The sequence below is a fragment of the Nicotiana tabacum genome, chromosome 8 (genome assembly GCF_000715075.1).
Source record: "Nicotiana tabacum cultivar K326 chromosome 8, ASM71507v2, whole genome shotgun sequence".
Classification (NCBI taxonomy): Eukaryota; Viridiplantae; Streptophyta; class Magnoliopsida; order Solanales; family Solanaceae; genus Nicotiana; species Nicotiana tabacum.
In genome coordinates, this window is record NC_134087.1 from 170851266 (window position 1) to 170923354 (window position 72089).

A 72089-nucleotide genomic window follows, 5' to 3' on the forward strand; every position below is an offset into this window, starting at 1 on the left:
ACAAGTTTTTTCGGGCGAGCCGTAACCCAAGAGCGGGGAGCGGTGGCATAAATGATCGGTCATCCATATTTGCAACACTAGGTTACATCCTTCGAAAAAGTCGCCCCTGGCTCGACAAGCAGTGAGAGCCCGGAAAATGTCAACCATAATCATAGGCGCCAGAGTACTTTTATCTTGGGTAAGCAAAGTACTGACGACCCCAGTTATTTTTAGATCGATGTTTCCGTCCTTCCTTGGGAACACTATAAGACCCAAGAAGGCTGTCATAAAAGCTAACAGCCTGTGTTCGTCCCACTTTGTCGGTTGCCTTTACTACACAGTTTGAAATCCGACTTATTGAACCCGCCCTCATGGCCGTATCTAGCATACATGAGGTGGAGACTGCAGAAACCTTTGGCAAGATCTGGATGGTGAAATGTTCGGGGTATTTTCAGGAAATCCAGAAACCGGTGTACCGTGACGGCCCTAGGTGCAATCAAGTATTTGAACCTTAACGGAGCTTCATCTCCCCCAATGTATCCCACTATTTCTTCCAGAGTCGGGGTGAGCTCGAAGTCTGAGAAATGAAATACATTGTGCGCCGAATCCCAGTAAGTGACCAATGATCTGATAATATCGCCTCGAGGCTGAATGTCTAGTAAATCCGGGAGATTTTTCAGATATTTCCTTACTTTACCTTGCCCCTCCTTGCCTAAGTCGTTCCACCATAATCGCAACTCAAAAGGGATCTTGGTCATTATTGAAAAAGGTTCGTTTTGTATCGTGCTCATCCTGCACATTTATTTAGGGTGATTAAAAAAACCTTTATTAGACTCAAAAATTAAAATTATCTAGATCTTTTTTTTAAAAGATTTTTTTTTTTGCAAAATGGGAGGTTGGACCCGATGAGAGTTGCCTACGTATCTCACACCGTGTGAGAATCAAACCGGCGTAGTTCGGTCGGATCAAAATAGGGGAAAAAATAAAATCCTTTAAAGAAAAGAAGAATAACTATTTTTTCTAGAATTTTGTTTATATGTTTTTTTTATTTTATTTTATTATTTATTTTTTTAAAAAAGAAACCAAAGAAATACTTATACATTTTAAACTTCCTTTTTTTCATTTTTTTTTGAAATTTCGAAAATCTTTTAAAGAGTACTACAAATGAACAATAATTTTTTTTTGATTTTTATTTATATATTTATATATATTTTGGATTTTGAAAGTGATTAAAAGGAATAGTCAAACTGAAAGACAAACTTTGTTTTTTCATTTTTTTTATATATATATATTTTTAAGAAAATTCCGGTGAGGTTTTGACATTACTTGGACATTGGTTTCCAAAAGAATAAGTTATTATCTCCCTACTCTGCTATTCTTTTTTGAAAATTTTTCGGAAACCGGTCAACATGCAGATCTGAAGCAAATAGATGCGCAAAACAAACGGGATGCAGCAGAATGGTCTTTTCATTCCAGGTTGCCTGTCCTAGACGGACCCAACCCTTGTGTTGAGTCCTCTATGTCAAATGCAACATGATGCAGATAGGTGTTCCTACTAGGGATCCGACATGAGGTTTCGTTATACTAGGTTTATAACCTGGGTAGATGTTCTAGACTGTGTACCCGAGCGGACAACTCGAGTCGAGGAGGGGCAACTTACCGGGAACCAAAAGGCCGTCCGGCTTCGTAACTTATCCGTCCTCTTTCTTATTTCAGGTATTGACACTAATAGAATAGGGAGCCTCGACCAGCGAGCTTCTCCCCGGTGGTGAAGAGAGAAGGGTTCGGCACAGTTTATATACATTTCAGATAATACCAAAGCGGTAAAAGACAACTTTTAGCACGTTATGTCAAAACACGTAATTAACATCAGATAATAAAGCCAAATATAACAATTATTCTAAGCTCGAATTCTTGAACCCTGAACCAGTGGTTCTGGGAGAAAATTCCCCAGCGGAGTCGCCAGAGCTGTCACACCTCCTTTTTGAGTGCCCGCCCCGAAGGGTTAGATGCGCGAGGGAGTTTTTCCAATTTAAGTGACAATATTCGAAATGAGATTATTTATTTAATTCAGAGTCGCCACTTGGGAAAGGTTTGGTTTTTGGTGTCCCAAGTCACCGGTTTATCTTGAATCCCAAATCGAGGAAATTTTCGACTTTTCCAAATGAAGTCTGCGAACCAGAAATTCTAAGTAAGGAATTCTGTTGACCCGAGGGAAGGTGTTAGGCACCCTCGAATCCCGTGGTTCTAGCACGGTCGCCTAAATTGTTATAATGGCTAAATATCTGATTTAAATACATGTTGTGACTTATGTGCTTTTATTAAGTTTAAACCGCTTTTATTATTATCATTTATTTTATAGAATTGCAATGTCGTGAAAATGCATCTTGAACCACGTCGCAATCAATGCACCCGTAGTTGTTAACACATCTTGACTCCGTTGAGATTTGGATTTGGGTCACATCAATGTGCACCCGAATTTAAGAATGTAATTTAATTAAGTCGCGCCTAAAGAGCCTAACGCGTTATTATCTTTGGGGAAGGAGTGAACTTTTCTAGACAGTCCATCCCAAAACCTATGTGTTTATTATGATCGATTATTGAGGGCCCCGCAATGTGTATCTTTATTTGACGAAGCTCGTCTCATTACTTTTTTTTTAAAAAAAAGATGTCCTAAGGTGACTACATTTCTATTACGTTTGTCTCTAAAAAATAAAAGAAAGAAGATACCAAATTTACTTGTTTAAGCAACTACATGCTAAATCTTTACTATGTTTGCCGAATCCGAATTTTGTTTGATTACCTGATTGGTTGTTTACGAGGTGAGAGTTACCTCATGCCTTGTCTTCAACGAGTGAATACGCTTGTTAATTTGCTAAGGGAGATTGCAAGCAAACTAATAACATATACTAACTTACATTAAACGACCTTCAAATTTGAATTTTACAACTAGCTTATTTGGGCTTGATTAATGAAATCGGCTGTTTATTAGGAAAACTACTACTAATTGAACTCAAAAATGCCTATTAGTTTTCCTCAAAAGTCATCGCATTATTTCGAAACAGTGAATCTATATCGAAGCCCATATCGAACCTATATCGGAACAAGTAGTCTAACAAGAGAGTTGGCGTACATGGCCAAACTGTTAACGTAACCACATGAGAATTTGTTTGGGATACGTTTATCCTGAAGTCAAATGGAACCAAATACAACAGATTTGACAGTTCAGAGGTCTAGACAAAATACATACAGATGCTTGCCATGATTCTATGTTATAATGTCATAACTAAATCAAGACCCAATGGTTATATGCATTAAAATACGTCTGAGCTAACAAACAATGCTATCTAATAGTTCATCTCAATCAGAATGTATGTTAATTCATACAGAACAATTGCAGTTTGAAGTTAAACAAATGCAGGCCAAATTATCATTCAAACAATGGCTATATTTTGAACATAAGCATTGTGAAGTAAACAACATTCATTTCTTTATTTCTGCTTCAAAACTTCAAGCTTTCAACAACACATGGTTTTAGAAGTGTGTACCTGGAAGTGTTTACAGTTGAAGAAGAAGAGAAGTCAGCAGAGTAACAATGGCAACAAATGCAGCAGCAGTAACAACAGATAACAACAGGACAAATCCCAGAGCAAAGTGCAACTATAGCCGATAGAACAAGTAGTAACAAAACAACAGCAGCACACAGTGCAGTAGAAACAATGCTCCAAGACAAGACCAAGTCCAGGAGAACAAACAATGCAAACTAAACAATAGACTTAGTCGAGACTTGGAAGAAATCAGGATTGATTGAACAGGTTGAACAAATGAAACTCAAACAACAGTAGGAAGAAACAGTTTCTGATTTTTTGTATGTTTTTCTCTATTGTGTATGTGTCTGTATATGCCTATTCTGTGATATCTCTCTGTATCTATGCCTTCTAAAAATCAATCTCCTGGCACAGCCTAAATTTTTCAGTCTAAAATCTGTCTGTGTTTTTCTTTTTCCAAAATTCAGTCCCCCCCTTGGAAGTTCTGCCTGTTTTTTTTATATCCTAACATCAGCTTTCACAGCCTGTTTAAACAACTCAGAACCTATTCCTTTTTCAGCTGTTTTTCCCACTCAAACATTTAAAATTAGGAACCTCCATCATATTCCCTGACAGTCCCCCTTATCCTCTTATTAAACTAAAAGTAGACATGGGCAGCAGGAATATAACCTGACAGCATATGCTGTCAAACTATTTTAAACTTTAAAAAGGCCTTAATGCACATGTTGTGCACAAATGCACATGCCCCCATTTCAGACTGCAACTAAACAAAACAAATCCTCAAATTTCTGATTCAAATACATCAATTATAAGTAGCTAAACTCAATTCCTAATTGATTCAGACAATGCTTAACAGAAACAGATCAAATTGTTATTATTCAAATAGCTGAAGCTATTCGACGATACGTATCGAATCGACTATACTAATTATAACATGTACAATCGAAAACCATGATCAAACATATAACAGTATCAAACACATTATTCGAATTGTACTGACTAAGCCAAAATTGTACTGAGGAATCAATTAATCAGTCAAATTTAAAGTTCAATTGATTGCACAGCTCATACACATATACACATTATCAGTGAATAGAAGAAAAACTCGATCAAACACAGAGGTTCAGGCAAGGCGGACAGGACACAGTCGACAAACAATTCAAAAATAAAATCAACTAAACATTTTGGGGCAATAAACAAACGTTTAACTACAGCAAAACTCATGAACTGATAAAAAGGAAAACACAAATACCTGAAATCTTGAAAAATCAGCAAACCCTAGTTCGGATTTGAATCGATCTTTCTTGGGGCTGAATGGACTTTAATCGAAGTGTTCTCTATTGAGAACACTTCGATTAAGGTCCATTAGACCCTAATCATTTAGTTCAAACGGCCACAGACCAGGCATCAGGACTTCTAGGGTTCCTAAGGGTAGATTTGGGATCTAAGTTTCCCTGGTTAGATTCGGACCAAACCAAGCATGGTTTGGTCACGAGGGAGGTCCGGGGACTGTCTGGTGTGAAACTGGTGTAGATCGGGGTAAGTCGAGGTCCGACTCGAACCTTCAAATGAAGATTCGAGAAGGTGGGAGGGGATTCGAGACCAAAGGACAACAGATCTATGTTCGGGGTGGTGAGGCGGTCCTAGGGTGTTAAGGTGGGGGTCACCGGCGTCCATGCCGCCGGGATTAATGGTGAGGGGAAAAGGGGCGGCTAGGGTTCTAAAGGGTCTGTGGTGAGGACGATGAAAGGTAGGGAGGTGTTTGGATGGGGCGTGGGGGTATGGTTATAAGCTTATATAGTTAGTGGGTGAATAGATCCTGGCCGTCGGATGAGGCAAGATGAAGGGCCAGGATCTTTCAGCTAGTGGGAAACGGTGTCGTTTCAAGTGCAAGGGGTTGGGTTGGTCCGGGGTTGAACGGGTCGGGTTTGTTCGTGGGTATGGGGAGTGTGATCTTGGCCGTTGATCATTCTGAGATCAATGGCCCAGATCAGACCAGATCAAAACTACGTCGTTTGGACGCTCCTGAGGTCAGCTGTCTGGACCGGGGCAAGCACACGTTTTGGGCTCGATTTGGGTCTCAGATTTTAAATGGGAACAGGCCCAAACTTGATTTCAGGCCAATTTTGCACTTTTTTTCTTTTATTTTTTAATTTTAAAACAAAACCTAATTAAACAAAATTAAACTCCATTAATTAAACACTTAATACAATTATTTACACACACATCAAAAAATATTAAAAATAGGTAAAATCACCAAGGCGACAAATAGGACAAAACATGCATATTTCGTGATTTTCCTTTTGATAACCGGACTATGGTTCAACTACACATGACACACACATTTTTTTGTATTTTGTTTGATAAAAATAAAAATGAACAGAATCACAAATAACTAATGAAATGCCACGTAAAAATCCAAAAATTGTACAACAAGACCAATTGCTATTATTTTTGTTTCTTTTGGAGTGATTGTCACGTAAAACAAAAATCACGTGCTCACAATGGGATGCTTGAAGCAGAAGTGGAAGTGAAGATTGATACTCAAGTCATCCCCAAAAGAGATAGTTTCAAATATCTTGGGTCTATAATCCAAGGCAATAGGGAGATTGGCGAGGATGTTACTCATCATATTGGAGCGGGATGGATGAAATGGAGATTCGCTTTTGTGGTCTTGTGTGATAAGAATATGCCACCAAGATTTAAGGGCAAGTTCTACAGAGTGGTGATTAGACCAACTATGTTGTATGAGGCTGAGTGTTGGCCTGTCAAAAAGTCCCATGTCCAAAAGATAAAAGCAACTAAAATGAGGATGTTGAAATGGACATATGTGCATACCAGAAAAGACAAGATTAGGAATAAAGTTATTAGGGACAGTGTGGGAGTGGCCTTTGTGGAGGACGAGTTGCAAAAGTCGAGGCTGAGATGGTTTGGCATGTGAAGAGCAGAGACATAGATATCCGGTCAGGAGGTGTGAGAGGTTGATTATGGCGGGTTTGAGGAAGGTTAGAGTTAGGCCAAAGAAGTAATAGAGAGATGTCATTAGGCAAGACATATTATTGCTTCAACTTACCGAGGACATAACCCACAATTGGAAGGTGTGGAGGTCAAGGATTAGGGTTGAAGGCTGACAGGTAGCCATGTGTTTCTCCTAGCGTACCAGTAGTACTAGTACTATCTCTTGTATTTTATTATTTCTAGTTTTCTATTATTACGTGCTGTGTCATTCGCCTTCGTTACCCTATTACATTATTGTTACTATTGTTTGTTGCTTTATTTTCACCGTTTCTTGAGCCAAAGGTCTATCAGAAACAACCTCTCTATCTTTACAAGGTAGGGGTAAGGTCTGCGTACACACTACCCTCCCCAGATTCCGCTGGATTTGTTGTTATTGTTGTATAGTTTCAGAATTCTTATATTACTAAAATTATTAATTTTAGTTTATAGTACTATTTATTCTATTGCTATTGTTTGAAATAATTAGTTTATTATAATAAATATATTAACGCTTGTTAATTTGTTCAAATTAATCAATAAGTAGAGTCCGAGTATTTTACTATAGACTGAATTGATTTTTGTTAAGTAAAATTTCAAAAGTTTTTGAAGTTTAATAAATTGATAAATTTTAAAAACTAGCTAGATAAGTTGTTAACTTTTATTAGTTTTAACTTTTAAACCATCCTTAAATAAAGAGGTTATAAGAACCTTACGGGGGTCAGATTAGTATAAGGGTCATGGTTAAATGAGTTTTATTATAAGAAAATATAATTTTAATATGACACGTCATGTCAAATGTACAATATTTGTTTTTTGAGTCAAAACGCAATAGTTGGACGACTTTGTTATACTAAAAGAAACAAAAATGACTTTGATAGGATGTTTTCATAAGTTGGGTGATCCAAGGAATTTACTCTAATCTTCTCATAGTTAGAACTCTTCTTTTGTTAAGAAATAAAAGCAATATGGCAAAAATTATGTAATTAACTAGGAAATCATAGAAGAGAATGATAACATTAGAAGAGAGGACTTATTTCTTCGTTTTAGAGTGTGAAATAAATTCATCAGTGAACCTATTTATAGAAATATTTCGTTGTTACAAAACCTATCCAAAACCTATTATGAATACATAACCAATCCAAAACCTATTATGAATATATAACCAATCTAAAACTTGTTATGGATACATAACCTGTTATCGTCGCGAGTGGATGAATCCATTTGCAGAATTTATAACATCTTTCACATTTTTTGTGAAGATTGAAGTACAAGGATTTAAAAAATCTAATTTTTTGTGTAAATTCGGGCATAGATTTTTTAAAAGTTTAAAAATTAAATTTATTATTTAAAAGTTATATGAAAAAAATACTGGTATAAGGTAACATAGTTAATAATGCAAAATGTTTAAAAAGAATTTAAGAAAATTATTCAAAAAAATAATAATTTTTGACTCTCCAAATAATAATACATTCACATCAACTGAGACAGAAGGGAGTATCGTTTTTCTGAAGTAAAGATGTTTGCAGAATAGCTACAACATTGCTGAGAAAAATCTACCACAAATTTAGAGCTCAAGTCTATGGATAGAACAAATAAAAAAATCAGGGGGTTGAATCTATAGGTAATATAGATTCTATAGTAGACCTTTCTGAACTCAACTAACTTTTTGTGGGAGAAATAGCTAGTTGCTAAAACAGTCATTAAAACACATAAAGGCAAAATATTATGCTTTAAACAACAAACCAGACTTTTTTTTTCTTTTTGTTCGACTTCACACATGAAAGTTTTATGGAGGTAACAAATGCGACTTCATGCCCAAAACTCAAACTCGAAAACTTTAATAAAAAGAATATGAAATGATAGAAATGAAGCACTTGCGATTAAGGGTGTCTAACGGGTCGGATTTAACTGTAGTCGGACCGGTTCAGACCGGTTAAAATCGGAACCGGCCCGGACCGGTACAATTAGGCCGAGTGGGGCTGGGTTAAAGGGGTAGGGAGTTTGGTCCATTCACCTATTTTCAACCGGTTATCCGGACCGGTCAAACCCGATCAACAGAAATACTATAGAACCGGTTAAACCGGCCCGGCCCGGACCGGTCCAGACCGGTTAACAGCTAGTTTCTTTTTTTTTTAAATTGTTGATTGGCTTATTTGGTTGCCGTTGGCAATAGTCACCTGCCAAGGAGCCGTTGCCCAACGGGTGATTTGCTCAATTAGCCCTTTTTTGGGCCTTTTTAAAAAAAAAATTAGCACTTTTAGTAATTACAAATTTAACCCTTTGTAAAATTATAAATACACCCTCCCTCTTCTTCATTTCTTCACTCATTCCTCATTTCTCAATTCAAGTTAAATCATGCCCCGTACTTCTAGAGTGCGCTCATATGTTTGGGAGCACTTTGAGGTGGTAGAAGAAAATGAAGAACTTCACAAAGTAAAGTGCAAGAACTGTGGTCGAGTCTTAAATCTTCGTCCAAAGTGTAGCACTTTTAAGGAGGCATATGAAGAGTTGTCTTGAGCGTCCTCCAGAAATTCGTATTTAAGTTGATTTGAGACAATTTGTATTATTTTAAAATTATTAGACGTATTTATGCTTAATATTTTAGTTTGTTAGATTAATTTGAAGTATTATTATGCATGAAAATTTAGTTTTACTCTTTTTTCGTTAATTTACTTGTTAAATGCAAACTTCAATTTGTAATTTTGAAATAAATGTAGCACTTGCAATTTATAAGTGCAATTTTTTCCTATCTTCATTGTATTCTTTATATTATTACTTTATATTAATATAACTTACAATAGTTGTACAAAATAAAAAAAAATTTAAAAATTACACTAACCCGGCCCGACCCCTTGTACCAGTAACCCTTACGATTCATTTTTTACCCGGATGAACCCGAACCCGTTTAACGCGGTAAGCCCCAACCCGTAACCGGCCCGGACCCCAACCCATACGGTTACTAATGTTTCCTATCCAGCCCGGCCCACCCATTAGACACTCTTACTTGGGATCAGTAAAATTTTAAAACTACAAAACAACTGGTTTCACACCGAAAGAACAAAATTAGGAGCAAAATATTTACCACTCCATCACATAGTACTATTGATAACAAACCGACAATTTCATAGATGATACACCCCCCTTGATCTATATGGTTGTCTTTTAGAGCATGTTGGAAAGCCACCTAGGAATTGGATTTGGGTGTAATTACACAGTTTGACATGTTTGTTTGGCCAAGTAATTACTTGGTCAGCATAGAATTGGGTGTAATTGGAGGGGTGTAATTACACTCTCCAATTCTCAAGGGGAAGGTGAGAATTGGTAGTAATTACACTGTGTAATTACAAGGTTATTTTTTATTTTCTTTCCTTTTTATTTTTATTTTAATTTATTTTCTTTATAACTTTTTATTTCTATTATTTTAATTTTTTAAATTTTATTTTTACTTTTTAATTTCTTTTAAAATTTTAAAATATATTTTTCTTTGTACATTATTTATCTTTTATTTCTCTTCCTTTATTTCTTGTTATTTCATGTAATTGCTTATATTTTATTTTTATTTATTTTATTATTCTATTTTTTGAAACTACACCTCCTAATATTATAAATAACGAGTCATTTATTTACTGGTGTATTTTCTAGAGGACTAAAGTGGAATTTCATTGTTGAATGTGGTTATAAACTTATTACGTTTCCTAATCTTAAGTTGTAGTGGAACTTACTATTATTATGTTAGGAATTTGACATATACTAAATATTTTTTTTTTTGAATTTTGAAATTGTGTTATATTCATGGTTCCAATTTACTTGTTTTAGTAATATTGGCTCACGTCGCATGTTGTTCATTTTTTAGTTAGAATTGATAGATTAGTTTTGTCAAACATTTGAATAATGTTATGACATTATATTTATAAATATTAATTTATTTTATCAAATATGAATTCCATGACATTCTTACAAAAAAACGTATATTTTTAATTTTTGTACGTATCTAAACTAAATATTATTAATTTAAAAAATATATATATTATATAAAAATTATTTTTACAATATTAGTTATAAATATATGATTACTTATTAATGTATATTCACGAAAAATATACATCTTAAATACCAAATATAATATCATTTATACATATAAAAATTTATAGGCATATATTTATTATATTAACTTTTAAGTTTTGATAATTACTTAATTTAAAATTTAATCTAATTGTGTAATTACACTTGTGCAACCAAACAATAAACTTGTAATTACACTGTAATTACGCTATGACAAACAAATAGGTCGTCGTAATTACACAACTGAGTAATTACTAGGCTTTGTAATTACTAGGGCCAATTTCAATTATAGGGTGACTTTCCAAACAGATTAATTAAAAAACTATAGAAATCTTATCTTAAAATAATTTGACTTTGACTTCTTATTAGAATTCGAAATAATAATAAAAGGAAAACGCTTTACGCTAGCAGAACATTAAAAGCTAAAGAAAAAAGGACCTTCAGAAAAAAAGAAAATAGGACCTTTGGACAGAGACCAGAGGAGTCTACATCAAAAACATTTTTAAATAAAAAGACCATTTTAATACCTAAAACTCATTCCTTCTTTCCATTTTTGCGAACACTACTTATCTCTTCCTTTCTCCATTCCCGCCTATAATTCAAGGATTTAACCCGTAACCACCTCCCGTTAACCCAATCAGACGACTAATTACAGATTCTCACTTATGGTAATTAGTTCCTATCCTTTTATGTGTTACTATAATTTACTCAAGTTATTCTATAAGAACAACTTGTTTAATTGTGTTTTCCGTTTTGCAGCATTAATTTGTAATTAAGGGCCTAAAACTTGATATTCAGAAACAAGAAGAAGAGAACATCAAATGGATACCTGTATCAAAGTTTGTGCTTTGTTTGTGTATCTATCTCTGGCTTTGAGTTGCTTCTCTCCTTTGGGATCTGTCTCTCAACTTTTGCCTGCAGAGGAAGGTAGTTACATTTTCTCTCCTTTGACGGTTTTTGCAAAAAATTATTGTTCTTTTTTCTTCTTCTTATCTATAATTAAATTAATTATAAACACTTTCTTTTCTTCTCTTTGATTTTCATCACCACACATTGATCTGTGTTTGTTCTTGTGCATACTGCGTTTCCTTTTTTATTTTTATCTTTAAATTTGTTGTCTGAAAGCTAAAACTGTTTTCCTGTTCCAGATTGAATCTAATGTGGTTGCCTTTCGTGCTATCCATGTCTGCTTTTTCTTTTTCTTTTTTCTTCATTCTTTTTTGTTTCGTCAGTTTTTGCTCCTGTTGTGGTGTGCGGATATTTTGTTTGTTTGTGTTCTTTGATTTTTCAATATTGGTTAATATCTACTACGTAATAAAGTAGTCTTGCATAATTAAAGAATATCCTGTCCAGACCTTTTCGTTCATTATTAGTCTATTATGAGTTTCTGTTATCTGCACTAGAAATGTAAAAAGTTTTACATTTTATAAGAATAAGTTGACCTATGTAAATAAGAAAATTTGTCTGATATTATAACCTACAAAACAATATAATAATTAAATTACATCGATAATAAAAAGATTCATAATAGTTTAACTTAACCTTTTTCATTGAAGTGATGGCCGCGTTGAATGTCTACTGTAGAGGGTCAATCACATGTTTATTTTTTAACGGTTAATGTAATGGATTCCTTTTTCTCTCTCCCACCCCTAGCGAAATTTACTGCTTTCAACAACTCTGCGGGTCGGACAAAAACAAAACAATTGCTCCCTAATTTCAAATATCGATTATTTTAGCCAATTGAATTTGTTTTAAGATATTTAACATTTTTTTTAAAAAAATTAGCTCATTTGATCAACCTCTAATTAGTGAAATATTAATCAAGTACTGACTTGTAAGGATAGATAAATGATAGTTTAAATAGATTTATTATTAAAAATATAAAATTCTTTCTTAAAGTGAGCGCAAAAATCATATTTAAAGATATATATAGTACTTATCAATTATGAATACGTGTTTATCACGTAGAACTATCTATATGTGTTTATAAAATTAGAAAAATGAAAAGCATGTAGTATATTTTAAGAGGTGCGCCTATTCCCTTTAAATCATGTATGTCTATAGGCTGAATTTGTGTCAAATAACAGCCACTGACCAGTCTATCCTTCAACTTCTTCATTACCAGTGAGGGCTTCGTAATATCATTCTTCCTAACTTTGCATTTTTCTGATACTAATTCTCTATGATACGCTACGTCATTTTAAATCATGCCAAGGTATTTGGCTAGTCCTAATCCCAAAAATTGTGAAATCAAGTGTCCGATATTCTATGGTATAGTCGTCGGGCTTCTAGCAATGATGCTTTATCAAAGGGTGTGATGGAATAGACGATATTCTCTTAACTAGATATCTCAAATTTGAGTCTTGAAAATGAAAAAATCCCTATAGCGCTCCCCTTTTAATGTTTCCTGAGACGCTAATTAATCTAGATTAGTCGGATCAGTGAATATTAGATATCAAATAATTACAAAAAGGAAAATTAAAAAATAAAATTTATACTCTAGGCATGACTTATTCTATTGTACATATATTCTTTTCAAGACTATCCATTCAACGTCGGAGCATCAAACAACAATAATAATCGCAAACATGATGCTTTATATGTAAACGCTTTCTACCCTTTTTCATATGTGATGCACTAAACAGATTATTACCCTAGTAACTTTACTTGAGGTGCAAGAATTTGCTCTTCAATATCATCTAGATATTGTAACGATTGTGATTTAATTTAACTTTGATGTCACAGTTAAAGTTCTGGAAACAATATCAATGAAACTTCAGAACACAACTTGGAACGTCAGCACAGCCTCTTGCAACGAGGGGAGAGGTTTCAACGTGACAGATCCTGCTTTTAATGAAATTCTCAGCAATGTAACATGCGACTGCTCATTCAATGACAGCTCAGTTTGCCATGTGGTGACCATGTAAGCCCTCCTTTATACTTTGAATCATATCTTAATATGTGAATTATTGCTTAGTCTTTTTCTAGCTTGATTGCGAAGCATGGTTTGGAAAGGTCAGCTGAAAGACGGTATATATCAACATTCAAACCTATTCCTTTGTGGCTGGCCCCAGTGCTTAACGTCAGGTTCCCTCCACATACATATGAAAAGTAAGCCAGCCGTATTAGCTCATCAACTCGCCTTAACGCACCCTCACTATATAGGTGCGGACTTGCGTACGGTATCACTTGCCTAACAGCTGCCAAAAGCTACAAGGAAGAATCATTATTATTAGTATTTCAAGGTTGCAAAGATTTCCTTCTGTTATATAGTATGAAGAGAAGCGTTGTATGTCCATTTAAGTTGTGTGCAATGATTATATATATATTTGTTAATTTGAGCTAGATTAAACAATTGAAACACTACATAGCACGTGCAAGAACAATTTCCATTGATTGAATTGGAAGAATCTAGAGAGAGAAAGATTAAGCTTCAGCTAGGAAGAAGATCGGTTATGTTCTTCCAGATTTACTATACTATATAATAACCTATTTTTCTTATACAACTAACTACCTCAAACTTCCTATTTTATTACATTTTAACCCCTGACTCTCAATACCCCCCTCAAGCTGGAGTGTTAAAGACATTTAACACTCCAAGCTTGGAAAGTAGTAGCTGATGTTGTACTGTTCCTAATCCCTTTGTGATCAAGTCAGCTAGTTGTTGCTTGGAAGGAATGTAGTTGGAAGTGATCAGTCCTGCCTTGATTCTTTCTCTCACAAAGTGACAGTCCATCTTTATATGTTTTGTCCTCTCATGAAAGATAGGATTTGCTGCTATTTGTATCGCAGCTTTGCTATCACAATGCAGATGTACTGGCTTCTGCACTTTCACTCTCAATTCTTCTAATAATCCTGTTACCCAAATGATTTCTGCTACTACAGCTGCCATGCTCCTGTATTCTGCTTCTGCCGAGCTTCTACTGACTGTTTGTTGTTTCTTGGACTTCCAAGATAACAGTGAGTCTCCTAACTTCACAATATAGCCTGTGATTGATCTCCTAGTATTGGGGCAAGCAGCCCAATCAAAGTCACAGTAAGCTGTAAGAGTATGAGTTTCTCATTTCTTCAAGAATATACCAAGGCCTGGAAACCTTTGATGTATCTAATGATTCTCATTGCTGCATTCAAATGGGATTGTTTTGGCCTTTGCATAAATTGACTCATAACCTGTACATCAAAGCATAGGTTTGGACTTGTGATGGTCAATTATAACAGCTTCCCTATTAGTTTCTGATATGCTGTTATATCTCCCAGTTCTGCATCTTCAGTGATTCCCATATGCTTATCATAATCTACAGTTGTTAGCTTGTGATTCCATTGGTGTGGAAGCAGGTTTAAAACCACTAAGTCCTACTTCAGAGATCAACTCCAAAACATATTTTCTTTGATTGAGAACTATTCTTTCCTTTGACCTCATCACCTCTATGCCCAAAAAATACCTCAATTCCCCAGGTCCTTCATCTTGAAGTTACCATGCAAGGAATCCTTTGCCTCGTGTATTAAGTCAACATTACTTCCTGTGATTAGTAAGTCATCTACATACACTAGAATGACTACAATATCAGCTCCTCTTTTTTTTAGTAAAAATGGAATGATCATATGGGCTTTGTATATATCCAGCTTGCACAAGGGCAGTGGTTAGCTTTATATTCCACTGTCTAGAAGCCCGTTTGAGTCCATACAAGGATTTCAACAACCTGCATACCATGTACTCCCCCTGTTGTCGGAAACCTTGAGGCATTTCCATGTAGACTTCTTCTTTTAAGTCACCTTGGAGAAAAGCATTATTAACATCCATCTGAAATAATGGCCAGTCTTTTGATGCTGCTACTGCAATGACTGTCCTAACTGCGACCATTTTAGCCACAGGTGAAAAGGTTTCATGGTAGTCAAGCCCTTCTTGTTGAGTGTAGCCCTTGGCTACTAACCTTGCTTTGAATCTATCAACCTCTCCATTTGCCTTGTACTTAATCTTGTACACCCATTTTGATCCCACTGTTTGCTTTCTTGGTGGTAAGGGCACCACCTCCCAAGTCTGATTGTCCTCAAGAGCTCTAACCTCTTGCTTCATTGCCTCAATCCAATTCTTATCAGTTGCAGCTTCCTTGAAGCTTCTAGGTTCAGTGAGAACTGAGAAAGCTTGTATATAAGCCTGATATGAGGTAGACAAATGTGAATAATCAACATGGTTGGATATAGGATACGTGTGATCAGATGATCTTTTTGTAGGATTCACATAATCTTTCATCCAGATGGGAGGCCTTGTTTTCCTCTGAGGTATGCTAGTAGTACATTGGGGAATATCATCTTGTGGTATAATTGTTGATGCAGGCTGCTCATTGGTTTCGGTGATTACTGGTTCAGGCTGCTCATTAGCTGCATCAGTTGATTCAACAACAGTTGGGATATGATTGTCCTGTAGTGGAGCATTCTCAATGTGAGTCTCAACATCGTCTTCAGGCAGAGAAGCATCTGCAGGAAGTGCTGGGATGTGAGCTGCTCATGAGTTATCAGCATTGTCACAGGGATCAGGCATTAGGAATTGAGTTGATTGCTAAAGAAATGAGTCACCTTCACCTTGTTCAACATTTCCCATTTTGAAAGGGGAACAGTCTTCTCTGAACTGAACATCTCTACTAACAAAAAAGGACTGTGTCTCCATATCATATAAACTGTATCCTTTCTGAGTTTTAGCATATCCTGTGAAAATTGCCTTCCTTGCTCTATGTGCAAACTTGTCTCCCTTAGGCAGATTGCTTGCATAACATAAGCAGCCAAATACCCTTAGATGATCCATCCTGCTAACCTTCCCATACAGTAATTCAAAATGTGTTTTTCTTCCCAAAATTGAAGAAGGTACTCTGTTGATCAAATATACAGCAGTCTTCACGCAATTACTCCAAAATTTGATAGTTATCCCACTCTGAAACTTCAGTGCCCTGGCTACTTCCAAGATGTGTCCGTGCTTCCTTTCAACCATTCCATTTTGTTGGGGTGTATAAGGACAACTACTTTGGTGTAAAATACCAAGAGATGACAGTAATTTATTACACTTTGCATTGAAGAACTCGGTCTCATTATCAGATCTCACAATCTTAACACACACACCAAATTGATTCTGAATTAAAGACAGAAAATTCTTCAACACAACACAAACTTCACATTTTGTCTGAATCAAACAAGCCTAAGTGTATCTGCTGAAATCATCAACAACTGTAACAGAATACCTTTTCCTATCATAAGTGGGTACCTTATAGGGTCCCCAAATATCTAGATGAACAAGTTTAAAAACAGCTGAGGATTTAGAATTGCTGACAGGAAATGGTAATCTACATTGTTTAGCTAAGGGACATATAGAGCAAGATTCTAATTGTCTAGTATTTATTCTGCCTTGTAGGGATGAAATGTGTTGCATAGCTTTCAATGAAACATGACCTAGCTTGAAATGCCAAAGTGCACTCTCTGTGTGTTCTTTTGATACTGATCCAGCTGCTGCTACTGCACCTCTTTCCTTCAGCATATACAGACCCCAGACTTCTTACCAATCCCCAATACCTTGCCATTGTAACTGTAATAAATAGAAGTCAGGATAAAAGCCAACAAAGCATTTAAGGTCCTCTGTTAGCTTTGCTACAGATAATAGATTAAACTTAAAGTTTGGCACATATAGGACATCTCTGATGCACTGATCTCCTAGAATCACTGCATCCCCTGTGTGTGTTATCACAACTCTACTTCCTGTTGGTAATTGCACCCCACTTCCTTCGTTTGCCTCTAATCCTTTTGTATTGTTTAGAATTTCCTTATTGCAAGTAATGTGATGTGTTGCTCCAGAATCTACTATCCACTCTCTAAGAGAAGCATTGGATAATAAAGCAACAATACCTGCCATATTGATAGAACTCTCACCACCAGATGGCTTATTCAGCAATCCTACCAGTTGTTTGTATTGTTCTTCTGTCAGGAGGTGTCCTTGTCCTTGTTGAAGGTTTCCAATACTGTTGGCTTCTTCCACAGCAGCATTGTTGACATAAGTTCTTCCTCCTGCTCCTGCTGGTTTCTTTTTACTCTTGAAATCAGCTAGATATCCAACAATTTTGTAACAGTTTTCCTTTAAGTGTCCTTTGTACCCACAGTGATTACAGATTCGCCCTGCTTTCTTAGGCTTGAAGCCTTGAGTTCTTCCTGCTAACATAGTTAGAGGATCTCTATTTGCATCACCAACACCCAAGGATCTTTGACTTTCTTCCTGTCTTACTATAGCATATGCTTCATTTACAATAACTACAGATCTTCTTAGCAGCAAATTACTTCTCACATTACTATAGCTTTCATTCAATCCCATTAAAAATTGTAATAACCTCTGATTAGCTAGATGTTCTATGGATGGCCTAGCTTCCTCACAATCACATGAAGACAAAGGAACTAACACATCTAGTTCACTCCATAGATCATTCATCTTCGAGTAGTAAGTAGTCACAGAATCTGTACCTTGTTTCAAGCTAGCAATTTCTGTCCATAGATGATATATTCTAGTCAAACTGCATCTATCAAACCTTTCCTTGAAATCGCTCCACACTTTCTTTGCACTAGATGCAAACATGATGCCGGGCATCAATTCAGCTGCAACAGTGCTACCAATCCATGAGAGTACAATCGCGTTGCACTTATCCCATTGTTCTGCTAGTTCCCCTATGAACATAGTTTTTACATAGGTTCCGTCAACGAATTCAAGCTTACTTTTGCCCATAAGAGCTAGCTTCATCGCCCTACTCCACAAGGCGTAATTCTCAGGCCCTGTTAGTTTGATTGAGACTAGAACTAGTCCTGGTGCATCTGCCGCTTGAAGAAACAACGGATGATTGTGTTCGAGTGAAGAAACCTCATTTCGTTCCATCGCGATTTAGTCTAAAACAGTCGATTTCGTCAGATCTCAATTCAGTGATCGCCGGAAGTCACGTCGGAGCCCTAATTTCAGAATTGCTGCTCCGATACCATGTTAATTTGAGCTAGATTGAACAATTGAAACACTACATAGCACATGCAAGAACAATTTTCATTGATTGAATTGGAAGAATCTAAAGAGAGAAAGATTAAGCTTCAGCTAGGAAGAAGGTCGGTTATGTACTGGTAAATATGATTTACAAATTTACTGTACTATATAACAACCTATTTTTCTTATACAACTAACTACTCCAAACTTTCTATTATTACATTTTAACCCTTGACTCTCAATAATATTTTTACATTATTAGATTATATTGGTCTATCATGACATGGTAACCTAGCCCTCAAGGGTTGACTGAGTTGGTTGGATGAGTGGTTTTCACATAAGAGACCGGAGATCAATTCCCTTCATCAGCAGCCTCCTCAGTCAGAGTTCATCGCACCGGGCTTGTCTAGTGCGGTTTACATCTCCTGTGTGGTTTGCGAGCGATTGCGCAGTGAGCAGGTTACCCATTGTGCACCCGAAGGGTAACGTCTACGTGTTTCTCTGGGAATTTCGCAAAAAAAAAAAAAAAAGACATGGTAACCTAGGAAGCAGAGAAATTGTCAATATAGTTAAAATGAACTGCTATTGTAAATTATTTTACATTCTATTCCTATATCATAACCTTCACAAAATTGACTTATCTACGTGTTTGGTAAGCATCCAAAGTGCTTATAAGCTAAGTGCTTATTAATTAAAATCACCTATTTGGCTTTTTTCATTTGGCAAGTATTTTAATATTTCATGACTAATATTTTTTCTAATTCTCGAAATACTCTTTTCCTAAATAAATTCTTAATTCCATCTCCATTTCATTTCCATTGTCGTTCTTCTCCTCGAGAAAATACTTTTAAACTTTTTTTGGCAAATAACTTTATTTAGTCATTTTAAGAGAAATTATTTTTAAATATTATTTTACCAAACATATCAGTGGTTTATTATCAATTCAAGCAATGCTTTTCAGCACTTAATGCTCATCAGCTACTTCAATCAGGACACTATATTTCCCTATTAAAGTACTAGTTAGGCACTAATCTATATTGGCATTTTAATTTCTTTCTTACTCAAAGGAGAAAGATATTTTTGATTGATCAACTGCACTTGTTACTGGTATTCAAAAACTTGACATTTAGCATTGTGGCCAATGCAATAGGGTGTAAAGAGAGTCCAAGAACAATGAATTCTTGTGATTTATATCCCTTTGAGTCTTATAACAATAACAAACCAATGTAATTTCATAAGTGGGATCTGGGAATGATAGTGTGTACGTAGACTTTACCCTTATCTTTAAGAAGGCAAAGAGACTGTTTCCGGAAGACCCTCGACTTAGGCAAGATAAAAGAAAGGGCAACAACAAGCATACCAATCAAAAAACCGTTGCGAAAATACAAAACTTATACTAGGTAATGCAATCAGAAAACCAAAAGGAAAGCAACTACAAGTAATAATAGAAGTCAAGTAGTACGAAAACACAAATAACACTAATGTACTAAAGCTAGTGTGCTACCTAACCCTTTATCTTTATTCTCAACCTCCATAACTTCCTATCCATGGTCAGAGACTGTTTCCGGAAGACTCTCGACTTAGACAAGATAAAAAAAGGGCAACAACAAGCACACCAATCAAATTGCGAAAATGCAAAACTAATACTAGGTAATGCAATCAGAAAACCGAAAGGAAAGCAACTACAAATAATAATAGAAGTCAAGTAGTACTAAAAACACAAATAACACTAATGTACTAAAGCTACTGTGCTACCTAACCCTTTATCTTTATTCTCAACCTCCATAACTTCCTATCCATGGTCATGTTCTCCGTAAGTTGGAGCAACGCCATATCTTGCGTAATCACCTCTCCCCAATACTTTTTCGGCCCGTCTCTACCTCTCCTCAGGCCCTCCAAAACCAACCTCTCACACCTCCTCACCGGTGCATTTGTGCCTCTCCACTTCACAATGAATGCATGTATTTAAAGCTTAAACCCTGTTATGTTTTTTTTCCTAGCTAATAAACTCCTTTACCGTTAGATGTTAATAAATTTTTTTGATTTTCTCTCCTGTTTTTGTTGATACAGCCAATTGAAGCGTCGTAATTTGACAGGAATTCTGCCTCCTGAATTTGCAGAGCTTATTCATCTGCGAGAATTGTGAGTATCAGTTAATTCCATAACATTATTTTGATTATAGTTTTCTCTGCATTCAGTCATAGGATAAGTTATTTTATTTTATTTTATTTTATTTCTCGTAGCGTTAAAACTCAAATTTCCACTGTATCAATGTAACACAATGACAATTAGTTAGTGGTTGATTCCTTGAGCCTAACAGATGATGGGACCTATTTTTCGTGTTGATATTTTGAAGTAATGAGTTTTTTTGGGTGAGTAATTATGGCCAGAAAGTTAATAGGAGAACAAACACAGGATTACTCTCATTTGTTTTCACAGATAAATTTGAAAATTTTATGTAAGCAAACATACAGAGAGTGGCATGTATTAAGAAAGAATGGAATTTTACCAATATAATTGCTTAAAATTAGAGTATTTTTGAACAGAAATCCACTTGGTTAAATCTCTATTGGAATACTTCTGGAATTTTCCTGAACTTACCTGAGGCAAACTATCAAAATTTTGCCTTGTAAACTCTTGAAGACAGAAACTGGTATGTATTGTTATTCAATCTTTGTACAAATCATAACAGTGACAAGTTCATTGTTTGTTGCTTTATATGCAACAAAGTCTATTGAGTTGTGTAAACCATATCCTTAAAAAGTGTGAAATCGGAAAGTTTAAACTGGACCATAACATGCAAAATTGGAGTCTCAATCAATTTTTGCATTTCAGAGATCTGTCTCGCAATTTCTTAAATGGATCGATTCCCTCGAGCTATGGCAAGCTTCGCGTCACTATTCTGTAAGTCTGTTTTTCCTTTTGACCTATCTGCAAAATTTCAGTGAAGAAGTTTTTTCTTTTGACATTTTGGTCAAACTCATAAATATATAGGTCATTGTTGGGTAACCGTATCAGTGGTGTGATTCCCAAGGAATTAGGAGATATTGACACACTGGAAGAACTGTAAGTAAATTATATTGCATAGTTCCTTTTATATTTCTACATACTTTGGTTGTACCTAATTGGATGTCACATTCATGAAATGGAATTTTCAGAAATCTGGAAAATAATCTACTTGAAGGACCTCTCCCTCCAAACCTTGGTAGTTTGAGCCGCCTGAGTAAAATGTAAGTCATAGTAATCAGATATTCGATGTCTATTATCTACTAGTTATTACTCTTTTTCCTAAATATTTGGCACTTTTCGCTTCTCAATATTCATACTAAAATGTGTAGTTTCTTAAGATTTAAGTTTTAGTATAAAGAAAGAGTTAATCTGGTCCGATTTAGCTCCAAAATTTGGTCAAGTTGACTCAACAATAAGCAAAAAGTGCCAAACAAATCGGAACGAATGGTGTGATTTTTCAGTTATCATGGTTAATTGAAGGAGCATTTTGCAGGCGTCTTAGTGCCAATAATCTCACAGGAACTATACCTGAGAACTTCAGTAATCTTAAGAACTTGACAGAATTGTAAGTAAGAAATTTTAGAACCACATCTGACTTTTGTGTTTTCTATCTCTTAAGTCTTTAACTCTTTTGTCTGTTTGCAGTACGATAGATGGGAATAGAATATCTGGAACCATACCAGATTTTATTGGCAATTGGACCAAAATGGACAGATTGTGAGTGCATGCAAATCTTGATGCAATTTTCTTCTCCATGAAGAATTTTAAGCATTAGACCAACAAAAATATGGTAGCATACATAGTATATAATTGCGATTATCATGAAACTTTTTTGCAGAGACATGCAAGGAACATTAATGGAGGGACCTATTCCTTCTACAATATCCAAGTTGAAAAACATAACCGAGTTGTAAGTTCACACTTCTCTGCTTTTTATAGTCACACAACTGTTAAATTCACTTTTATAAGAAAGGATATAGGGCTATAGTGGAAGTTCTCATGTGCATTGTTATTGTCAGGAGAATATCTGATTTGAGAGGAAAACAAATGCGATTCCCAAATCTTCAAGGCCTCACTCAAATGAAAAGGCTGTGAGTAGTATATGCTTGTAGTTCGAAAATTAGCAATTACATCTGTTCATCATAATTTCTTACGGTTCTCTAATTTGACTTTAATGATGCAGGATTTTGAGAAATTGCTCAATTTTTGGTCCAATTCCGGGATACTTAAGTGACACTAAATTGAAACTTTTGTAAGTTTGTTTTCTTTCTATTTTTTAATCATTCTGTTGATTCTTTCATGGGAAACTTTTTCTCTAGCAAGTATAGTGTTTTGGCTCTTTACATTTTAGTTTGTCAGGAGTACTAGAACATATAAGTCTAGGTGAGATGTATTCGGAGATGACATAGATTTTGATGATTCTCAGCTATGATTATACTTGAATAGAAAATATTCTTGTGTTGACTTCCTCTTCTTTATCTTTTCAAAAGTTGGAATTTATAAGATTTTAATATTACTCTTCTATCTAATTGCGAATGCGACTGCCAAGTTTAACATTAGACTTGGAGATTGTTGTACAAGATTTGTTGATTTACTAGTCAGAACAAATAAAACGCTTTCTATATTCATATCAAGAAGGTCTAAACTCTAAATTGAAAAGGTGATGTAACAGGATGCAGTCTTTCTTGTTTGCCTCTTCTCTTTCTGCAACGGAGTGTATACTTTCATCGAATTTCGTAAATTTTTAATTTGCATATAATACAAACCCAAAATCACCCTTCATAGTATAAAAGGAAATTCTTCTACATACCAACGTTTTCCTCGTAGTTGCATGATGGAGTACAGATTGTCACTAATTGTTCGGATACCAAAGTGGTTCAGTTTGTTGTCCGGTTTGATGCTGATCCTGCCTCTGATAAGTGTTATTTATTTGCAGGGATCTGAGCAACAACATGCTGAATGGTACAATCACATTCGGGGAGTTGGATTTAGATAACACGTAGGTACCCTTACAAGTTGAAGATTAAACCTTTTACATGCTTCTCTCTCTCAAAGTTTTTGTTCATTTATAACAAGCAACAGTTTTATCTGCGATGTAGGTTTCTTTCTCACAACACATTAAGCGGCGCAATTCCTAGCTGGATATTGGATAGTAAAAAGAACATGTTGGTATTTGCTCAAGTTTGTTTCTTTTTCTGCATTTTAGTAGTAAAGTTTGGTTAACATCGTAGCTAGCCAGGAATAATGTATTGTAGCATGCCACACTTCAAAGTTAACCTTTTCCTTCCTAAACTTTTTGTTTGGTGCAAGAATGCATTTACAAGAATTTGGTGTCTTCTGAGTTCATGACAGTTATCATCTTTTGTATACAGCGATATATCATACAACAATTTCACACCAACAACTACTACAGGATGCCAGTCCACCATGTGAGCTTTATTCCTCTTTGTTTTGGGAACCTATATTCATATATTATTTCTATTTGATAAGTGAAAATGTTGGTCCTATAACTACATGACTTACAAACCTTCGTTTTTCACCAGAAACTTAGTCTCCAGCTATTCAAATGCAATGGCCAACACGTAAGTCCTAAATATTGTCTTATGCTTCAGGTTCCTAGTTTATTTGATGCTTTCTGTCTATTGTCTATAGTTATGTGGCTTAATCTATTCGAAACTGCAGGAGTGCCTGGTGTTCCAAGAAGGACCTCCCTTGTCCTGGAGAAGCTAAACGTAAGAGTTACACCCTATTAATCCTATTCTTGTATAATCCGAAATTCTTAATTTGGGCCTTGAGAGGGCCTGAAGTAGCATTGTATATCGTTTACCCCTGAACCAACTCTTGGAGTGGCAACCTATGTACTTTAAGTATCAAAGCATAATTCCGGAGTTACGAGAGAATTCACAATCTTTCCTTTCTACGTGCTTTATCATCTGCAGATCATTCGCTATTCATAAACTGTGGAGGAAGTAGTACTAGTTTTGAGGGAAATGAATATAAGGAGGACTTGGCCAATGGGGGTCCATCATATTTTTTCACGTCCTTGGATAGATGGGCTTTCAGCAGTTCAGGAGTGTTCATGGGTGATCAAGGAGCCAGTTATATTGCAACAAATAAATTTTCACTGAACGTGTCTGGTCCTGAGTTTTACAAGACAGCACGCCTTGCCCCCACTTCTCTCAAATATTATGCGCTTTGCCTGCGACAAGGTAGCTACAGAGTGCGCCTTCATTTTGCTGAAATAATGTTTTCTAATGACTCAACATATAGCAGCCTCGGAAGGCGGATATTTGATGTATCAATACAAGTAAGTGGAGACCTCTAACTTGTTTCGTGAATATGTAACTTAAATGTTCATTTACTCCGTTCTGATATGATTTGGTAACTTTATGGATTAGGCTTGAAGGTACTTGAGTGTTGATTTACTGAGTTCTGATATGATTGGCAACTTTCTGATTTAATATACAAGTACCAATCTATTGGAGATAATGCAGTATATTTTGATTTCTTACACAGGGGAATGTAGTTTCGAAGGACTTCAACATTATGGAGAGAGCTAAGGGTGTTGGGAAAGAATTTATCATGGACTTTAAAAATGTTTTTGTTAATGGTAGCACTCTGGAGATTCACTTGTATTGGACTGGGAAGGGGACCACCGCTATTCCTGACAGAGGTGTATATGGACCTCTGATTTCAGCTATCACAGTGACACCAAGTCAGTATATCTCTGCCTATAAACTTTACTCTTATCTTCCCACAATCTTATCTTCAACAAAATCCCACTTCTTCTTGCAGACTATAACATTGATACAGGCCGGTTACATGTCGGAGCTGTTATTGGCATTGTACTTGGTTCGATTGTGGTGCTTCTGATTATTGTAGTTGTTCTCTGGAAGAAAGGCATTTTGGGAGGGCAAAATAAGGAAGAATTAGGTAATACATACATCAAAGCATTTATTCACTCTCTACACGCTTAGACAAATGGGGATGGAGCAGCTACTACGACAAAATCTTTGTATTCCTTGTTATGGGTGAAACTATTTGATAGTAGGGCAATATTTCTGTTATGATAATCAGATTGTTTAAAAAATTTCTAGCTGCCGCGATATACAAATTAATTATCTGCCTGTAATTAACCTGCGTTGAGATGATTGTTTTGTTGGTAGATCGACATCATGCCATATCATAAATAATTAGCACACAACAAAACTTCATGACTGCTTAATCTGTCTTCGTCGTTTTTTTTAATTGTTGTTCATCATACAGACGTTTTAGGAGATCTATGCATACTGACACTTATATTATTCTTGTTACAGAACTCAGAGCCCTTGATTTACAAACAGGTCATTTTAGACTTAGACAAATTAAAGCTGCTACAAATAACTTCGATCCTGCCAACAAAATTGGTGAAGGAGGGTTTGGACCAGTTTACAAGGTAGCTACTCTCACTATCTCTCTCCTTGTCTCTCTGACTGTCAATACTGATTTGGTGGTAGAACAGCTTGCAGTTCTGTGGCAATATTTCCTATTGCTTATGGTTGACATTATGTTCATAGGAAAATACAGTAGTACTAATAGTTAAGTCCTGTTGTCTGTAATATGATCATTGTGAACTAATCCTGCTGTCTGTAGGGTGTACTCGCAGATGGTGCAATAATAGCTGTTAAGCAGCTCTCTTCCAAGTCGAAGCAAGGAAATCGTGAATTTGTCAATGAGATAGGCATGATTTCAGCTCTACACCACCCAAACCTTGTGAGGCTTTATGGTTGTTGTATAGAAGGGAACCAGTTATTGGTGATATACGAATACATGGAAAACAACTGTCTTGCTCGAGCTCTTTTTGGTAAAGCTTTAAAACATCATTTTTAAAATCATTGATCATGGCAATGATATTTTATGCTCTCTATTCCTCTAATTCTCCTTTTCTTAGGCCGTGACGACCAGAGGTTGAACCTAGACTGGCCAACCAGAAAAAGGATATTCTTAGGAATAGCAAGAGGGTTAGCTTACCTGCATGAAGAATCAGCATTGAAAATTGTCCACAGAGATATAAAGGCAACCAATGTGCTTCTTGATAAAGATCTGAGTGCTAAGATTTCAGATTTTGGATTGGCAAAACTAGATGAAGAAGAGAACACTCATATTAGCACCCGAATTGCTGGAACAGTGTGAGCCTTCTTATCATCAATTTCTTTGTACTTTGTCGTAATCCTTTCTGTGTTTAGAAACAATACAGAGGCTAAATCAGTCTGAAAAAGAAATCCTCTACTAAAGCTGATGGTAAATTCCAGTAGTAAACTCTTCCGACTTAAAGGCATAACTAAACTCTTCAAAAGATCTTGCTACATGCAATGAGAGAGTAACAGTTCTGTGCAATTTGTACCTCATCACAGTAACATGGTTACTAGGAAGTATCTTACATTTCTTTTTCCTATTTTATAGAGGTTATATGGCTCCAGAGTATGCAATGAGAGGCTACTTGACAGATAAAGCTGATGTTTATAGCTTTGGAGTTGTTGCATTAGAGATTGTCAGCGGGAAAAGCAACACAAACTACAGGCCAAAAGAGGAATTTGTTTACCTTCTTGACTGGGTAAATCGTCAAACTTATTCATCATAAGTCTTCCATTTATATGTTTGATTAATTGCAATCTGGATTTTTTTGCCAAAAAAGCTTCAGTGCTAGTGCTCCATGCAAAATCAGATTTTCTTTGATACCAGCATTTCTCATTCCTACGCGATGAGAAAGAAAATATTAGAATCATAGTTCTTTCATTAGTTCTACTCACATTCTTATTGATGCATTTTTACACGTCTTACTGTCTTTTCCCCCTCATCTCCAATCTTTGTCTTGCTTTCGATGTCAATTTCGTTTTCTATTTGGAGTGCAGGCTTACGTCTTACAGGAACAGGGAAATCTCTTAGAACTAGTGGATCCACGTCTCGGTTCAAGCTACTCCAAAAAAGAGGTAATGCAGATGATAAATCTGGGTCTCTTGTGCACCAATCCCTCTCCCACTCTCAGGCCGTCCATGTCTTCTGTCGTGAGTATGCTCGAAGGAAAAGTTCCGGTGCAAGCACCACTAGTTAAGCGCACCACATCAGATGACCACATGAGATTTAAATCCTTTGAGAAACTATCACAAGACAGTCAAACACAGGTTTCATCTTACTCTCAGGACAGTCAAGTGCAAAGTATGAATGCACCTTGGAGCGATTCCTCGGCCTCTGTCCCTGGTAAAGATGATACTACTTCCACGAGCAGGCTTCTTCCAGATCTTTATGACGTAAATCTAGAATGATTGAACGATAATACTGCAGAATTTTAGAAGTAGCAGCTTTTGATTTCCATCATGTAATTAAGCAACAATTTTTGCAACGTGTTAAAATAAGTTTTGCATGTTATATAGATTTCCTTGCTGCAAGATTTTGTGTAGCTCCATTTTGCATTCTCTTTGAAGTTCCAATTTCAATGACCATGAGATAGATTTATCCATGCTATCTTAAGATCAGAAAATAGTCGGATAACAACTATTCCTTCCATCTCAATTCAAGTGTCTTAGTTTGACTAGGCGCGGAATTTAAGGAAAATCGGAAAACTATTGAGTCTTGTGGTCTTAATCTAAAGATGTGTATAATGTACCAAATGCCCTTTAAATCTTGTGGCCCTCAAACATGCCAGATATCGCTAGAATAACAAATAAGCTGCTCCTTGTAAATCAGTTGACTTAGAATTTTTTTTGTACTCCACTAATCTTTTGTCATTACATGTTATAAGAACAAGAGAGACACAAAAAGCTGATATCTTTATTGAATCAAAGCAACCTTTAAATACAAGAGTGACAAACCAATTCTCTAAACTAACTCCTCTAGAAGAGGAGGACTAAACTACTTGCTAAACAAACTCCTTGAATAAGGAGATTTATTTGAGAAGATAAAGGAATAACATACTCCTAACTACTAGCTAAAGACTTGGTCAAAGCAGTAAAGAAAGCAGTAAAGTAGCTGATGCTTAACTTATGCTTTAATACGCCCCCCTCAAGTTAGGCAGTGTGTAACTACGCCTAGCTTGAATAAGTGTCTGTCAAAGGCTGGCTTTGGTAGCGCTTTGGTGAGGGTATCTGCGAGCTGATCTGCAGTATGAATATGAACGATGCGAACTTGATTCTGTTGGACTTGCTTGCGAACAAAGTGAAAGTCCACCGCAATGTGTTTCATGCGGCTATGGAAGACTGGATTTTCGCATAAATAGGTTGCACCAACATTGTCGCAGTAAATGGTTGGTGCTTGTGGAATTGAAACATGTAGTTCATTTAGCAGATTCGTCACCCAATTTGTTTCAGCAAGTGCACTTGCAACCGCTCGATACTCTGCTTCGGTTGATGAGCGAGCAACTGTTCTTTGTTTCCTGGATGACCAGCTCACAGGATTTTGGCCAAAAAACAGTATGTAACCAGTAGTGGAGGCTCGATCAGTCGCATCTCCAGCCCAATCCGCATCAGAATACATGTGTAGCTTAAAGTCGTTGTCTCTTTGAATGCGAAGACCAAACTGAATTGTTCCTTGAAGATACCTGAGTACTCGTTTGAGTGCTTTCCAGTGTAGTTCAGATGGGGAGTGCATAAATTGAGACAATTTGTTCACTGAGAAACTTATGTCCGGACGAGTAAAAGACAAGTACTGTAGTTTTCCAAGAACTCTCCTGTATCGAGTGGCATTAGTTGGTTCCGCTCCATCATTTTGTTGAAGCACTTCAGTGGAACTCATTGGAGTTTTTGCAGAATTGCAGTCTTTCATATTTTCTTCAGAGAGGATTTCACTGATGTAATTGGATTGTGATAGAGTAATTCCATCTGCAACACGAAGCACCTCAACTCTGAGAAAAAAGTTAAGGTTTCCGAGTTCCTTAATGGAAAACGGCCAGCAATACAATATATAGCCTGATTTACATATGAGCTATGGCTCCCTGTGATGATGATATCGTCGACATAGACCAACACATACAACACGCTGTTCGATACTTTGCGAATGAAAAGTGATGCATCATATTCAGACTTGACAAATCCCAAATAAAGAAGGAACGTCTTAAGTTCATTGTACCAGGCCCGAGGAGGTTGCTTGAGTCCGTATATAGCTTTCTTCAGGCGACATATATGTGAGGTAAACTGCTCGTCTTCAAAACCCGGAGGTTGGACCATGTAGACTTCTTCTTCTAGGTGACTCTGCAAGAATGCGTTGTTAACATCAAGCTAACGTATGGGACAATTCTACTGGACAACAATTGAAAGCACTAAGCGCATAGTTAAGTGAGCCATGAAGTCAAGGATTGTTTTCGGTTTATGAATGTTGTTTTGTGAACGTGTCACAACACGATTTGGAGGAGGGAGAGAAGGCTGTTGTGGTTCTGTGACTGGAAGTGGTTCGAGGGTAGGTTGTGAGGGTTGCGGAGTTAAGGCAGTGGTACGAGCAATAGTGGGTTGGCCAGTAGATGTCATTTTGGTCGTTCTACGACTTTATACAATTGGTAAAGATGGTGATTGAGGCTGCGGGACTGAGGTGAATGGTTGCTGAGAATATATAGGTGTTGAGGAAGGGGGTAGTGATAATGTACGTAGTGATTGTGGAGGAGAGGAGACATTTGAATTTCTTGGGATAACTGTTGGGGATGGCAATGAGGGATACGATTGGGAATCATTAAGATCAAGAGGAATAACAGAATTTGTAGGAGGAGAAGTAGAAGATGTACCTGTAGTTGCAGATTCTGTTAGAGCACAGGTAGAGGACACAGTGTTCTCTTGAGCGCTGGTTTCTGTATTTGGGATAAGTATAGGGTTGGGTAATTCACTTATTATAGGAGGAGAAAAAATAGGAGATTTTGATGGGTTAGTTTCAATTAGGTTTTCCCACTCAAGAGTTTTAAAATTTAAAAAAATATTTGAAAAGATATTTGGAAAAGGAAAATTATGTTCAAAAATTTTTACATCTCTAGATAAATATATTTTGGAAGATTTCGGATCAAAACATTGATGACAATAATAATTTAAAGAATAACCTAAATAAATACAAGGTGTTGACCGTGGCTCTAATTTATTTTTTGAATAGGGTTTGAGCTAGGGATAACAGAGACACCCAAAATTTTTTAAAGAATTATAATCTGGATCGTTACCAAACAATATTTGAAAAGGTGATTTATTTTGTAAAAGTGAGATTGGCAAGCGATTTATGATATAAACCGCATGTTGACAAGCAAATGACCAAAGAGTCGGTGGAAGCGAAGCTTCATGAAGTAAAGTTCTTGCCGTTTCAATAATATGTCTGTGACATCGTTCGGCAAGAGCGACTCTTTGGGGGGTGTTTGGGGGAGATAAAAGATGTTCAATACCCTGTGAATTTAGGTATGGATCAAGACTTTTATATTCACCACCACCATCAGTATAGATAGAAAGAATTTTTGTATTGAAACGACGTTCCATTAATACTTGATAATTTTTGAAAAGGTCTTTAACCTCACTTTTATTTTTTAGTGTATGTAGCCAAGTATATTTGGTGTATTGATCAACAAAAATGCAATAATATGATTTTTTGTCAATCGATAAAACTGGAGAAGGACCCCATATATCACTAAATATTGTTTGAAACGGTTTGGTACTTGATAAAGTAAGATTCTGAAAAGGAAGGCGATGAGCCTTGTTCGATGAACAAGAATTACAAACTAAAAATTTGTCTCGCGAGCAAGGTAGCGAGAATTTATTCAAAACAAAATTTAAAACTCTTGCATGCGGATGACCCAATCGACGATGCCAGGTGAACATGGATGTGTTGGTGGAGACCAAATGCGCTTTAGGGGAAGATATGAAATGTGAGGTTGGCCACTCATAGAGACCGTCTCTACTCCGACCGTGCACCAACAGATTCCGCATTTCCAGGTCCTTCACAGAAAAATGAAACGGAAAGAGTTCAATAGAGGTTAGGTTATCTTGACAAAATTTAGAGATGGAGAGTAAGTTTCGTTTAATGCTAGGAGCACAGAGAGTGTTAGAGAGTTTAAAAACATTATTTGATGCATGTAATTGAGTTAAACCAGTGTGAGTTATTGGTATTTTGTTACCATCACCCATGGAGACCTGCTCCATGCCATTTCCTGCAAGTTGTGAGGATTATCAGTTATGTGGTGAGATGCTCCAGAGTCGAGAATCCAGGGATTTGCTGATGCGTGCATTCCCGAAACATAGTTGGCCTTGGCCTCAAAATGATTGTGAGATCTGGATCTGCATACACTTGCAACATGACCTGGTTTGTTGCATAACTGGAAGTGAACACCATCATAAGAGTTGGTGTTCGAAGATCGCCCTTGATTTTGTGAATTAGAGCGATTGTTGTATCGCCATTGTTGGTTGTTGCCATTGTTATTGTTGGAGTGACGATTGTTGCGATTGTTGGAGTTTCCAGATTTGTTGAATGTAGCAGCAATAGCAGTAATTTGGCTAGGAGCTTTCTTTGACTCTTCATCTCTAAGTAAAAGCTCATGATCAAGAAGCGTCTCATAGAGTTCTTCATACGTAATAGTGGAGTCACGAGCACGAATCGTAGCAGAAATCTCATGAAACTCTGGTCCTAGACCACTCAGGATCTTAACAATGAGTTCACAGTTTGTGACAGGGGCACCAACAGTAGAGAGTTCATCAGCCATGGATCGAATACTTTGCAAATATTCAATAACTAGTTGGGAGTCTTTTGTGAGTCGCGCAAGTCGATCGCGAAGACTGAAAATTCTGGTTTGGGACTTGTTAGCATATGCAGTGTGCAATGCATCCCAGGCTTTTTTTGCTGAGTCAGCAGCTGCAACGGTAGTGGCAATTGTTGGATCAACAGATGCCATAAGTGCATTTTGAATGAGTTGGTCTTGACGAAACCAAAGAGCAAATGCAGGATTGGCACTAAGGACTGTGCCATTTGTGATAGTGTGAGATGGGGCAGGAGTAGACCCATCTAGATGACTATAAAGATCATGGCCATGCATAAGCATGGAAAATTGCGCCTTCTAAGTTGCAAAGTTGTGGCTGCCTTGTAATTTTATTGGCAATTGTGACGCAGGATTAAATTGGACGACTATCACACCACTATTGTTATTAACAACTCCTGTAGTGTTGGCTATTTATGGAGGGTGGGTGGGAGAGAAAAAAGATAGGATCTTACTCGTTAGAGTTTGTTGAGGCTCTTGATACCATATAAGAACAAGAGAGACACAAAAAGCTGATATCTTTATTGAATCAAAGCAACCTTTAAATACAAGAGTGACAAACCAATTCCCTAAACTAACTCCTCTAGAAGAGGAGGACTAAACTACTTGCTAAACAAACTCCTTGAATAAGGAGATTTATTTGAGAAAATAAAGGAATAACAAATTCCTAACTACTAGCTAAAGACTTGGTCGCAGTAAAGTAGCTGATGCTTAACTTATGCTCTAATACATGTATGGATGAGTCAAGATTTGGGAAACACTTGACGACATTGATGATGATGATCATGGTTAGGCAAGATATGGATAAATATTTTTTTTCCATGTTCCAGTCTGAGTTCATGCATGATATATGATGAGAACACTAGAAAGGAGAAACCATAGAAATTAGCAATTCAGCAAAATAAGTAACATGATGAAAATTAATGCATGTGGCCAGCTGAAGAATTCTGTGATAGAGTAGAGTAAAGAATATGTTGATATGCCAAAAGCGAGGAACTATTGTCCTTCAAGAGGTTAAACTGACTTTTCATTTGATTAAACTGCAGTTTCAATAGAACAATCTAATTGTAAATATATTGCTAAAATCTGCAATTTTTTCTAAATTATTTCATCCAAAAGTTGACAAATTTAGAGGCGCCATTTCCATGATTATATATAGAGTCTTACCATCAGTCACAATGACAAACGATTTAGCAAATTGTGTGGCTCAAATCAAATACATCAGATCAAGACACTAAATTATTAGATTGAGAATGCTTTTAAGCTACACAAATATTATTTATGTTTAAGTTACAAATTCCAAAAGTCTTATAGCTACGCAAACTGGCATGTTTAGGACTAGACAAAGTTTTAAATTTTTTACCTTCTCTCTCAAGTTAAACTAGCCTAAGTTAAATTATGGCATACAAGTTGAAACGGAGGGAGTACTTATTTAGATATTTAAATATCTCATTTTCCATGAAATATTAAAAAGTGGCATAACATTAAGTTGGAATCATTTCGTTGTTAAAAAATATCTATCATGTAATTCGAATGGCAGAGCTTCTATTCACAAAACTTCATGCTAATATATAGTAGAAACGGAGAAAAAAATGAAATAACTACTTAAAGAAAAACTGAAAAATATAAAAATCTAATAAAATAAGAACAAAGAAAAGAAACTCTATTATAAACTAACCTTATTAATTTCATAATAATACGTCTAAGCCAAACAAAAGAAAACCATATAGCTGAACAAACTAGGAATAAACTAAAAGATAATTACCACTTGAACTATATCAATCTTATTTATTACTATCGTTACGTAAGACATAAACCCTAAAGATATGCAACCAGTCTAATTCTTTTCTTTGTGAAGATGCATCATCATCACGTGTGGATGAATCAGATTTCTCAGCTCTACCTACATAACTGAACAATAAAATGCAAACGAACAAATGAGAAAAGAAGAAAGCAAGTTTTTCTCATCCATATTATTAAGTACTACGTTTTCCACTGCTAGAGTGGGGGATTTTATAGGATTACCAAGCAAATTATTTAATCGGATTAAGAGATCCTTTTTTACTAATCAAATTCTTTCATATTTTGATATATGTCAATCCTAGTATGAAGTTTGTGTACAAGAAGAGTTCTTGAAATACATTCAATTTGAAGAGTTTAATTTGTTTATACAGATTTTTTTTTTACTAATGAACTCATCATGACGAGGGTATTATATTTTCAGTTTGAAGGGAAAAATAATAAAAGGGTCATCACTTGAAGTAGTACAATGGTCTAATTTTGCAAGCATATTTGTAAATATTTTTATGTAAAGCTAAGTTTCATCAATTTTAATCCAGTTCACAATAGACACAAGTAATCTTATAAACTAATTAGTTCACAATAGACATAAAAGACACAGTAAATGACTCTCATTTCTCCACCATTTCACTACTGTTGACAGCCTCCATTTTCACACTCAGATCATATTCATAGCCTTCTTTCCACTTAGAGTGTTTTTATTTATTTTCTACACATAACCACCTATTAAAACTGTAGCACCCCACCTGTTATATCTAAAGGAATATTCAATCAGTTGTAACATTTAAATGTTACAACTGATTGAATATTCCTTTAGATATAACATGTGGGGTGCTGACAGTTTTAATAGGTGGCTTTTTGGAGGTCACCACCAAAGGATGTGGTGCAGTGGATAGGGCAGCTCCTCTCTTAACCAGAGGTCTCGAGTTCGAGCCCTGGGTATGAAAAAATCCTTCATAGGGAGTGTTACCCCCCGAATGGGGCCGTACTCGGCGCGAATCCGGATATAGTCGAGCTCCAATGCGGGTATCGAACACCGGGTGGGAAACCAAAAAAAAAAAGCTTCTTGGAGGTTTTAAACCAAAAAAAGGTTTAAGGTGTATGACCAAAATAAAAAAGTACTTTTAAATAGTAACGGAAGCAGTTTTTCTGCTTTTGGGGAGAATTACAAATTCTAGCTCCTTCCAAGAAGCAGATACAGAAAATTAATTTGTTCAAAATTAAAATAACCTTACAATAAGTTTATATTTTCCAAATTATTCCTCATTAATTTTTTAAAATTTTCCTTTTCCTTTTTATTTCAACTATACATTTCTTCTCTGTTTTATTTTTATCATATTTTAATTCTATTTCTCCTATTCCTAAGAGTAGATTCTAAATTTTCCTAAGAGTAGATTCTAAATTTATATTGAATGATGTATTTTGACATATTTAAATTATCATGTAAACAACGAGTAATACTAAACAATCAATGTTATTACTTTGGAATAACTATATTTTATATTGATTAGAATTTTTAATTTATATTTTTACTCTACGTTTTATATTTTAATTGAATTCTTTTATAATAAATATTTACATCTTTTTTCTAAATAATATTAATCACAAATTGAACCTTTACCGTCCTTTTTCGTAATTTGATACTTAAAAGTGTTTGTTTAAAAAATTGGTCAAACACAATGAGCTTGCAAAAAGTACTATTTAAACGAATTGCCAGACACAAATTGCTATTTTGAAAAGCACTTTTTCAAAAAACACTTTTGAACAAACGCGTTTTTTAAAATAAATAATTTTTGGTAGCTTGACCAAACGGGCTCTTAATCACAAATGCTGTCATTTCCAGCATCCACCCTTCCCTCCCCCCTACCAAAAAAAATCCCCACTTACTGCCACCACCACATAGTAAGTGAAATTTTTCAAGAGGAGAAAAACTATGGAGATTGAAACGATAGGGAAAAAGATAAGGATAGCAAAAGAAGGCTGGATAAACAAGAGAATTGTCAAGAAGGGAACATTAAATTAAATCTATTTTTCTTTTTCATTAGATCATAAATTAGAATAAAGTTTCTCTCTCTCTTTTTTTTTTTTGTGGGTTTCTTTATGAGAGTAAGGAAAAGTTAAACAACAGTTGGATATAAATCCATTGAAATTCTTAAAAATCGTGAAAATGAAGGTGAAAGGGTGCCAAAAGATCCCACTGATAAGAAATAGAAAATGAAGACGACTGATACGCCAGATTCTCCAAGCATCGTTTAGGTCTGTACAGATGCGGATCCAGGATTTGATAGCTATGAGTGTCACTATTTAATGCAAATCGACCACTAGCGAAAAAGATTATATTAGGAATTACATTCAGTTCGTTCGATCCGTTTTAGATTACTTCTGTAAGCACGTAATTTTTGACCCGCACAAATTTTAAAGTTAGTTTTAGTATTTTAATATTTTTAAAATATTTACTTGACTTTATTTTAATATAATTTTAATCTTTTTACTTTTAGTCCTAAGATAAAAAAAAACATAAAATAATTTTATTTATCGTGTTTATCGCGTTTCTATATTTTTATCTTTAGTTTAAGATCAATTAGTATATTTTTATTCATGGTATCTTAATTTTATCATGACTTTAGCCTATTTTCTTTACTTTTTACTTTATTGTTATAACATTTAAAAATACAAAAAAAGTAGTTTCATTTCAAAATTTTGTTTATTTACTTAACTAAGTTTAATTAATATTTTGGTAGGATTTTTGAGTTTGTCTTTGTCCAACAAGAAAATTTGTAGGCCCAAAAGTGTGAGTCCATTTCTTTTAACTTAAACCCAATTATTCTTAGCCCATTCTTCCCAACCCATTAGCCCATTTATGTGCAAGATTTAATCCTAGTCTATTTCCTTCTAATCCAATGGCCATCATCCCTTCCCACCTTCATATAAAATACCCAATTATAGAAACCCTAACCCAAGTTTTTTTTTCAATTTCCTAGTCTTGAACTAAAAAAGGAACCAGCCGCTAGTCCACCCCCGTCGTCGGATCTCTCACGCCGCCGACCAGCCACGCAGCCGCTGCCCTCCTCCGAACGACCAGTCACTCCATCCCCCGAACACTCCAGCAGCGGAACCATTACAGTCACCCACCTCACGACCTCACCAGATCCGCCGCCCACCAGCAACGGCGTCAACCAGCCCTACAACGACCAACGACCGCACCACCACAACTCCCTCTCAAACCCACCGTTGCACAGACCCCATCAGATTGGAGCTCAAACGTAACAAGAATCCAGCAATAACAACTCCCTTTTCAGCCGAAAATCCAGCAGATCCTAACCCAAATAGAACAAATCGAGTGAAGCTTTTTGTTGATACCGGTTTCCGTTCTTTGAGAGCTTCGACTGAGTTTGTAAGGCTGTCTGGTCGACTGAGTTTGTAAGGCTGTTTCGGTCGCTGGCTCTATTTGTAATTCGAGGCTGTCGGTCGAGTTTTCTTTGGTCGCACGTCCAATTGCTCGTTCAAAGATTTGTTGGTGATTCATTGTTGGATGTTCTTTTGTTAATCCGAAATTGAAAGATTTCGACGGTAAGGTCCATTTCTCATCCTACTCGAATTTTGAGCGTGAATGAAGTTCTGTTTCAACCATGCTATTGTCTTTCCCTTAATCTGCATATTTATCACTGCTATTGCGAATTAGTATATTAAAAACATATACTTGGTGTAAATGTTGGAATTGGATAAAGTGGCAGTGGGGTTTGGGTACTAGAAATTAAAAAAAAAAGGATTTCAATTGTTATTATTATATTCTACTGAATCGATAGGAGCATGTTTAAGCCGACCACACTTGGGTAGGCAAGCTTTAAGATTTTGTTAGCCTTGAGGCGAGAGGTCGCTCCCTTAGTTAAATTTATCCGGGGAATGCCCCGAAGAATTTGTATATATTTTATTCCGGGGAATGCCCCGTAGTATCATGTATTTGGAGGCCATGACGAACTTCGTGGGAAAATTATAGTATTTAGGATTTTACATTTATTTTCTTCTTTTATTTTCTTTTGGTTAGGTGGGGACGACCTCGAGCCTCTATTGTGTTTATTTTCTTTTCTGTGTTTATACCTCAATTTGAATATTTTAAGTGCCAACTTGATCAAGTATGCAACCGTACTAGTTACGGGACTTGGGGAGTGCCTAACACCTTCTCCCCGAGTCAAATGAACCCCCTTACCCGAATCTCTGGTGCAGACTTAGTTTGGAGTCCAAAGTATTTTAAAGGAAAAATCATTTAAAAAAAATGGTGACCTGACACACCGAAACCAATGTCAGGTGGCAACTCTGAGTTATTTCCTTTTGAACACAATTTTGTCACTTTTTAATTAAAAACCCTTTTGAGCTTTACTAAATCTTTTATTTTATTTAAGAGGGTTTAGTGAAGTTCGGTTAAAAAGGGGTGTGACATCTCTGGCGACTCTGCTAGGGACCTCCAGGTTCGAGATGGTATTTGATCTTGTTGGCTTTTAGGATATTCGGTTGAGGTGTTTGTTTTCTTTATTTGCTTTGTTTATTTGCTTTGTTTGTCTTATTTCCTTGTTTTGTTGGTTATTTGTTTATCGCTTTTCTTAATGTGTTACTGTTTTATAAACTATCATCATGTGCATAACCATGGGTCTTCTTTCTGCAACAAGTCTCGGAGTACGCGTCGCGTGCACGAACTCTTTGTTGAGTCACCCTTAATTTAGGAGGGGGGTCCGTCGGACGTATGAAGTGGGTGGAAAGATTGAGCAGCCACCATCGACCATACGCTCCCCCGAATTGCCTTGTTAGTGAACCCCAAACTTAGGTTAGCCTTTCGGTCATTTTTATTTGCATCATGTCATTTAGACCTAACAGGGCTCGGTCCCAGTTACCGTGTCCCTTTGTAGGAAGCCTATCCAAATTTTGTCAAAATGGGCTCGTGGCCCAAAAAGACATTCAATCGTCCCTATGTGATACATGTTGCATCTTTGAGGGTAAAAGGGTCATTTGGCGGACCGATGCTTGGGAAAGAAAGGTGAAAGACAAAGCAAGTAGGGCCCAATTATATTTTTCTTTCACTACTTTTAAAAAAAATGAAAATGAAAAATCCAAAAAAGATTTTACATTTTCCCATTATTTTCCAAAAAATTCAAAAAAAAAAAGAAAAGAAAAAAAAAGAAAATCCAAAAGAATTTACATTTTACATCATTTTCCAAAAATTCAAAAAAAGGAGAAAAGAAAATCCAAAAAGAGTTTACATTTTCCATCATTTCTCAAAAAGACAAAAAAATATGGTTTTTCCAAATTAGTTGCATTTTTTTAAAAAAGGCTTTCTTCCATGACCAATCTTCCCGAACTACGCGAACCTGATTCTCGTCTTATGGGTCGGGATACGTAGGCAACCCACATAGGGTCCGGTCTTCCTATTAGGTCCTAGGTTCTTGGCTTCCGGGGTCGTAGCCAAATCTTGCATGTATAGCATATTTGGCCACATTGGCCGTTTTTGCAAAAATAGAAGTGTTTTCTCAAAGTAGTTTGTTATTTCTTGTCTTAGGATATTGAGTCTACAATAAAGTGTCCTCTTAATTCTAAGGTTCATTCCTGTCAAATTTGCATGTCTAGCCACTTTTGGCCACATCGGCCATTCTTGCAAAATATGGTTATCTTCGCAAGAGTGGCTCAATTACCCATATCTTAGGATCTTGAATTTATAACTCGGTGTCATATCACTTTAAGGTCCATCCACGTCGTGTTTGCGTCCCTAGCCACATTTGGCCACATCGATCATTTTTGCAAAGTAATTTTTAAGACCACGATTGTCGGGATATTAGAGTCATGTCAGCTTTAAATGGAGTATTTCTCATGCATTAAAGATCAACTTTGTCAAGTTTGCGCTAATAGCCACTTTCAGCCACTTAGGCCATTTTGCAAATATAGCCAAGTTGTGTCCTGCATTTGTCGACTAGGAAATGTGGTGGGGTCACGTAGTGTCCCGAGGTGCTAACCATGTTTGCTTCATTCAGGTATGGACCCGCTGATTCGATCCAAAGTGCTGATGGTAGTAAAGATTCCTAGGAAGTTGATCAAGTGGTGGAAAATGTTTTCATCGTTAGAGCAGCATGAGTTAATGCAGAAATTGGGCACCCTAACTTCCCTTCTTGATATCACACCCCGCCCAGACTTAGTGGAGGCGATGCTGACTTATTGGGATCCGCAAAATTTGATTTTCAGATTTGGAGAGTGTGAGATGACTCCTACCTTGGCAGAAATGTCTGGTCTCACTCGTTTAAGCTATATAGGCAAGGACATGATACTTCCCCGAGACCACTCTAGGACAAGATTCCTCAGCGACCTAGGCCTGAAAGATAATAAGCATTTAAAATGTCTCGAGAAATCTTGGATATCCTTGGATTATTTGTTTGCTATATTTGGACCACAGGATAGTTTTGATATCTTTTGGGATGAGTTCTGCACAACCAAGGCAAAGTGACAAAGACGTCGCCTCGAAGCTTTCAGCCTTGCTTTGTTGGGATTATTGGTTTTTCCATTAGATGAGAGGTACATTAGTACCTGTCTACAGTCAGTGGTAATGACACTATTTCATGAGAAGCAACGCAAAACCGTTACCGTTGTGCCGATGTTCTTAGCAGAGTTGTACCGAGCCCTGAGTGAGGTTAGGGGAGGTGTCAGATATTTTGAGGGAAGTAACCTTTTGCTACAGCTGTGGATGATGGAGCATTTGCACACCGCTTCCTTACTTTGTCCCATCGACCGTGCCTTGAGGGATCGGGTGGTATGCATCGAATGCAGGATGAAATCTCCTAAGTTTACGTACCCAGTAGGCATCACGGCTTGGATTGAGTTCCTTGGTTTGAGGACAAATGGGAATGTTTTGTGGGCTTACCTTTGGCTACCTTTGGATGATATCTTGGTAGGGTGCCTCATGCAGCCTTTCCTGATGCTGATAGGACTCAAGTGTGTCAGGCCGTACACTCCCGTTAGGGTAATGCGGCTGTAGACACCGGACAAGAGGAGCCTCCAACTTTGAACCTTCAAAGGCACATCATAAAATTTAGCAAAAAGGCGGCTGATGAAATCAAGTATGTGCAATACTAGAACAATGCAAAGAGGATGAAGAAAAATACATTAGTAGAGGACGTTGGCAGGCCCGAGTGTACTTAAGAGTACTTGATTTGGTTACAGTCCGTCCCGCCAAGGGTCAGCATCCCATTGCCAGCCCAACTCAGGGGTCGGGCAGTTCAGACAGATGATTTTGGGGAGGCATCGGACCAAGATCCCTGGGATAAGCTTGAGTTGATAAAGTCTCAGTTAGCGGGATTGGCAGCAAACGTGGAGCAGCATAGCCAGTATTTGTTTAGGGTTGGCCTTCAGGATGCGGGGGCACATGCCGGGGCCTTTATTCCCAACATCGGTGTTTCTTTACGAGGCATGTTACAGAGTTTGAGCATGACGGACAGCCCAGGACCATCCCGGTCAGGACAGTCGCATTCAGGAGCAGCTTGAGGAGTCATTCTATTTAAGTGTTTTGACATTGTCTTATGTTGTCTTTTACTTTCGTGTCTTGTCTATCAGTACCGAGTCCTTTAGGTAATGTCAGAGTCTGTCGTAGTGTAGTTGAGTCTGTCATGTCTTTCATTATCGTATTTCCCTTTGTATTTTAATATCGAAAAGTTTTAAATGAAAAATCTCAAAAAGATTTTGTTTTCAATTTATTTTCCACCACTTCTCCAGAACTACGCTTGGTCTGATTCATGAGGGACATGATACGTAGGCAACCTACATTGGGTTCGATCAAATCATTTTTGGTTCAAAATAAAAGGAGAAAGAAAAAGAAAAGAGTGATAAGAGGTGTTGGAAAGAAAGAGAAGAAAGGATTGAAATGAGCAAATTGGTATGATGCCATATGACCCTGCGACCCTCAAAGCCATTTTAGAACCGTTGATTGTTGCTAGGTGCATTGCACGTAATGTGATATTATTATTTGATAAATGCTCTAACGCTAACATGGTGGTTTTGTGTTGTTGTCCTCTGTTATCTCTATTAAGTTTCAGGAAGGTGGTTAGTTTGTTGGCATCCTGGCAAGTCATCCATACAACACCCGATCAAAGCGTCAAACAGTCATGGTTAGCAAGGAAACAGACACTGGAGTTGTAGACCCACCAAGGGAGATTGTTGAGTCGGAATCGGAACTGCAAGAGGAGGTCCGGAGGTTGAAGCATCAGATGGCAGAAATGTATCAAGCCTCGATTAAGGGACATCCTCCACCCTCGTTCCCTACCAACTACACAGAAAACCCTGCTTCCATTCCACCACTATCTCAATCCCAGATGCCCAATACCATTGATCTTTCCCCACAACACGCACCTGGCTTTACCCCTTACCACAACTACCCCGGTACTTCAGCCCAAACTGTTCATGCTCCGCCAGCCAAAACAACCTCATACCCTGCTCCAACATTTGCTCCTATTTTTGTACCCCCTCCACAAGCTACCCTCCACCAATCCTACAGTGAGCCCGCATTCCCCGCTACAGATGCCCACTACTATGCACCGGAGCCCACCTTCAAAGTCCCAGATCCTTACTCTTACAATTCCCAATTTGAACCTCATGTTGAAACTGACAAACTGCCCAAGAACGCAGAGCAAGAAGAGATGTTTAGGAAGGTACAAAGTCTGGAGCAATCATTGAGAAATATGCAAGGGTTGGGAAACCAAGTGAGTGTAGCCTATAAGGATTTGTGTTTGTTCCCCGATGTCCAATTGCTTCGAGTTTAAGACGCCCAAGTTTGACTTGTATGACGGACATGGGGATCCTGTAGCTCATCTGAGAGGTTATTGCAGTAAAATGAGAGGCACTGGGAGAAAAGATAAATTACTGATGGCATACTTCAGCCAAAGTCTGAGTGGGGCAGCTTTAGAATGGTACACCCGCCAGGACGCCAGCAGGTGGTACACCTGGGACGATATGGCTCAGGCCTTTGCCCGGCACTTTCAATACAATATAGACATTGTTCCAGACTGCCTATCTCTGACCAAGGTGGAAAAGAAACCCAGTGAAAGCTTTAGAGAATATGGGCTCCGATGGAGGGAGCAAGCTGCACGAGTCAATCCTCCGATGGAAGAGGACGAGATGGTTAAATACTTTCTTCAAGCCCTAGAGCCTACTTACTATGGCCACTTGATCTTAGCCATTGGTAAGTCTTTCAATGATGTGGTGAAGATGGGAGAAATGGTGGAAGAGGGGCTCAAATCGAGTAAGATCATGAGTTATTCTGCTATAAAAGCAACCACCCAGGCAATCCAGAGTGGTACCGGAAGTTTGCTAGGCAAGAAGAAGAAGGAAGATGTTGCTATGTTTGTCTCCGGATCATGGCATGGATAAAGGGGTTCACCTCATCAGTACATCCATCCTCGACCCCAACCCCAAGCCTACGCCCAAGCTCCATATAATCCACCTCAACATTACTTTTCCCCGCAAAACCCCCAATACTCAGCCAGGCCATCCCAATACCTTGTTCACCACGCACAGTCATATGCTCAACCCCCTCCTTACCCGCAATGGCGTGCTCCATCTCCGCAGAATATCTACCCAACTCCACAAAATACCTATCCACCCCCACAACCCTATCAAACCCCCACTGGTTCAAATTTTCGATCAAGGCTAGAGTATAGGAGAGAGAGGCAGTAGCGAAAACAAACTTTTACCCCGCTTGGAGAGTCCTATGCTAGTCTATTTCAAAGTTTAAGGCAGTTGGACGTCTTGAGGTCGATTGAGTCAAAGATACCTAATCCCCCTCCAAAAAACCTCGATTATTCCCTAAGATACGCCTATTGTTCTGATGCTCCAGGGCATGACATAGAGAAGTGTTGGCATTTGAAACGGGCAATCCAGGAGCTCATTGATACAAACCAAATTGTAGTCCAAAGTCCAGATGCGCCAAAAATCAACCAAAACCCTTTGCTAGCCCATGCAGAGACACACATGATTGAAATAGTTCACAAGGATAGGAAGCCCAAAAGGTCTTCTAAGTCCGTCATGATGATTCAGGCCAGTGAAAGCAATTTGGTTAAAGCTCCAGACTCTACCAAAGCAACGCCTTTGATAGTTGAAGGGATAACAGAAAAGCCGAGCTCACTCAATTCGAAACCACCAGTGTTGGTTGTGAAAGGGCTGTCGAAAGATATCGGGGCAAGTCTGAAAAGTTCAAAAGTGGTAGTACCAGGGATTTCAAGTAAGCCTGTCATAGTTGTGAAGGGGGCTCCTACTACCCCTATCATCATTAAACCAGTAACCCAGCTTCCAGTGGTGGATGCCAAGGCTGTTCCGTGGAATTATAAACAAGTGATAGTGACATACAAAGGAAAAGAAATAGAGGAAGAAGTCAATGAAACTGGAGGATTCACTCGTTCTGGGAGATGTTTCACCCCAAAAGAATTAAGGAAAGCCAAGTTATTCAAGGATAGCCCAATGCCAGTAAAGAAATCGGTCACTAAGGAAGAGGCTGAGGAGTTCCTGAAAAAGATGAAAGCGCAGGATTATTCCATTGTGGAGCAGTTAAGGAAAACACCAGCTCAGATTTCTCTTTTGTCTTTGTTGATACATTCATATGAACATCGCAGGGTCTTGATAAAGATTTTGAATGAGGCACATGTTCCTGATAAGATCACAGTGAACCACCTGGAAAAGATAGCTGGCAGGATCTTCGAAGCAAATAGGATCACTTTCTCGGATGATGAACTTCCTATTGAGGGTACAAAACACAACCGAGCTCTTTATCTCACGGTGAAGTGTGAAGATTCTGTTGTCTCAAGGGTTTTGGTTGATAATGGCTCTAGTGCGAATATTTGTCCCCTATCTACTCTGCAAAAACTGAAGATTGGCACCGAAAGAATCCACTTGAACAGTGTGTGTGTCCGAGGCTTTGATGGGGGAGGTAAAGATTCTGTTGGAGATATAATGCTCGAATTGTCAATAGGGCCTGTTGAGTTTACCATGGAATTCCAAGTGTTAGATGTGGCTGTCTCCTACAATCTGTTGTTGGGCAAGCCCTGGATACATGCTTCTAAGGCAGTCCCGTCTTCTCTATACCAAATGGTGAAGTTTGAATGAGACACACAGGAAATAGTTGTGCACGGTGATGAGGACTTGTCATCTTGTAATGATACAATTGTTCCGTTCATCGAAGCTGAAGATGATAAGGGACCTTGGGTTTATCAGACTTTCGAAACAGTGTCTGTTGAGAAAATTCCTGAAGGAAAATGCATTCCGGGTCCTAAGCTATCCTCCGCGTCCGTCATGGTTGCGAATGAAATGTTGAAGAATGGTTTTGTACCGGGCAAGGGCCTAGGCTCATCTCTGCAGGGTATTGTGCATCCAGTGCGCCCCAGTGGGAATACTGGTACATTTGGTTTGGGATTCATACCCATAGAGAAGGACGTGAAAAGGGTTAAAAATCTGAAACAGAAGGTATGGTCGCTCCCCAAGCCCGTCCCACACATCTCTAAGTCTTTTGTCAAGCCAGGGTCCGAAAAGCCTCCAACCTCCTCAATCCCAAAACTCGTGGTCGATGTTGATGAAGAGCTGATCAAGAGGTTCCAAAGTCTGTTCGAAGAGGTCAATTTGGTAGAAGTTGGTGAAGGTTCTAGTAAAGCAAATGTGCAGCTCATTGGCCCAAATGTGAAGCTTAGCAATTGGGAAGCTACTCCTCTCCCCACCAGGAAGGAGTTTTGGTAGTTTGCTTTGTTTTCCTTTCTGTTATCTAGGTTATTCCAGAGTTGTAATCCAGATTTTTAGTTTTGCTTGTTTTGATGTTCAAACCCTTCTATCCTTTTATTTTCAATGAAATGCAATTTTCCGTTTTCCGTTATTCTTAATAGTGTTCTATTTTGTCCTTTTTTCTTTTGTACAGTTCTTTTTATGCTGGTTGTAGTGACATGACATGCATGAAGAGTTTTCAGCTGAGTCTTAAAAGCCAATCTAATTCTGAAATAACAATCCAAGAAGTAGAATATGATGAAGAAGCAGCATTTGAGGAAATCAGTAAAGAGCTAAAACAATTTGAAGAAAAACCAAAGCCTAATTTGAGTGAGACCGAAGCAATCAATTTAGTGTACCAGGATGATGTTAGGGAAACCAAGATAAGTGTGCATTTAGATCTGCAAGTGAAGGAGGCAATAATCAAAACATTGTTTGAGTACAAAGATATCTTTGCATGGTCATATGACGATATGCCGGGCTTGAGCACTGATCTGGTAGTTCATAAATTGCCAACTGATCCAGCATTCCCTCCTGCCAAGCAAAAATTATGAAAGTTCAAGACTGATAAAAGTGTGAAGATCAAAGAAGAAATCACAAAGCAGCTTACTGCAAAGGTCATTCGGGTCACTCGATATCCCACTTGGTTAGCCAATGTTGTGCCAGTACCAAATAAGGATGGTAAGACCAGGGTCATGACATTTGCGAGGACAACTCGTTCCCTTTTTGGGAATTGTGTTTGAATTGAAGAGTCGCTACCTAATGATTAAAGTGCATTAGGACACTAAGAAGGGTTTGATTTAGAAAACCAGAGTTTGGGTAAGGGCTAGAAATTATCCCGAGGGGAAGGTTTTAGGCACCCCTCAGGATCCACTAGTGTGGTTCCCGGCCATGCTACAATTGTGACTTTAAGTACAAGTAATAAGTAAGCAAATAAAGGTTTCAAATATGAGGGATTGTCACATTATGGCTGCAAATAAATTAAAGTTTGAATAAACAAAGAAAGCTGAAATTTTGGGGAAATAGTTTAAATATTCTGAAAAGTAGTAAAATAAACAAGTAAAGGGAAGGGGGTCCTAGGTTTACAAATAATATGGATCACATCAATGCAATACCCGGTAATCACTCCTCAGAAGAGGGGTTACACGTGGTATTAGCGCACCAGTCATCATATCCATATCTACCCTTTCCCACCCCGTTAAGGTATTAAAACGCGGAATAGTTTCGTTACTTATTGCATGCTCTTACCCGTACCAATCCTATTAGTCCCGGAGGCATTTGGGACTACTAGTCCTAAAGGGAAGGGAGATTGGGCTTTTATGGTTTAAAGGACAAAATTTAGGGCGACAAACAAAACACATAGAGCAGATATGGGAAAACACATAACATTTAAAGGCTCAAACAGGCCTCCTCAACTTAAAGACAGTTGTTTAGCATGTCTTGCATGTACTGGTTATGGTCTGAATTAAACTTAAAAAAATGTTAAAGTAGGTTGATTTATCACATATTTTCAGATAAGAAGTCTGGATTAGGCCTGCCCACTGGTTGTAATTAATAAAGACTAGTACAGTTAAAACTTTTACCCTAATGTTTGCCTAAGTGTTAGATGAAACCTATAGGCATGATATCTACAAAGAGGTAAACTGATTACAAAAAGGTCGCCAGTTTTAACAGAGTAAAATAAGTTCTGCGATTGATAATGCATTACTACTGATAGATTAAACTTAAAACGAGTGAGGCGATTTAGATTTGATTCAAACTCCTATAGGCCTGCTTTCTAAGTGTTTGTTAACTTAAAAATCACTGTTATAGACACAAAGAAATGCATAAACATGTTGTCTAGGTGTCATATTTTATTATGAAGGTGATATCTGATTACACTAATTATTAAGGCCTATAATTATGTTTGCCTAATGAGAGATGAGTATGAAAGAATCAAAAAGGTCCTATAGGCATATTATATACATGCATGTGCACCCTATAGACATGGTATCTATGCAGAAATTCTTATAGACATGTTATCTAAAGATGAGAATGCAGAAGTTCTTATAGTCCCGGTGTCTATATGCGAATGCAGAATTCTATAGGCATGATTTCTATATGTGAGTGCATAGATTCAAAAAGAAACTCTTATAGGCAAGATGTCTACAAGATATGCAGAAATTCATAAGTAAACTGTAGACAGGATGTAAATGCAGAAATTAATAAACTTATAGGCAGGATATCTATGTGAATGCAAAATTCTATAAACCTATAGGCAAGTTATCTACCCTTTGCATACATTTATTCCCTCCTCTTTTCACTAGCCATCCCCAATCGTTTATTACAAGTTATTACAGCCCCGAATGAATAAGAAAAGCAAAATTACATCAGCAATTAAAGTACAACCAAGGTGATCCAAATTTAGACTCCATGTCTGAAGTATGAGATGGACCAGCTTCAAGAGATCATGAACCAAAGCGTTTCTCTCATTTGGATGTGTTAGAGTTCCCTAAGAGCCTCATAGAGACTCCGGGTAGTGCTCACACCCAAATGTGTAACCAGATTAGGATATAGTTAAGTGTGGAAGAGTCATCCCTCAAGTGTCCAAGTTCAGAGGGAACTCAAGGTCCCAAGGCAAGGCTCACAAGAGGGGGCAGAACTTAAAAGCTAAGGAAGAGTGCGAGTGTAGAAGTGAAATTCTGAAAAGCGAAAGGAAAGAGGGGAATAACTTGAAATCAGTGCATATAGGGGTATAAGGGAGTAGGGAATTTGCAAGAACACAAGAAAAGTAGGCTGATGGGCATACTCAACAATAGGATATGTTGGCACACCCTCCAACCTGTTAGAGGTTAGGACCTCACTGATTCAGAACTTAGGTCATGGGCAACAACTCATGTTGCCATGCCCTAAGTCACCACTTACAAACACATAGGGGTAATCAGATAGGGAGCAAAGATTCACAGTAGAAACAGATAGTAGAACATGGGCATATTTAGTCAAATATTGAACTCTACATAAACAGTAAGGTAGCCATGGATATAAAACTGTAAGTAGACACATTGGAGTGATGCTAAAACTTAAAGTAGGACATACCAGTTTCATAGAAAACAAACAAAGAGAAAGCAGTAGTCTTGTGAGAGCCAAAGTGCAGGAAGACAGAATACTATAAGTGTGAGTAAGAGTTGTAAATTGTGAAGTGTAGTGTTCTGAATTGAAAAGTGTGTTTGTGAAAAAGAGGTCGTGCCTTTTATAGTGTAGAAAGCAGGCAGGAATAAGGTAAGAAATAATTTGAAAACTGATTGCTAATCAATTACACAAAACCTCCCTTAATTAAGGGTTTCAGATTCAAACGGACATAAACTAATTAAGGAAAGAAATTAATCAAACTCTTTGTGCAAAGTAGCAAATTAGGGGCAAATACACAAACGTTATTTAAGGACAAGGTCTTTGAAATACACGGTTGTGCAAATAAGGTAAGGGAATCAATTAACAGCCAGTAAATCACAAGGTCTGAGATTTGGTATGAATGAACCAAGTCAGAAGGATGGGAAAGATTTTAACTTAAGAAAAATCAGCAAACAATCAATTAGACCTATTAAAATAAAGATATCCAAACTCATTCAGAGGTTCAAAACCAGTCTGAAAGAGTTAAGGGGTCCTCGAAATAAAGCCCTAGTTCGAACAAACCAGAAAACATAAAGGAGAGGGCAAACAAGTTAAGTCGAGACATGTGTAGGGGTTTCAGAAGAGAATTGAGGCTTCTAACATGCTTCTTTCAGAACTCATGAGAGAACATGATAGCAAAGTAACATGCAAACAGTAGCAGCATTCATAGGATAGAATGGAAAATACCGATAAGAATAGCAGAGGAAACATGCTTAAGAGGCTCTTTTAGAAGAACTCAAACAAAGTTCGGTAGAAGAAAAGTAGTAAGCACACTTAAGGACGCGGTAAAAAATACAGTAGAGAGATTCACAGAACATAATGGAAATACTAGTAGGAATAGTAGAAGAAACATGCTTAAGGAGTTTTCTAAAAAGGAACTTAAACAAGGCTCAGTAGAAGGCAAACAAAGAACTTTAAGAACTTAGTAGGAAAATACAGTAGAAGAACACAAAAAACATTAGAAAATTATAGCAGAAAAGCACATATAAAAGAACACAATAAGATAGACAAACAAGAGCATGGTAAAAGGAAGAATACAATAACACAGTAGGAGCAAGTACACGTAAAGGAAAAGGAAAGTCAGAAATCACTTAAACATTTTAGAAAAACCCTAGATCATAAAACAAAGACCTTAAAAAAAGAATAATTTCTGAAAGAAAAAATTGGTAAAATTGTTTGAAAACTCAAGTAGAGCATAGATATATAACAGATCTAAGAAAAATCGGAGAAAACCTCGAAGGGTTAGGGTTTCAGAAGAACCCTAGAATGAGAAAGGCTTTGAAAAGGTCTCTGATCTGAGTCGGAGAAGTAAGAAACAGGCTCATAAGACCAGGAGACGCCGGAGCAAAGCCATAGATGGCCATGAAACCTCGAGCCAGCAAAGATCTGAGTAAGAACCTTCGAGGTCAGACCTCGAATCTTCAAGTACCAAGTGTACAAGAGCAAAGGGAGGTGAGTTTAACAATCTCATGGCCTGAGAATCCATGGGTTACGGTGAGTTTAAGGTGGAAGACAGTGAGAGGGGGCTAGGGATAGGGATGGTTCGAGAGTGTTTGAGAGAGTTTGAGAGTTCAGAGGCGGCGGTTGGTGAGAAATGAGGTAGGGTTGGGGGGGTGTTTGTGACTTAAAAAGGAAAGGGGAAATCGTGGTCGTTGATCAAAATGATCAACGGCCTGGATCAAAAGGGGATGTCGAGCGGGTTAGATTAGTTGGGTCAGGGGCGGGTTAGATTAAAATTGGGCCGGCCAATTGGGGTTTTGAAATTGGGTTAATTGGGGGGTTGATTTGGGCTATAATTGAAATGAAATAGGGCTAGTGTTTAAATAGCCACTTTTCCCCTTTTTTATTTTATAAAAATAAGTGAAATAATTTCTGAAATAAATTAAAGGTACTAAATTAATTATTAATATATTAAATTAAAAATACTAGAATCAATTTTTGTAATTATAAATGCAAATAAATCTTAAAGCAGGCTAAAATTGCAATTATATGCAATTTAGTTTTAAAATGCTAAATAAATTTATAAAAAATGTGCAAAAATTATCTTAGCTATATTTTGGTATAAATATGAGAATAAAATAAATTATTCACCAAAATAATAATTTTGAGAATAATTATTGGTTTTTTGTACTACTAAAATAGGGCAATAAATTGATTTTAAAAATCTTTTTTTTAAATGAGGAAAAATACTAAAACACTTAGACACGTTTATATATGCATACATATACTATTTTGAAAGTTTTTTCCTATATAAAATATACAGGGAAAAATTGGGTATCAATAACAAGGAATGACTAGGACTGGGAGAGTCTATACGCCTGAACACTTGGGAAGATCAAGCCAAGATGCCACTACCAGGCCGCCCATCATTGAGACGGGGCCAGATGACATGTGGAGGAAAGTACATGAAAAGGAGTATTCTGTCATTGACCATCTGAACAAAACCCCAGCTCAGATATCTATCCTATCACTATTGCAAAATTCAGAGGCACATAAGAATGCTTTAATGAAAGTGCTGAGCGAGACTTATGTACCCAATAACATCACTGGCGGAGAAATGGCCAACATGGTGGGGCAAGTATTGGAAAGTCATAGGATTATCTTCCATGAAGATGAGCTACCACCGGAGGGGCTGAGTCACAATCGAGCATTACATATTACAGTACAATTTGAAGACAAATTCATTGCTAGGGTCTTGGTTGACGGAGGTTCAAGCCTAAATATTTGTCCATTTAGACACTCTGAAAAGGTTGGACAAAGGTTTTCATGAAATACGGGTAAGAAGCATGAATGTGAAAGCTTTTGATGGATCTCAAAGGGCCACGATCGGGGAAATCAATCTTTGCTTGCAGATGGGGCCAACTTGGTTCGACGTCGAGTTTCAGGTGCTTGACATACCAGCCTCATATAATCTTCTGTTGGGCCGGCTATGGATCCATGCAGCTGGAGCCGTGCCTTGCACACTACATCAAGCCGTGAAGTTTGAATGGAACCGTGAGAAGGTAATCATTCACGGAGATGGAAGTAACCCCATTTACACTAGTCAAACCATCCCGGCCATTGGACATAGAAGAAGGCTAGGAGGGGAAACCTATCATGACATTAAACGGGTTAATTCCATTGAGAAGGATAAATGGTGGAGTAGTAAAATAGAAATCATATTGGCCTAGTCTGGATATGAACCCGGCAAAGGATTGGGAAAGAACCTCCAAGGTATCACCAAAACAATACAGCTAAAAAATCATGGTACCACCTTTGGGCTCGGATACCAGTACACATGGAAAGAGTATAGAAATTGGTCACCTCCGTGGCGCGGACCGTACTACCCTCTCGAGCAACTAGTGCCACACTTGGAACAAGTTTTTCACCAAGCTGATATGATATGAGGGACTACAGAAAAGGAAGCACTAGCTGGGTTGAAGAATTTGTTCTTGGAGGATGAGGACATGGATTGTAGTGCCATAACTGAGGAGGAGGGGGAAGAAGGCCTCACCATTCAAACAGTAAAGAAGGGATTCGTTCTCAAGAATTGGACTGCTACACCATCCCGAGCCCGCCGAGTCCCTGGGTAGCTTGGCAGATTTTACTTCTATGGTCATTCTAGGCATTTAAGATTTCCTGTAATTTTGTTTTAAGATAATAAATGCTCAATTCGTAGAGACGTACATTGTCTGGATGATTTTTCAGTTTTAATCAAACACATTTGCTCTTTATTATTCACTACTATCTTTACATTTTTCCTTTCTACAGCGTTATTATCACTTTTCCTGATGAACTAGTGACTATGACATGTAATGAGGCAATGCAACATGAGAATAGTGATTCAGATGAAGAAGATGAGATACCCGAGGAAATTGTCAGGGAGGTTGAAAACTTTGATAATAAGCCTAAGTGCAATCTAGACGAGACCGAAGCAGTAAATTTGGGAGACGCCGAGACCGTCAATGTCACGACCCGGAAATAAGTGGAAGACTTAAATTAATAAAACTGAATAAAAATGCAGAAATTCAACATAAATCTCCAGCCAAGAACTGGTGTCACCTTACTCACGAACTACTAAGAGTACTAAATACAACCGTTTGAAAGATAACATAAATTGTTTGTCTCGAATACATAAGATAACATACTGAAATAAAAGATAGAGGAGACGCCGGGCCTGCGGACGCCTGCAAGGCTACCTCGGTGTCTCGTTAGTCTGGGTGCTAACTCTCGCTGTACTGCTATTGTCCGAAACCTGGATTTGTGCAAAGCGCACAGAGTGTAGTATCAGCAAAAGCGACCCCATGTGCTGGTAAGTGCCTAACCTAACCTCGGCGAAGTAGTGACGAGGCTAGGACCAGACTACCAAATAACCTGTGCAGTTCAAATATATATACATGTACAACGAAAAAGAAATACAGGAATCAACCAGTCAATGTGGGAGGGGAAACATGCTGTGGGAAGGCAACAGTTGCAATTAGAAATCCTCAATAAAAGAAGGAAGCAACAAAATCGGAATATCAACAAGTATCAAAAGTCAACAGTTTGCACGACATCACCCTTCCTGCTTTTACTCTCGTTCTTACCAAATCAATCATATCATAATCATGTGCACGACATCACCCTTCATTCTTTTACTCTCTTTCCTCACAATAAAATCAATGGATATCGGTACGAAATGGTACATCGTACAGCACGACATCACCCTTCGTGCTTTACTCTCTTTCCTCACAATAGCAAACAATGCACGACATCACCCTTCGTGCTTTATCACTCTTCCTAACTCAAACAACAATCACAAATAAGGGGCAAGGTAGTAAATAAAATAATAATAGAGATCCCGGCAAGGGAACAATAATTAAACAATTAAATCCCGGCAAGGGAACAACATCAATAATTTCAACATCCTGGCAAGAGAGATAATCAATAAAGCAACAATTTCCCGACAAGGGTACATTTTAATAATCCTTTCTCTTTATTTCTCTTTCATTTCATCACTTACTCGACCACTTGAGCCATTGCTCCAAAGGGTTCAATTATCTCAAATATTTTCTCAATTCGTATTGTAACTTGAGCCAATGCTCCTCGAAATTTAAATATTGCAATTTCTTTCACATGCTCTATACAACATATAGAAATCATCATTTAAGCATGGAAGATACAACAAAATTAGAATATTCGCAATATAAAGACTCACGGTCATACTAGACACCAACGTATATATACTCGTCACCATGCCTATACGTCGTACTCGACAAATAGCAAGTAGCAAATAAGGCTCAACTCCTATTCCCTCAATCTAAGGTTAGACCAAACACTTACCTCGCTTTGCAACCAATTCAAAATTCCAACAAGCCTTTGCCTCGCGAATTCGTCTGAAGCATCAAATCTAGTCATAATAATTCAATATACTCAATATAAATTATACGAATTAATTCCATATGAAATTACTAATATTTCGGATAAAATTCGAAATTTATTTTAAAATTCAACAGTGGGATCCATGTCATGAATCCCGGAAAAAATTACGAAATACGAATACTCATTCCGATACGAGTTCACCCATACAAAATTTATCGAATTCCGACATCGGATTGCCTTTCAAATCCTCAATTAAACTCTTAAAGATTTCTACCATTTTTAACCCAATCTTTACCTATTTGAACTCAACAATCTTCCCATAACCTTATTGTTACAAGCATGTATAACTAATACTCGAACATCCATGAATCATCTTACTAATTACCCATTTCTAGTTAGATTTCGAAATTGAAGAATTGGGGAAAAAGAAATTCTTACCTCTTTGATGAAGAAGTTTAGGGATTTTAAGGTTTGGAAAAGATTTTTATGAAGCAAAACACTTATGCTTCTTTCTCTCTCTAGAAATGCTCTCCCCTCTCTCTAAAACACCGGAAAATACCCAAAAATATGAACCCTAAATGAGTTAAATGAAATAGGGATCGGGTCAGAAAAACCCGTTTTTTATACAGCCGCGCCGCGTGGGACGTCGTAGGGTGCGGCGTGGTAATGAAAAATGTGTTTAGAAACGAAATTGAAGGTGCTATGATAATTTACACAGCCGCGCCGCATGGGGCGGCGCATGGTGCGGCGCGGTAGTGTAAAATTTTGCACTGCTTTTGGTAATTTAGTCATAACTTCTGGTAGGAGTGTCCAAATGACGAACGGTTTGATGTTCTGGAAACTAGACTCAAAGAGCTTTAATTTGATATGTTGTGAATCATACAACTCATTATATCCATGTATATATGCTTGTCCAAAGTCAGGTCTTGCGCGTACTCATTTGCAACTTTAGTCTATTATGTAATTTTCCAAAAATTTCGCTAGAGTTTCCTTTGTAACTGGGCCTATCCACCTGTCAGAGAATCCTAGAAACCAATACTAACAACATATACATAATCCAATCAATGCAACCCAACATAAAAACAATACCAACGTTGGTCTCATAAGTAATATATTTCTAGAAAAGGGACGACATTCACATTGACTATTCAGGTGCTACTAAGTTCATATCAGGTAAGTTCTTGCCATTTTCAAAAAAAACACAGAAGTAAATATTTAAATTAAAGATGACATGTTCAGGTCATCATATTCTCCACCTCTAAAACAAACGTTCGTCCTCGAAAGGAATATTTAAATTAAAGATGGCATGTTCGGGTCATCATATTCTCCACCTCTAAAACAAACGTTCGTCCTCGAACGGAATTAGAAAATTACCTGAGTTGGTGAAAAGATGTGGATATTAACTTTGTATGTCCATTTCGGACTCCCAAGCCGATGCCTCAACAGGCTGACCTCTCCACTGAACACGAACAGAAAGGAAACTCTTCGACCTCAACTGGCGAACCTGATGGTCTAGAATAGCTACCGGCTCCTCCTCATAAGACAAGTCCTTGTCCAACTGGACAGTGCTGAAATCTAATACGTGGGATGGATTGCCATGATATTTCCGGAGCATGGACACATGAAAAACAGGATGCATGGCTGATAAGCTCGGCAGCAATTCAAGTCTATAAGCCAACTCTCCCACTCGATCAAGAATCTCAAACGAACCAATAAGCGACATATGACGCCCTTCATAGGCGACACTCGGAGCAATACCCGCTCACCAACCATAAAAGCCACATCTCGAACCTTACAATCAGCCTAGCTCTTTTGCCTGGACTGAGCTGTACGAGCCTATCCTAAATGATCCTGACCTTGTCCAAAGCCTCTTGAACTAGATCCGTACCCAACAACCGAGCCTCTCCCGGCTCAAACCATCCAACCGGAGATCGACATCGCCTGCCATACAAAGCCTAATAAGTAGCCATCTGGATACTCGACTGGTAGCTGTTGTTGTAGGCAAACTCTGCTAAAGGCAAAAACTGATCCCACGAACCTCCGAAGTCAATAACACAAGCTCGCAGCATATCCTCCAATATTTGAATAGTCCGCTCGGACTGTCCGTCCGTCTGAGGATGAAATGTTGTACTCAACTCAACCTGGGTGCCTAACTATCGCTGAACTGCTCTCCAAAAATGCGAGGTGAACTGCGTACCTCAGTCCGAAATGATAGATACCGGAACACCATGAAGGCAAATAATCTCCCGGATATAGATCTCAGCTAACCTCTCGGATGAATAGGAGACTGCCAAAGGTATGAAATGCACTGACTTGGTCAGCCTATCAACAATGACCCAAACTGCGTCAAACTTCTTCCGAGTCAGCGGGAGTCCAGTAACAAAGTCCATAGCGATCCGCTCCCACTTCTATTCGGGAAGCTCAATCCTCTTAAATAAACCACCAGGCCTCTGATGCTCGTACTTAACTTGCTGACAATTCAAACACTGTGCCACAATATCCTTCTTCATTCGACGCCACCAATAATTCTGCCGCAAATCCTGATACATCTTCGCGGAGCCCAGATGAATAGAGTACCGGGAGCTGTGGGCCTCGTCTAAAATCAATTCTCGGAGCCCATCCATATTAGGCACACAAACTCGACCCTGCAATCTCAAAACTCCATCATCATCTAAGGTGACCTGCTTGGCACCTCCGCGCTGCACCGTGTCTCTAAGGATACACAAATGGGGATCATTATACTGCCGATCACGGATACGCTCCAATAAAGAAGAACGAGCTACCGTGCAAGCTAATACTCGACTGGGCTCAGAAATATCCAACCTCACGAACCGATTGGCCAAGGCCTGAACATCCAAAACAAGCGGCCTCTCACCGACCGGAATATAAGCAAGACTACCCATACTGGCTGACTTCCTACTCAAAGCATCGGTCACCACATTGGCCTTCCCCGGATGATATAAGATAGTGATGTCATAATCCTTCAACAACTCCAACCACCTCCTCTGCCTCAAATTCAACTCCTTTTGCTTGAACAAATACTGAAGACTCTTGTGATCCGTGAACACCTCACATGCCATGCCATACAGGTAATGCCTCAAACTCTTGAATGCGTGAACAATGGCTGCCAACTCTAAATCATGAACCAGATAGTTCTTCTCGTGAATCATCAACTGCCTCAAAGCATAGGCAATGACCTTGCCATCCTGCATCAACATTGCACTAAGCCCAATACGAGATGCATCACAATAAACTGTATATGGCCCTGAACCTGTGGGTAAAACCAACACTAGTGTCGTAGTCAAGGCTATCTTGAGCTGCTGAAAGCTCGCCTCACACGCGTCCGACCATCTGATCTGGGCATCCTTCTGTGTCAACCTGGTCATCGGGGCTGCAATGGATGAAAACCCCTCCACGAACCGACGATAGTAGCCTGCCAATCCCAAGAAACTCCGAATCTCTGTAGCTGATGCTAGTCTAGGCCAGTTCTTGACTGCCTCAATCTTCTTTGGATCAACCTGAATACCCTCTGCTAATACAACATGACCTAGGAATGCAACTGAACTTAGCCAGAACTCACACTTTGAGAAGTTAGCATATAGCTGACTATCCCTCAGAGTCTGAAGAACCACTCTGAGATGTTGCACGTGCTCCTCCCGGCTGCGGGAATAAATCAAAATATCATCAACGAAGACTATCACGAATGAATCCAAACAAGGCCTGAACACTCGATTCATCAAATCTATAAAGATGTTGGGGCATTTGTCAACCCGAACGACATAACCAAGAACTCGTAATGCCCGTACCGAGTGCGAAAAGCTGTCTTAGGGACATCGGATGCCCTAATCCTCAACTGATGGTAGCCAGATCTCAAGCCAATCTTTGAAAATACCTTGGCACCCTGAAGCTGATCAAACAAATCATCAATGCTCGACAATGGATACTTATTCTTTATTGTAACCTTGTTCAACTGCCGGTAATCAGTACACATCATCATCGATCCGTCCTTCTTCTTAACAAATAACACCGGCGTACCCCAAGGCAAAACACTAGGTCTAATGAAACCCTTCTCAAGCAAGTCTTTCAACTGCTCCTTCAACTCCTTCAACTCTGGCGGGGCCATGCGATATGGTGGAATAGAAATGGGCTGGGTGCCTGAAGCCAAATCAATGCAAAAGTCAATATCCCTGTCGGGTGGCATACCCGGTAGGTCTGAAGGGAAAACCTCAGGAAACTCACGAACAACGGACACAGAATCAATAAAGGGAACCTCGGCACTAGAATCACGAATGTATGCATAATAGGCCAAACACCCCTTCTCGACCATACGTCAAGCTTTCACATAAGAGATAATACTACGGGTAGAATGACTAGGAGTCCATCTCCACTCTAAACGGGGCAAATGCGGTAAGGCTAAGGTCACGGTCTTGGCATGACAGTCCAAGATAGTGTGGTAAGGAGATAACCAGTCCATCCCCAATATAACATCGAAGTCGACCATATCTAAAAACAACAAATCGACACGGGTCTCAAGACCCCCAATCACCACGATACATGAACGGTGAACTCGATCGACCACCATAGAATCACCTACCGGTGTAGACACATAAACATGAATACTCAGTGGATCACTAGGTAGAACCAAGTACGGTGCAAAATAAGAGGACACATACGAATACGTAGACCCTGGATCAAATAATACTGAAGCCTCTCTATCACAAACTAGAATAGTACCTGTAATGACTGCATCTGAAGACTCAGCCTTTGGCCTGGCTGGAAGAGCATAACATCGGGGTTGGGCCCCACCACCCTGAACCGCCTCTCTTGGATGGTCGGTTGCTGGCTGGCCTCCTCCTCTGGCGGCCTGAGCTCTACCTCTAGGACCTCTACCTCTACCTCTAGCACCTCTACCCCCACCTCTAACTGGTTGGGCGGGTTGTGGAACACCTGGTGCCTGTACCATAGCACGAGAACCCTGATGCTGAGAGCTACCCAGTGTTCGAGGGCAAAACCTGGCAATGTGACCTGTATCACCACAAGTGTAACAAGCTCTCGGCTGTTAACCCTATCGACCTCAATGACCACCTCGGAAACTCTAAAGCGGCGGTGCACTGATAGGGGTTGGTGGTGCACTGTAAGGCTGCTGATCAAAAAAGTGCGTCTGAGAACCACGACCACCTAAAGTACCATGGGAAACCTGGAGAGCTGACTAGAAGGGCCTAAGAGGATGGCCTATGCCATATGAATCTCTACCTCCAGACGAGGTACCACTGAATCTACCTGAATGACGGGGCCTCTTATCTGACCCATGACCACCTCCTTGTGACAAAACCATCTCAACTCTACGGGCCACATTGGTCGCCTCCTGAAAAGTGATCTCACTCCCAGTCTCCCTAGCCATCTGAAGACGAATCGGCTGAATCAGACCATCAATAAACCTCCTCACCCTCTCTCTCTCTCTCGGTAGGAAGTATGACAAGAGCATGGCGAGCTAAGTTGATGAACCTGGTCTCATACTGGGTAATAGTCATGGAACCCTGCTGGAGGTGCTCGAACTGCCTTCGATAGGCATCTCTCTGAGTAACGGGGAGAAACTTCTCCAAAAATAATTGTGAAAACTGCTCCCAAGTCAAAGATGGCGAACCGGCTGGTCTAGCTAAGAAATAATCCCTCCACCAAGTCTTGGCGGATCCAGACAGTCGAAAGGTAGCAAAATCAACCCCGTTGGTCTCAACTATCCCCATGTTCCTTAGAACCTCATGACAACAGTCTAGATAATCCTGCGGATCCTTAGAAGATGCACCGCTGAAAGTGGTAGTAAAGATCTTGGTAAACCTGTCTAATCTCCACAAGGCGTCGGTGGACATAGCCGCTCCATCGCCGGGCTGAGCCACTACACTAGGCTGAACCACTGGAACCTGAACCTAGGGAGCTACTGGATCTGGAGTGTGCGTAGCAGGTGTCTGGGCCCCTCCTCTAGCCTGAGAAGTGGCTGGTACTACTAGAAGCAAACCCGCTTGGGTGAATCTCTCCATGAGGCCCACCAATCAGACCAGAGCGTCCTGAAGAACTGGGGTGGCAATGAACTCCTCTGGGACCTGATCTGGGCCCACCGGAAATTCCTGGGCTAGAACCTCATCATCAAAATCAACCTGAGGCTCCGCCGCTAGTGCTACTGCTCTGGGCTGAGCTCTTCCCCTGCCTCGGCCTCTAGCATGGCCTCGGCCTCGGCCTCTGCCCCTCGTGGGAGATGTTGCTAGGGGCTCGGGCTGCTGAGCAGTAGATGAGGAAGTGCGTGTTCTCGCCATCTGCGAAAGAACAGAGTAGAAAGGCAATCAGTATTGAGGAACAAAACCGCATGACAATAAAGAACAAATGTGAAGTTTTTCCTAACTCTGTAGCCCCTAGGGGATAAATACAGACGTCTCTGTAATGATCCCTTGGACTCTACTAAGCTTGTTCGTGAGTTGTGAGACCTATGTAACCTAGAGCTCTGATACTAACTTGTCACGATCCGGATTTCCCACCCTCGAGAGTCGTGACGGCGCCTAATAATGAGAGCTAGGCAAGCCAACCCTTAACTACCTTTTTCATTAACAAAATCCCTATTTTTCCAATTAATAGAAATAGTATAAATACCGCGGAATAAATCAAATAAGAGGAAGACTTAAATTAATAAAACTGAATAAAAATGCGAAAATTCAACATAAATCTCCACCCAAGAACTGGTGTCACCTTACTCACGAACTACTAAGAGTAGTAAATACAACCATTTGAAAGATAACATAAACTGTTTGTCTCGAATACATGAGATAACAGACTAAAATAAAAGATAGAGGAGACGTCGGGCCTGCGGACGCCTGCAAGGCTACCTCGGTGTCTCGCTAGTCTAGGTGCTAACTCCCACTCTATTTCTGCTATCCGAAACCTGGATCTATGCAAAGAGCACAGAGTGTAGTATCAGCACAACAGACCCCATGTGCTGGTAAGTCCTAGCCTAACCTCGGCGAAGTAGTGATGAGGCTAGGACCAGACTACCAAATAACCTGTGTAGTTCAAATATATATACATGTACAGCGGAAAAGAAATATAGGAATCAACCAGTCAATGTGGGAGGGGAAACATGTTGTGGGGAGGGGAAACATGTTGTGGGGAGGCAACAGTTGCAATTAGAAAACTCAATAAAAGAAGGAAGCAACAAAATCGGAATATCAACAAGTATCAAAAGTCAACAGTTTGCACGGCATCACCCTTTGTGCTTTTACTCTCTTTCCTCACAATAAAATCAATGGATATCGGTACGAAATGGTACATCGTACGACACAGCATCACCCTTCGTGCTTTACTCTCTTTCCTCACAATAGCAAACAATGCACGGCATCACCCTTCGTGCTTTATCACTCTTCCTCACCCAAACAACAATCACAAATAAGGGGAAAGGTAGTAAACAGAATAATAATAGAGATCCTGGCAAGGGAACAACAATTAAATAATTAAATCCCGGCAAGGGAACAACATCAATAATTTCAACATCCCGGCAAGGGAGATAATCAATAAAGCAACAATTTTCCGGCAAGGGTACATTTTAATAATCCTTTCTCTTTCTTTCACTTTCATTTCATCACTTACTCGACCACTTGAGCCATTGCTCCAAAGGGTTCAATTGTCTCATACATTGTCTCAATTCGTATTGTAACTTGAGCCAATGCTTCTCGAAATTTAAATATTGCAATTTCTTTCACATGCTCTCTACAACATATAGAAATCATCATTTAAGCATGGAAGATACAACAAAATTAGAATATTCGCAATATAAAGACTCATGGTCATGCTAGACACCAACGTATAGATACTCATCACCATGCCTATACGTCGTACTCGACAAATAGCAAGTAGAAAATAAGACTCAACTCCTATTCCCTCAAGCTAAGGTTAGATCAAACACTTACCTCGCTTTGCAACCAATTCAAAATTCAACAAACCTTTGCCTCGCGAATTCGTTTGAAGCGTTAAATCTAGTCATAATAATTTAATATACTCAATATAAATCTTACGAATTAATTCCATATGAAATTACTAATATTTCGGATAAAATCCAAAATTTATTTTAAAATTCAACAGCGGGACCCACATCATGAATCCCGGAAAAACTTACGAAATCCGAATACTCGTTCCGATACGAGTTCACCCATACAAAATTTATCGAATTCTGACATCGGATTGCCTTTCAAATCCTCAATTAAACTCTTAAAGATTTCTACCATTTTTAACCCAATCTTTACCTATTTGAACTCAACAATCTTCCCATAACCTTATTGTTACAAGCATGTATAACTACTACTCAAACATCCATGAATCATCTTACTAATTACCAATTTCTAGTTAGATTTCGAAATTGAAGAATTGGGGAAAAAGAAATTCTTACCTCTTTGATGAATAACTTGAGGGATTTCAAGGTTTGGACAAGATTTTGATGAAGCAAAACACTTGCTTTTTTCTCTCTCTAGAAATGCTCTCCCCTCTCTCTAAAACACCAGAAAATACCCAAAAATATGAACCCTAAATGAGTTAAATGAAATAGGGGCCGGGTCAGAAAAACCTATTTTTTGTACAGCCGCGCCGCGTGGGACGCTGGAGGGTGCGGTGTTGTAATGAAAAATGTGTTTAGAAACGAAATTGAAGGTGCTCTGATAATTTACACAGCCGCGCTGCATGGGGTGGCGCATGGTGCGGTGCGGTAGTGTAAAATTCTGTGCTACATTTAGTAATTTGGTCATAACTTCTGGTAGGAGTGTCCAAATGACGAACGGTTTGATGTTCTGGAAACTAGACTCAAAGAGCAATAATTTGCTATGTTGTGAATCACACAACTCATTATATCCATGTAGATATGCTCGTCCAAATTCAGGTCTTGCGCGTACTCATTTGCAACTTTAGTCTATTATGTAATTTTCAAAACATTTCGCCAAAGTTTCCTTTGTAACTGGGCCTATACACCTGTCAGAGAATCCCAGAAACCAATCTTAACAACATATACATAATCCAATCAGCGCAACCCAACATAAAAACAATACCAACGTTGGTCTCATAAGTTATATATTTCTAGAAAAGGGACGACATTCACATTGACTATTCAGGTGCTACTAAGTTCATATCAGGTAAGTTCTCGCCATTTTCAAAAAAAAACACAGAAGCAAATATTTAAATTAAAGATGACATGTTTGGGTCATCACAGTCAAGGAGACTCGCATCAGCATTCACTTGTCACCAACAGAGAAGGAAGAGTACATTCGCTTCCTAAGAGAGTATGAGGATATTTTCGCATGGTCATATGATGACATGACCGGTTTGAGAACATCCATAATGGCTCACAAGCTGCCTACCAATCCCATGTATCCGCCAGTAAAATAGAAACTCAAAAAGTTCAAACCAGACATGAGCCTGAAAATCAAGGAGGAAGTTACCAAGCAGATCAAAGCCAAAGTTCTCAGGGTGGTTGAGTACCCAACCTAGTTAGCTAACATTGTGTCAGTTCCGAAGAAGGACGGGAAGGTCAGAGTATGTGTTTACTATCATGATTTAAATATAGTCAGTCCCAATGACGACTTCCCACTGACAAATATACACATTTTGATCGACAACTGTGCCAAACATGAACTCCAATCCTTTGTGGATTGCTTCGCGGGCTATCACCAGATTTGGATAGATGAAGAAGATGCAGAGAAGACAGCTTTTATTACACCTTGGTGTGTATACTGTAACAAGATGATGCCATTCGGTCTGAAGAATGTTGGGGCCACTTACATGAGAGCCATGACAACTATCTTCCACGACATGATCCATAAAGAAATAGAGGTATATGTTGACGACGTTATTATCAAATCCAAAAGGGCCGCAGATCACATAAAGGACCTGAGAAAGTTCATTGACAGGCTAAGGAGGTACAATTTTAAACTGAACCCTGCAAAATGTGCATTTGGAGTTCCCGCAGGAAAGCTACTGGGGTTTATTGTCAGTCGTCGGGGATCAAGCTGGATCCATCCAAAGTCAAGGCTATTCAGGAGTTACCACCACCTAAGAGCAAAAAGGACGTAATGAGCTTCCTAGGACGTCTCAACTACATCAATCGATTCATAGCACAGTCCACAGTCATATGCGAACCCATCTTCAAGATGCTGAGAAAAGATGCCGAAACAAGCTGGACAGAGGATTGTCAGAAAGCTTTTGACAAGATCAAGGAGTACCTGTCCACACCACCAGTTCTGGTCCCACCAGAACTAGGACGACCTTTGCTACTCTATCTATCTGTATTGGATGGAGCCTTCAGATGTGTTTTGGGACAACATGACGAGACAAGAAGAAAGAAGTAGGCCATATACTACCTGAGTAAGAAGTTCCCACCTTATGAAGCACGGTACTCTTTGTTTGAATGCACTTGTTGTGCTTTGACCTGGACAGCTCAGATATTGAGGCATTACTTATGTGCCTACACTACATACCTTATATCCAGGATGGACCCTCTAAAGTACATATTCCAGAAACCTATGCTGATTGGAAAGTTGACCAAGTGGAAGATACTGTTAAGTGAGTTTGATATCGTCTACGTAACTCAAAAGGCGGTCAAGTGGCAAGCATTGGCAGATCACCTCACTGAAAATTCGGTGGGAGGAGCATACAAACCTTTGAAGATGTATTTTCCTGATGAAGAAGTATCATTTATAGGAGAAGACATTACCGAATCATACAACGGTTGGAGGATGTTCTTTGATGGAGCTGCAAATTTCAGAGGAGTGGGCATTGGAGCATTTTTGGTATCAGAAATGGGTCAACATTATCCGGTATCTGCTAAACTCAAATTTCCCTACACCAATAACATGGCAGAGTATGAAGCTTGCATACTAGGGCTCAACATGGAAAATCGACATGAACATTCAGGAGTTACTAGTAATCGGTGATTTAGATTTGCTTGTGCACCAGGTGCAAGGAGAGTGGGCCACCAAGATATTGCCATATCTGCACCATATGCAGGAATTAAGAAAGAGGTTTACAAAGATAGAATTCCGACATGCGCCCAGAATTCAGAATGAGTTTTTCGATGCATTGGCCACTTTGTCATCTATGATACAACATCCAGATAAGAATTATATTGATCACATCCCGGTGAAAATACATAATCAACCAGCATATTGTGCTCATGTTGAAGAAGAAACAGATGGAAAGTCTTGGTTCCATGACATCAAGGAGTACTTATTAAAGGGGGAATATCCGAAGCATGCAAGTTACACTCAGAAATGCACACTCCGGAGATTGTCAAATCACTTCTTCCACAGCGGCGGGAACTTGTACAAAAGAACTCCTGATCTGGGTTTACTAAGATGTGTCGACGCAAAGGAAGCTTCTAAGCTACTTAAGGATGTACATACCAGGACTTGTGGCCCGCACATGAACGGTTTCGTCTTGGCTAAGGAGATACTCAGGGCCGGTTACTTTTGGATGACCATAGAGACAGATTGCATCCAGTATGTCCGCAAATACTTTCAATGCCAGGTGTATGACGACATGATAAAAGTGCCACCAAATGAGCTCAATGCAATAAGCTCACCTTGTCCATTCGTCGCTTGGGGAATGGATGTTATTGGTCTGATTGAGCCCACTGCTTCAAATGGGCACAGATTTATTCTGGTCGCCATTGACTACTTCACAAAATGGGTAGAGGCCGCATCTTACAAAGATGTAACCAAGAAAGTTGGCGCAAATTTTGTCAAGGATCATATTGTTCGCCGATTCGGAGTTCCCGAGTCCATTGTTACTGATAACGTTGCCAATCTCAACAATGATTTGATGAAACCTACGTGTGAAACTTTAAAAATCAAACATAAGAATTGCACACCCTATAGACCTCAGATGAATGGAGCCGTAGAAGCCGCCAACAAAAATATCACGAAGATACTAAGGAATATGGTAAAGAGCCACAAATAATGGCAGGAAAAGTTAGCTTTTGCATTATTGGGATATCGCACTACGGTTCGCACATCAACTGGGGCAACTCCCTACATGTTGGTTTATGGGACTGAGGCTGTCATCCCAGCCGAGGTGGAGATTCCTTCTTTAAGAATCATACAGGAAGTTGAACTTAGCGATGCAAAGTGGATTAGAAGCCTCTATGAACAATTGACCCTTATCGATGGAAAGAGGATGAACGCAATATGTCACAGCCAACTTTACCATAACAGAATGTCTAAAGCTTTCAACAAAAGGGTCAAGCTGAGGCAGTTTGCACCATGTCAGTTGGTGCTGAAGAAGATCTTCCCACATCAAGATGAAGCCAAAGGGAAATTCTCTCCCAATTAGCAAGGTCTGTACATGGTTCACAGGGTGCTGACAGGGGGAGCACTCATACTTGCAGAAATGGATGGAGAAATCTGGCCAAAACTAATCAATTCAGACGCAGTCAAGAGATACTATGCTCATCTGATGTAATTTAACTACGCTTGACCTAATTCTTGTTTAAGAGGGGATACGTAGGCAGCCTTATGGGTTCGGTCATATCATAATAAAATTTTCATTACCCCCAAGATCAGAAACTGGGGCAGAATTTTGAGGAGCGTCCTCAAAATTCCGGAGCAAGTCCAGCCAACGCCAACATGTGTCAGTCGGTTAGTAATCAGTTAAGAAACTGGGGCAGAATTTTGAGAAGGATTTTCAAAATTCCGAAGAAGTTTCATCAAGATCCATTATCCGCAAAAAGCTGAAAGATCATCTACTCAACTGGGCAGAATTTTGGGGAGAACCCTCAAAATTCCATCATAAGAGGGCTGCAATGCCTTTGAGACGTTTTACAGTCACTAGTTCATGAAAATTACTTGATATATCAATATATTTCTAAAACAACTCTAATTTTTATCAGTAATTGCATATTTTCGAAAACTCTAATTCCATAATAGTCAGGTGTTATCTATGGGAACTCAGAAGGGCTTTTAGAATGGAGCATAGCAAGGCCAGCAGACGAAGCACGAACCAACCTCACCTCACAAAACTTACAATTTGTTTTCTTTGAATGCAGGCACATTTGAAGTAACGATAGCACTCGCAAACATATACACACAAAGCAAATTCACTATCCATCTGGCCATCAGATACAGAATATATCTCCAGCTAAGACATACACTACTCTTATTTGCTACTCGCTCTTTGCATGGGACTAATCCCTGCCTCCATATTTTCATGAGTTCAATCCTTGCCTTCATACTTGCATGAGGCTAATCCCTGCCTCTCCATCTGCATGAGGATAATCCTTGCCTCCATATTTGCATGAGGCTAATCTCTACCTCCACATTTGCATGAGGCTAATCCTTGCCTGCATAAGGCTAATCCCTGCCTCCATACCTGCATGAGGCTAACCCTTGACTCCATATTTGCATAAGGCTAATCCCTTCCTCCATACTTGCATTAGGCTAATCCCTGTCTTCATACCTACATGACGCTAATCCATGCCTCCATACCTGCATGAGGCTAACCCTTGCCTCCGGAGCATGCATATTACACTCAGAAATGCACACTCCGGAGATTGTCAAATCACTTCTTCCACAGCGGAGGAAACTTGTACAAAAGAACTCCTGATCTAGGTTTACTAAGATGTGTCGAAGCAAAGGAAGCTTCTAAGCTACTTGAGGATGTACATGCCGGGACCTGTGGCCCGCACATGAACGGTTTCGTCTTGGCTAAGAAGATACTCAGGGCTGGTTACTTTGGATGACCGTGGAGACAGATTGCATCCAGTATGTCCGCAAATGCTTTCAATGCCAGGTGTATGCTGACATGATAAAAGTGTCGTCAAACGAGCTCAATGCAATAAGCTCACCTTGTCCATTCGTCGCTTGGGGAATGGATGTTATTGGTCCGATTGAGCCCACTGCTTCAAATGGGAACAGGTTTATTCTGGTCGCCATTGACTACCTCACAAAATGGGTAGAGGCTGCATCTTACAAAGCTGTAACCAAGAAAGTCATTGCAAATTTTGTCAAGGATCGTATTGTTCACCGATTCGGAGTTCCCGAGTCCATTGTAACTGATAACGCCGCCAATCTCAACAATGATTTGATGAAAGCTACATGTGAAACTTTCAAAATCAAACACAAGAATTCCACACCCTATAGACCTCAGATGAATGGAGCCGTAGAAGCCGCCAACAGAAAACATCACGAAGATACTAAGGAAAATGGTAGAGAGCCAAAAATAATGGCATGAATAGTTACCTTTTGCATTATTGGGATACCGCACTACGGTTCACACATCAACTGAGGCAACTCCCTACATGTTGGTTTATGGGACTGAGGCTGTCATCCCAGCCGAGGTGGACATTCCTTCTTTAAGAATCATAAAAGAAGTTGAACTTAGCGACGCAAAGTGGATTAGAAGCCGCTATGAACAATTGGCCCTTATCGATGGAAAGAGGATGAACGCAATATGTCATAGCCAACATTACCAGAATAGAATGTCTAAAGCTTTCAACAAAAGGGTCAAGCCAAGGCAGTTTGCACCATGTCAGTTGGTGCTGAAGAAGATCTTCCCACATCAAGATGAAGCCAAAGGGAAATTCTCTCCCAATTAGCAAGTTCTGTACATAGTTCACAAGGTGCTGACAGGGGGAGCACTCATACTTGCAGAAATGGATGGAGAAATCTGGCCAAAACTAATCAATTCAGACGCAGTCAAGAGATACTATGCTTATATTATTTACATTTCCTCATCTGATGTAATTGAACTACGCTTGACCTAATTCCTGTTTAAGAGGGGATACGTAGGCAGCCTTATGGGTTCGGTCATATCATAATAAAATTTTAATTTCCCCCAAGATCAGAAACTGGGGCAGAATTTTGAGGAGCATCCTCAAAATTCTGGAGCAAGTCCAGCCAACGCCAACATGTGTCAGCCAGTTAGTAATCAGTTAAGAAACTGGGGCAGAATTTTGAGAAGGATTCTCAAAATTCCGAAGAAGTTTCAGCAAGATCCATTATCCGCAAAAAGCCGAAAGATCATCTACTCAACTGGGCAGAATTTTGAGGAGAACCCTCAAAATTCCATCATAAGAGAGTTGCAATGCCTTTGAGACGTTTTACAGTCATTAGTTCATGAAAATTACTTGATATATCAATACGTTTCTAAAACAACTCTAATTTTTATCAGTAATTGCATATTTTCGAAAACTCTATTTCCATAACAATTAGGTGTTACCTATGGGAACTCAGAAGGGCTTTCAGAATGGAGCATAGCAAGGCCAACAGACGAAGCACGAACCAACCTCCCCCCACAAAACTTACAATTTGTTTTCTTTGAACGCAGGCACATTTGAAGTAACGATAGCACTCGCAAACATATACACACAAAGCAAATTCACTATCCATCTGGCCATCAGACACTGAATATATCTCCAGCTAAGACATACACTACTCTTGTTTGCTACTCGCTCTTTGCATGGGACTAATCCCTGCCTCCATATTTGCATGAGGCTAATCCTTGCCTCCATACTTGCATGAGGCTAATCCCTGCCTCTCCATCTGCATGAAGATAATCCTTGCCTCCATATTTACATGAGGGTAATCCTTGCCTCCATATTTGCATGAGGCTAAACTCTACATCCACATTTGCATGAGGCTAATCCTTGCCTCCATACTTGCATGAGGCTAATCCCTGCCTCCATACCTGCATGAGGCTAACCCTTGCCTCCATATTTGCATAAGGCTAATTCCTTCCTCCATACTTGAATGAGAATAATCCCTGCCTCTATACCTGCATGACGCTAATCCCTGCCTCCATACCTGCATGAGGCTAACCCTTGCCTCCAGAGCATGCATGTTACACTTAGAAATGCACACTCTGGAGATTGTCAAATCACTTCTTCCACAACGGAGGGAACTTGTACAAAAGAACTCCTGATCTGGGTTTACTAAGATGTGTCAAAGCAAAGGAAGCTTCTAAGCTACTTGAGGATGTACATGCTGGGACCTGTGGCCCGCACATGAATGGTTTCGTCTTAGCTAAGGAAATACTCTGGGCCGGTTACTTTTGGATTACCATGGAGACAGATTGCATCCAATATGTCCGCAAATGCTTTCAATGCCAGGTGTATGCCAACATGATAAAAGTGTCGTTAAACGAGCTCAATGCAATAAGCTCAACTTGTCCATTCGTCGCTTGGGGAATTGATGTTATTGGTCCGATTGAGCCCACTGCTTCAAATGGGCACAGGTTTATTTTGGTCGCCATTGACGACTTCACAAAATGGGTAGAGGCTGCATCTTACAAAGCCGTAACCAAGAAAGTCGTCGCAAATTTTGTCAAGGATCGTATTGTTCGCCGATTCGGAGTTCCCGAGTCCATTGTTACTGATAACGCTGCCAATCTCAACAATGATTTGATGAAAACTACGTGTGAAACTTTCAAAATCAAACACAAGAATTCCACACCCTATAGACCTCAAATGAATGGAGCCGTAGAAGCCGCCAACAAAAAACTTCACGAAGATACTAAGGAAAATGGTAGAGAGCCATAAATAATGGCATGAAAAGTTACCTTTTGCATTATTGGGATACCGCATTACGGTTCGCACATCAACTAGGGCAACTCCCTACATGCTGGTTTATGGGACTGAGGCTATCATCCCAGCCGAGGTGGAGATTCCTTCTTTAAGAATCATACAGGAAGTTGAAATTAGCAACGCAAAATGGATTAGAAGCCGCTATGAACAATTGGCCCTTATCGATGGAAAGAGGATGAACGCAATATGTCACAGCCAACTTTACCATAACAAAATGTCTAAAGCTTTCAACAAAAGGGTCAAGCCGAGGCAGTTTGCACCATGTCAGTTGGTGCTGAAGAAGATCTTCCCACATCAAGATGAAGCCAAAGGGAAATTCTCTCCCAATTAGCAAGGTCTGTACATGGTTCACAGGGTGCTGACACGGGGAGCACTCATAATTGCAGAAATGGATGGAGAAATCTGGCCAAAACTAATCAATTCAGATGCAGTCAAGAGATACTATGCTTAGATTATTTACATTTCCTCATCTGATGTAATTGAACTACGCTTGACCTAATTCCTGTTTAAGAGGGGATACGTAGGCAGCCTTATGGGTTTGGTCATACCATAATAAAATTTTCATTTCCCCCAAGATCAGAAACTGGGGCAGAATTTTGAGGAGCGTCCTCAAAATTCCGGAGCAAGTCCAGCCAACGCCAACATGTGTCAGCCGGTTAGTAATTAGTTAAGAAACTGGGGCAGAATTTTGAGAAGGATTCTCAAAATTCCGAAGAAGTTTCAGCAAGATCCATTATCCGCAAAAAGCCGAAAGATCATCTACTCAATTGGGCAGAATTTTGAGGAGAACCCTCAAAATTCCGTCATAAGAGAGCTGAAATGTCTTTGAGACGTTTTATAGTCATTAGTTCATGAAAATTACTTGATATATCAATATGTTTCTAAAACAACTCTAATTTTTATCAGTAATTGCATATTTTCGAAAACTCTATTTCCATAACAGTTAGGTGTTATCTATGGGAACTCAGAAGAGCTTTCAGAACGGAGCATAGCAAGGCCAGCAGACGAAGCACGAACCAACCTCCCCCCACAAAACTTACAATTTGTTTTCTTTGAACGCATGCACATTTGAAGTAACGATAGCAGTCACAAACATATACACTC

General features: G+C 38.7%; 1 protein-coding gene across 1 annotated transcript; it reads left to right on the top strand.

The window, feature by feature from the left end:
* Positions 1 to 11119: 11119 nt before the first annotated feature.
* Positions 11120 to 28016, top strand: LOC107799760 (putative LRR receptor-like serine/threonine-protein kinase At1g53440). The gene is made up of 25 exons (XM_016622907.2): positions 11120 to 11254; positions 11346 to 11513; positions 13332 to 13509; positions 20653 to 20724; positions 21418 to 21486; positions 21577 to 21648; positions 21741 to 21812; positions 22085 to 22156; positions 22237 to 22308; positions 22430 to 22501; positions 22611 to 22682; positions 22775 to 22843; positions 23528 to 23590; positions 23691 to 23756; positions 23964 to 24020; positions 24135 to 24173; positions 24274 to 24323; positions 24531 to 24898; positions 25108 to 25306; positions 25387 to 25524; positions 25908 to 26026; positions 26224 to 26434; positions 26522 to 26759; positions 27034 to 27184; positions 27483 to 28016. Exons 2-25 carry the CDS (start codon positions 11408 to 11410, stop codon positions 27891 to 27893), a joined length of 3036 nt encoding a protein of 1011 aa, XP_016478393.1. The 5' UTR covers positions 11120 to 11254; positions 11346 to 11407; the 3' UTR covers positions 27894 to 28016.
* Positions 28017 to 72089: the final 44073 nt, after the last annotated feature.

Bases quoted from the DNA above. Each gene is read 5' to 3' on its own strand.
- LOC107799760 (XM_016622907.2), top strand. From the start codon at position 11,408: ATGGATACCTGTATCAAAGTTTGTGCTTTGTTTGTGTATCTATCTCTG. The intron at 11,514-13,331 runs GTAGTTACATTT...TTGATGTCACAG, and splicing joins ACTTTTGCCTGCAGAGGAAG to TTAAAGTTCTGGAAACAATA. The intron at 25,307-25,386 runs GTCAGTATATCT...TTCTTCTTGCAG, and splicing joins AGCTATCACAGTGACACCAA to ACTATAACATTGATACAGGC.